We start from the raw sequence: 71,714 nt of genomic DNA, 5'->3' as shown, positions 1-71,714 counted from the left end.
ATGACATATAATATTTAGAAAAATCTTTTTACTGCAGTTTTGGAATGTACAAACTAAAATTAAGTGTACAGGACAGAGGAGAGAGGAGGGCTGGAAAAAAGGGAGGATATAGATGAACAAATCTGGGGAGACTTTAACCACTGATGAGCTTTACTGGAATAAGTATGGGTTGTTCAATGTTATTGTTCTTCCAGTTTGGGGGTAAATTTTATTTAAAATAAGTTGAAAATAAATAGGATAAAATTTGCAGAGAAAAAAAATAAGGGACCATAAATCACCTACACAGAATATAAATAAAGGAGAGAGTGATTGGATAGAGTTCTTAGGAGGCCAAGTAGGTGAAAAAGAGGAAAGAGTGGGGCATGAGTGGGTGTGCATGAGTGGGCATATGTGCGCACATGTGCATGTGTGGGAGTGCATGTGTGCATGTGTGTGTACACATGCATGTGCAGGTATGGGTATATGAATGCATGTATGCATGTGTGTGCATATGCGTGTGTGTGCACGTGCATGTGCATGCATGTATGCATGTGTGTGTGTGTGTGTGTGTGTGTGTGTGTGTGTGCCTGTGTCGCCCTGAGATCCTACAAACCTGTCTCAGAGTGGACCGAGCACTCAGCAGTCTCAAACACTAAGAAGTTCAGTAAGATGCCAACAAAACAAACAAACAAACCTTGGCTTTGGCGAGATGTAGGCCGTTAGTGACCTTGGTTGAATAGGGAAACAAGAGCTCAATTGAAATCGTTTAAGGCCAAGTTGGAGATGGAGAGTGTGAGAGTTGAATAGATTGTCTGAATGGCCAAGTTTGCTGGGAAAGAACAGAGTCAGAAGGTGGAAGAGGGCGCAGGCTCAAAGCAAGCTTTTGTTTCGTTTGTGGTTTGTCATGAGATATATTAAGAGATGTGTTAATTCCACTAGAATGATCCAGAACAGTATGAAAGGGGAGATTACAGGCACAGCCGAGTAGGCAAGAGGGGATTGAGATACAGAAGATGAATGGACGGGTTGTACTGGTGCAAAGAGGAACATTCAACAGACCCCATTGACTTTGTCTGCCTTGTCCGGGTAGAAAACACCATTTGGATGAAGGAGAGATGTGAGCGATTTGAAGAGAGAGAAAAACACAATGCTAGCTCAGAAAACGAGAGAACTTCTTACTAGGACAGTGGATAAACTAGTCTGCAAATTCATTTTATTTATTTATTTATTTATTTATTTGTCTATTTATTCATTCATTCATTCAAGATGGGGTTTTTCTGTGTAGCCCCTGGCTATCCTGAAACTCACTCTGTAGACCAGGCTGGCCTCCAACTCAAAGAGATCCACTGGCCTTTACTTCCCAAGTGTTGGGATTAAAGGTGTGTGCCACCACTACCAGCTGCAACTGGGGGTTGTGAGTGAGTCCCAGGAGATGGTGAGGCCATGTTCTCTTCCAACCTTCACCTTTTGGGAGCACAGGTACAGACTAAGACTATAGTTAGAGTTAACAAGATACAAGGGATTTTTATGTTCTCACCCCTAATACTGAACTACATTCCAAGCCTGACATCATTCTTATTAGCTATTCATACTCAGAAACTCTTCCGTACTGAATCGACTTTATGGTATTCCCTACATGTGAACCCCATTCTAACATTCCTAGTGAATAGTACACTCCGTCTCCTAACGCAAAACTTCAAACTATGTAGGGGTGGGGGCTCAGCAGCTAAGAGTACAGCTCTTCCAGAGGATCACAGGTCAGTTCCCAGCACCTACACTGAGGAACTCACAACAACCCCAGGAGATCCAATGTCCTCCTCTGCCCTCTGTGAGTATATATGTGCAGGCATACAGGCATGCACATACACTTGCATACACACATTAAAAATTAAATAGAAATCTAAAATTGCCAGGTATTTACTTTCCCAGACTCCTTTGCACCTAGGATATGCTCACTCTTCTTCTTCTTCTTCTTCTTCTTCTTCTTCTTCTTCTTCTTCTTCTTCTTCTTCTTCTCTTCTCCTTCTCCTTCTCCATTTTCTTCTTTTCTTCTTCCTCCTCCTCCTCTTCTTTTTTTCTTTGAGACAGGGTTTTTCTGTGTATTGCTGGCTGTCCTGGAACTCTCCTACAGAACAGGTTGGCCTCAAACTCATAGAAATCCACCTGCCTCTTCCTCCGAAGTGCTGGGATTAATGGCATGCACCGGGCTGGAGAGATGGCTCAGCAGTTAAGAGTACTGACTGCTCTTCCAAGGGTCCTGAGTTCAATTCCCAACAACCACATGGTGGCTCCCAGCTATCTGTGATGGGATCTGATGCCCTCTTCTGGTGTGTCTGAAGACAGCTATAGTGCACTCACATACATAAAATAAATAAACTTTAAAAAACAAAAGGCATGCACCAACACCACCCAGCTATCACTGCCCTTCTTAGCCACTGTTCTATTGCTTCAAAGAGACATCATGACCGAGGCAACTCCTATGAAAGAAAGCATTTAGCTGGGCACTGGCTTGTAGTTTCAGAGGTTTAGTCCGCTTTGCACCATGGTGGGGAGCATGGTGGCATGCAGGCAGGTGCTGGAGCAGTAGCTGAGTACTACGTCCTGATCTATAGGCAAAGCAAGAGACTGAAGCTGCCTGGCTTGGGCTTTTGAAACCTCAAAGCCCACGCCCAGTGACACACTTTCTCCAATAAGGTCACACCTCCTGATCCTTATAATCCTCTCAAATAGTGCCTCTCCGTAAGTACTTAAATATATGAGCCTATGGGGCGCGTTCTTATTCAAACCACCACATCACCAATTGGATGCACTGTCCCTAGTTTGGGATCTAACACTTGGAAGGAAGCAGAGGTAGTGGAGCATCTGATGGTGGGGGTGGTGTTAGAGGTCACGACAGGGCCAGTGGAGGCCTCCAGTTTCCATTTTCAGCAGCACAGCAAAACCCTTCCTCTGCCCCCACAGAATGGCGGCAGAGATGTGGTCACAAGGGCAGCTGTAGGCATGAGGTTAGCTGTGGTTCTTAATTCAAACCTCAGGGCAGGCTCTCCAGGTCTCCCAGCGATTCTTTGATTGTCTTTGCTTCGGAAATACTTCATTATAAAATAATACCATAATTGTCATCAAAAACCGCTGAGTTCTTTTCAGATCATGTGGGCGAGTCCGGCGGCCTCCAACAAGCATATTTTGTAGTCTAACTAGACACATACAATTTGTCACAATCAATATGTTTTTACAAATTTTCTGGCTATCCCAAACTTGTGGTTAAAGGTTACATTCCTCCGAGGTTGCACAACAAAAAGCCTCTTGTGTTCTCACAGATGAGAATCTCGGGAACCTCAAAGCTTCCTTTTCCCTGGACCGTAGGGACAGCGTGAGGAGCAGGGAGAAGAGCTAGTGTGACTGAATTCTAAATTAGATCTCTGGCAACACCTGGCTGGCCTCCCACAATGTAACCTTTCCTTCCTTCTTCAAGCATAGTACTAAACAGAACAATATCATTTACAAACCATTTTGGCAAAATGAATCTTCTTCCTTGTTTCTCACAAAAAAAAAAAAGCAGCACAACCAATAGTTTATTGTTTTAACCATGGCTGGATTTCATTCTTATAGTTTTAAGTTTAAATCTCTCTCTCTCTCTCTCTCTCTCTCTCTCTCTCTCTCGTGTGTGTGTATGTGTGTGTGTGTTCATGTGTGTACCCTTGTATGTACAGGCCAGAGATCAACCTTGGGTTTTGTTATCAGGACCTATGTATCTTAGTTTTTGTTTTATTTTTAAATTTATTTTTAAATGCTTTATTTGTTTGCTTCCTCTCTCATCTCTCCTCGAGACTTGTGTTGTTTGTTTTTTGTTTGTTTGTTTGTTTGTTTGAGAAAGGATCTCTCTATGTAGCTCTGGCTGTATGAGATTCACTGTGTAGACTGGAATTCACTGGCTAGACTGGAATTTGAAGAAACCCAGCTGTCTCCAAGAGCTGCAATCATAGCCAACTGCCACCATGCCTAGTTCTCATCTTGTGTCTTTTGAGACAGGGTCTCTCACTGGAACCTGGGGCTTGCTGGATGGACTAAACTGGCAGACCGATAAGCCCCAGGGATCCTCAGTACCGCGATTACAAATGTTCACCACCACACCAGGCTTTCCTTTCCTTTCCTTTCCTTTCCTTTCCTTTCCTTTCCTTTCCTTTCCTTTCCTTTCCTTTCCTTTCCTTTCCTTTCCTTTTCTTTTTGCTTTTCGAGACGGTTCTCTATGTAGTCTTGGCTGTTCTGGTAGACCAGCTGGCCTCAAACTTACAGAGATCCCCCTGACACTGCATCCCAAGCAATTGGATTAAAGGCATGCACCACAAGCCAGGCTTCTCTTTTTAAACATAGGTTCATGGAATGGAGCACTCCTTGGGTCCAGTGCTTGCAAACACTTTACCACCACAGCCATCTCCCCAGCCCGTTGCGGCCATGTTTTTAGCAGTCATACTGCCTCCCCTCCCAATCTCATTGCATTGCCTGGGACCTTCTTGTGGAAATCATTTAATCCCACCCAGGGGTTCCTACTCCACCTGAGACCATTTAATTCCCAGATAAAAGACACACACATAATCTTTATATTTACAATAAGCCTTAAACAGCACAAGAACTGGGCAGATACCTACCGTCTATGCTGTTAGAATCTACTTTCTGATCGATAACCCCAAATCATTATTTACTGTAAGGGTCCATGATTCACTGAAGAGTGAGATCCCGATTCAGTATGTAAATGCAAAGAGTGTTCTATTCTGCAGAAGTCTAGCATTCTAGGGTCTCCCATTACGAAGATAGAGAGACAATCATGTGAGCTGGGAGGCCTGATTTAAAACACATTAGGGGATTTGGGGGTAGGTTACCTATATCTTGGTCTAGGGACATTCTGTTACCTGGCAGTGGTGACTGGAAACTGTTGCTAGGGAGGTCTGGAAACTGTTACTGAGGAAGTAGCTGAGGAAGTCTAGAAACTTGCTGACCCATTGTCCTTGCCTCAGGTCAGGTAGCTGGGCAGCTTCTGAGGACAGGTCAGTTTCTGACTAGCTACCTGAAGCCTGGGGTTTTTCCTAGTAACTGACTTTCCTGGGCTTGCCTAGCGTTGCCCAGTTCTTAGGCTTAGTCTCCTAAACTGCTCATTTGAAGCCTGCTGTGGAGTCAGCCTAGCCTTCTCATTCCTACTTACTGTGTTTCATCTGAGTGTGTCTTAACTCCAATTGGCCAGCCCTCAGGCCCACGTTTTCTTGACTCCTAACCCGTGACACCTTCTCCCTCCTCCTCCTGAACCTTCTTCTTTCCCTCATGGTTGTCCTTCGACTCCAAGCCCAGGAAACCTAAACCCCACCTATGTCTCTTCTGCCCAGCCACTGACAACTGGCATCTTAATTCATCAATCAGAAATAAGTTGTGGGCTGGGTCACAGGTAACCCGCAGACTCCAGGTCTTAGGGGACCTCACCTAGCATTACAGTAGACACCAAGACCAAACCTCAACATCTGATCTCAGGCAGTGAGGCTAGAAGACTTTGGTTAGCCTTTTATTGTGCTGCTTGGCTGTTGTTGGTATCAGGCTCCGAACCCAGTGACATCACATCTAGGCAACAACCGCCACACATTCCCAGAATCCACTTGACTCATCTCCCACCTTTTACCTGCGAGGGGCTACGTCACTATCCATATAAATAGGCAGAGCACCCTGACCTCTCTCTCTCTTTCCCCTCTTCTTACTGTCACCTTTGCCCTTATCTCCTGAATAAACCTCACGTGGAAATGTTTGGCCTGGTGTAGTCTGTTGTGAGCGGTGTGTCGAACAACAGCTGTTTCCTCAGTGACAATGTTAATTCCATCCTCCACTGGCTGGTTATTCAGAGAGGGTGGGGGTGGAGCCTGACACTCCATCCTAACCTCTCAGTACCTCCCAGAGTTCTTCCCTTCACACACAGAATTCCCACCTTTGCTTCTCAAATCTCCTACATTGGTTCGGTTCTTGCATTATTTTCCTTTTTGTTCAGAGAGGCCTCACTGTGTGGCTCACGCTGATCGCTGATCTTGAACTCCTGGCTTCAAGCGCTCCTTCTGCCTAAGTGCCCAGAGCAGCTGAGATTTAGTCTGTGTTCCCTGTTTCTGTTGTAATCTGTTTAGCAAATGGGAAGTGTGTGTCTCTGACTCTGGAATCTGAAGTCACACAGCGAATTAGCTACTGCCAAGTCTCTTCAAATTCTTTTGGCATCGAGTACAAACTCTTTTCGGCCTATTTCACTGTCATTGGGGTACCAAAGGAAGTAATACAAATGCAAATTGCTTAGCCATAGAAGACAAAACTTCAGTGAAATTCAATGCTAAGTTAGTAGGCTTGTTAGTGTTTTTTCTTTTTTAACCCTTTAGAAGCTTTAGGAGTAATTTTTGTAAAAATGTTTGTTTTGAGGCTTTTTTTTTAAATTAACTAATTTATTTATTTATTTTGTTTTTTTTTTTTTTTGAGACAGGGTTTCTCTGTGTAGCCCTGGTTGTTCTGGAACTCACTCTGTAGACCAGGCTAGCCTCGAACTCTCAAACTCAGAAATCTGCCTGCCTCTGCCTCCCAAGCGGTGGGATTAAAGGCATGTGCCACCACCGCCCAGCTTTTTTTTTTTTGGGGGGGGGAGGTTTTATTTATATTTTATGTGAATGAGTGCTTTGTTTGCAGATAAGTCTGTGCACCACCTGCATGTAGTGTCCACAGAGGCCAGAAGAGGGCAACAGTTCACCATTAGCTGGAGTTACAACAGATTTGTAAGCTTCCCAGACATACATAGGTGCTGGGGACTTAACTCAGGTCCTCTGGAAGGACAGGAATAGCTCTTAATTACTGAGCCATTTCTCCAGCCCTTACCTAATGTAATTGATATATATAGTGTTTTAAAGTAGTTTTTAAAGGTATGCTTTATTTTTACAATAGTTTCAGATACACAAAAGAAAAAGTGAAGATGGTGTGTAGTCTCACACATCCCAAACCTGGTTTCCCTGTCGGTAACATCTGTTCTTTATAAAATGCATGCATTTTGGTTTGGTTTGGTTTTTTAAGACAGGATTTCTCTGCGTAGTCCTGGCTGTCCTAGCTCACTCTGTAGACCAGGCTGGCCTCAAACTCACAGAAATCTACCTGCCTCTGTCTCCTGAGTGCTAGGATTAAAGGCATGTGCCACCACTACCCAGCATAAGATGCATGTATTACCACTACTGGGGGCATTAGTTTCTTTTTAAGTTGTATTACAGTTATGTGTGTGCATGCGTGCACATGTGCATGTCACAGCAGGTCAGAGAGCAACTTGAATGAGTCGGTTCTCTCCTCCTATTATGTGGATCCCAGGGATCAAACTCAGGTTGTCAGTCTTGGTGGCAAGCATCTTTACCTGCTGAGCTATCTTACTGTCTCCTGTACATTATTATTAACTACAGTCCATTTTTAACCGATATTTCCTTAGATTTTTGTTTTTAGCCTGATGGTTTTTTCTTTATAGAGTTTTGCTATGCTGCCCAGACTGGCTTTGAACTCCCAGACTCAATTAATCTTTCTGTGTCAGCCACTTAACTGCACTAGGACTGCAGTTGTCCACCATTACACACAACACTCCCGGAGTCCCACGGGTTACAGGGATAGAACCCAGGGCCTTGGGCATACAAGGTGAGTGGCTACAACTTACCTATGTCCCCACCCCTCAGTAATCATTCTGTTGTTGTTCCAGGGTCTCATTCAGGATGCCACAGTAACATCATGCCTCTTCAGTCTCCTGACTCCAACAGCTGCTTAGCCTCTGTGTATTTCTGACGACTTTGACAGCTTCGGGAGTGCTGATCCAGGATAGTTTACTATTGAAATTCGATGTTTCATCAACGTTAAGCTTGGGGTTCTTAAAAATTAGATTTGGGGTCCTTGGGGCCACTGACATAGCTCAACGGTATCACTGAAGAAAAGTAAAGGAGGGAGGATTTCTATGTGCCATACAGATACAATCTTGTTCTTAGCTTTATTTTGATTATTTTCTTTTTTAAGCTATTTTTTGAGATTTTAGTTTTATTTTACATGTATGAGTGTTTGCCTGAATGTCTATCTGTGCGTCACATGCATGCAGGACCTGTGGAGGCCAGAAGAGGGCATCAGATCCCCTGGGCTTGGAGTTACAAATGGTTGAGAGCTGCCGTGCCAGGGCTGGGAACAGAGCCTGGGACATCCAGAAGAGCAGCCAGTGTTGCCAACCATTGAGTCTTCTCTCCATTTTGAATGCTTTGGATATTTTCTATCTGTGGGGCCTATGGAGATAGAGAATGAACTGTATAGACATACTAGCTTACATATATGCACACATCTATAAATGTTTCTAATGCAAAATCATCTTAAGTTAAATGCAAGTTCCTACTGATGCCTCCAGTTCTAATCTATTGCCATGTAAATAGTTCTGGACTCTTCTCCTTATGACTTTGCAAATTTCTGCTCCAAGAGTGAGAAGCCTGGCTGTCAAACGGACAGAAGAGTGTGCATACAGACATGGTGGGCCTTGGGGTCTTTTCCCTAGGCTAGCATCCTCCAATCTGGCCTCATGTCTGCCCAAGAGCTCTGGGGTTGTTCATGCTGGAATTTGAGGGCCGAGCTTCACAGGTGCAAGGAAGAAAATAGGGGACTAAGGTAAGCCTCAGATGTGTCCTTACCAGACAGAACATCTTGATCAAGCTACTGTACTCAAAGAATATTGCTACTTCCATGCATGCATGTATTCATTCAGTTAGTATTCACAGAGTGGTTTATCAGTTTTGCTTTTGTTTGTTTTTCAAGACAGGGTTTCTCTGTGTAGCCTTGGCTATCCTGGAACTCACTCTACAGACCAGGCTGGCCTTGAACTCACAGATCTGCCTCTGCCTCCTTGAGTGCTGATGATATTAAAGGCGTGCACCATCACCACCTGACTAATATCTCTCTCTCTCTCTCTCTCTCTCTCTCTCTCTCTCTCTCTCTCTCCTCTCTCTCCTCTCTCTCTGTCTCTCTCTCTCTCTCCCTTACAAAGCTTTTATTTTATATATAGTACTCTGCCTGCATGTATGCCACAGACCAGAAGAGGAAACCAGATCTCATTATAGATGGTTATGAGCCACCATGTGGTTGCTGGGAATTGAACTCAGGACCTCTGGAAGAGCAGTCAGTGCTCTTAACCTCTGAGTCATCTCTTCAGATCTGATTTCTATTTTCTAACACTGCTTTATGCACTGGAGACAGCTTGATGACAAGCATTATCATGCTTTCATATCAAATTGAGAAGATGTAACAAGTAGACAATGGAAATAAAAGACAGTTTTACTGGGGGTGCAGAGATGGCTCAGTGGTTAAGAGCTCTGGCTGCTCTTCTAAGGTCCTGGTTTGATTTCCAGAACACTCCTAGCAGCTCATGACCATCTGTTACTCCAGCCCCAGGGAATCTGACACCGTCTTCTGACGCCCACAGGCAGCTGGCACACACAAGGTGTACTGACATACAAGCAGGCAAAACACCGTACACATAAAAATAAATAATTTTTAGGTGGTAGTTTTCTGCTTTAAAACAAAAACCAGGGCTGAGGCTATAACTCAATTGGTAAAGTCCTTGCCTAGCATGGTTTGCACCTCAGCACAACATAAACTAGGCACTGTGGTGCCTGCCTATAGTCACAGTACTAGGGAGATAGAGGCAGAAGGATTAGAACTCTGAAGTCATTCATGGCTCTTCTGGTGGCTAGTTTTATGTCAGCTTGACACAAGCTGGAATCACCTTTAAAAAAAAAAAGAAAAGAAAAGAAAGGAAACCTCAATTGAGAAAATATCTCCATAAGTCCCAGCTGTGGGGAATTTTCTTAATTAGTGATTACTGGGGGAGGGCCCAGCCTACTATGGGTGGTGCCATCCCAGGGCTGGTGGTCCTGGGTTCTGTAAGAAAGCAGACTGAGCAAGCCAGTAAGCAGCACTCCTCCATGGTCTTTGCATCAGCCCCTGCCTCCAGGTTTTTGCCTTCTTAAATTCCTGTCCTGACTTCCTTCAATGATGGACTATGATGTGGAGTGTAAGCCGAAATGAATAAACCATTTCCTCCCCAACCTGCTTTGGTTATGGTGTTTCATCACAGAGATAGAAACCCTAACTAATACAGTCAGCTCATGGAACCCATCTCAAAGCATAAAGGTAGTGTCTGGGCATAGTGACACACACCTTTAATTCTAACACTTAGGTGGTAGAGGTGGGTGGATTTACACACTGAGTTCCAGGCAAGCCAGGGCACATAGTGAGACCCTGTCTCAAGAAAAAAAAAGGAGCAAAATTTAAACATTAAAGCAAAACAGAAGGAGGTAATGGGAAGATTGGACAACCTGGGGATATGGTGAGGATGCCATCTACGTACGGTGTGAGGAAATCTCTCTAAAGAGGTGATGTTTGAGCTGAGAGTAGAGCATCGAAGAGGAGGAGCCACCATGTGGGAAACTGGGAACAGTGTTCCAGCTGGGGGACCAGCAAGTAAGAAGCCACTGAAAGGGAGGAAACAGCATTGTATGAGACCCAGAAGAGCAACACAGCCAGGGTTCTGTAAGGAGAGGGAACCAGGGCACCCGAGGTTGGTGAGGCTGGGGTCATGTTCTAAAGCAGCTTTTCATTCTGATGGACGTCTATCCTTCCTCCCTCCCTCCCTCTGTCCCTCCCTCTCTCCTTCCCTCCCTCCCTCCCTCCCTCCCTCCCTCCCTCCCTCCCTCTGTCTCTTCCCTCCCCCTCTTCCCCCTGTTCCCCTCTTCCTCCTCCTCTTCCTCATCCTCTTCCTCCTCCTCTTCCTTCTCCTTTCTTCTATTTTTTTATTTAGAGACAGGGTCTCTATGTAGCCCTGGCTGACTCTGGCTAGAGGTTCAAACATCACCTCTTTAAAGAAACTTCCCTAAACAAACCTACTTAAGTGACATGCTCTCCGTATCCCCAAGATGTTGAGCCTTCCCACCTAATCTATTACCTCATCCTGCTTTACAAACCAGGCTGGCCTTGAACTCACAGAGATCCAATAGCCTCTGCCTCCCAAGTTCTGGGATGGAAGGCGTGAACCTTCTGGCTCCCTTCCTCTTTTAAGTGTTTGAGGTAGAACAATTATACAGTTTACCTACCTGAGGGCCATAGTGACAGACTGGGAGTGTTTCTTGATTCAGTGAGGAGTCACTGGAGGATTTTATTCAGGGAAAGTGAGTCCATATGGATGCTTCCTACAGACAACAGGAAAAACTCGCTCCACCCCTGAGATAAGAGAGAACAGCTGTCTGCGTGAGCCTGTCTCTGGAGAGTCGCAGAATGACCCACTAAGGCATGGTTTTGTATAAAACTCAAAAGGTAGAGAAAGGACAAGCACATCCTTGCAGACTGACACTTAAGTGTGATCCTGAAGTGTGGACCAGATGATTCCAGGCAAGACAAGTGCACAGGTGTCCTGATAGAAGATGGAGCCTCTCACCTGCAGATGGGGAAGCAGAGTGGCAACCATGATTTCTTTTTGAGGTAGAGTTTTTATATTGTTGAACTCTTGGCTTCATGTGATCCTCCTGCCTCAGCTTCTCAAGTAGCTTAGACTATAAACATGTGACATCTTACCCAGTTTACCACTATAATTTTTGATTGGCTATGTGATGATGTATTATAGTTTATAGGGGTCCAAACAGATTTTTCTGGTCAACTGGTGATGACACACACCTTTAATCCCAGCACTCAAGAGGCAGGCAGATCTCTGAGTTCGAGATCAGCCTGGTCTACAGAGTGAATTCCAGGACAGCTAGGGCTATACAGAGAAACCTTCTCTTGAAAAGCTAACCGCCAGGCTGTGGTGGCGCATGCCTTTAATCCCAGCACTTGGGAGGCAGAGGCAGGCAGATTTCTGAGTTTGAGAGTTTGAGGCTAGCCTGGTCTACAGAGTGAGTTCCAGGACAGCCAGGGCTACACAGAGAAACCCTGTCTCGAAAAAACAAAAACAAAAAAAGAAAGAAAGAAAGAAAAAAAGAGAGAAAAACCAACCAAACAAACAAAAAAGGCATTCTGATTATAAAATCCAATTATCACTGCCAAAACCTTCAAAACAACTGGACACGTGGCTCTCAGTGATGCACAGACTGAAGATAAATGAATAAAGCCAGCGTGAGCGACAGACAAGGAAACGTCAGGCCTGATGCTCTGTTAAGTCCTGGTGGCAGTCGTTTGCCAGCCATGCTATGAGGCCGAGATGAATGGAGAGAGATTAAAAGAACATTTGAAGCAGATATCTACAGCCTCTGTCATTGATGTGCACAGTCTGTTTGACAGGATGATTGTAACAGGATCCATACAAGCACCTATGAACAAACACTGGCATGGGTGTGGCCTGGGCTCAATTTTCGGCTCCAAATGGGAGGGAGGTTGTTAGTAGAATCATCTAAATCTAGAAATCATTCCATCGGTCCAGCAACTGCAAATGTCTCAACAAAATCTCAAGACATTCTTTTTTTTTTTTTTTTTTTGGTTTTTCGAGACAGGGTTTGTCTGTGTAGCCCGGGCTGTCCTGGAACTCACTCTGTAGACCAGGCTGGCCTGGAACTCAGAAATCCGCCTGCCTCTGCCTCCCAAGTGCTGGGATTAAAGGCGTGTGACACCACTGCCCGGCATCTCAAGCCATTCTTAATTTCCCTAGTACAATGGCTGACCCAGTGTAGGCATTCAGTACATATTCAGCAAGTTTGTGGGAAGAATGGATGAAAGAAGGTCTTCGTGATCTGGTAGGGCCAACCTTCCAGTCTATCCCACCCAAGTCTTCCCCCACCCCAAGTCTATCTCACCCTAAGTGACCAACACCCATTCCTAAGGACACCTCCAGCCCTCTGCCGACCCTCACACACCCATCTCCGCTTATTCCCACTAACCTTTCAGACCTACATCCAAGTGGGTTCTCCTCCTAAAAACCTCCCCTCGCTCACCTGCTCCCAGGTCAGGACAGGATCCCTTTGCACCCTCTATGTCTGTGAGCCTTTTAGCTTCCTGAAGGCAGGATATATAAGTTGGCAACCAGGGCTTCTGTAGCTGTGTCCCGATTTTGGAGGCCAGATTAATTCAAATCATTAGAATCAATCCCCAACATTAACCAGAACAAGCGTTGGAGGAGCAGTCTTAACCTTTCTAATGCTGTGACCCTTTAATACAGTTCCTCATGTTGTGGTGACCCCAACCATAAGATTATTTTCATTGCTACTTCATAACTGTAATTCCGTAATTAATTAATTCTGTAATTCTCTTATGGATCATAATATAAATATCTGTGTCTTCCCATGGTCTTAAGTGACCCCTGTGAAAGGGTCGTCCTCTGCCCCCCAAAAAGAGTCACAAGCCTCAGACTGAGAATTGCTGCTTGGAGGAATCCATGGCTTAGGGATTTTTTCCCCTTGAGACAGGATTTCTTCTCTGTGTAGCCCTGCCTGTCTTGGAACTCACAGAGATCCACCTGCCTCCCAAGCGCCGGGTTTAAAGGTGTGGGACACCACTGCCCTGCTGGCTTCTGGAATGTTAAGTCACCCCAGGAGACAGTTAATTTTGCCTCTGGTTTAGATTTCATTCCTCAGTGTCCCCTTTCTCCTCTCTCTTCTCTCTTTGATACCCCTACCCCCACCCCACCTACACACTCTCACTCCAATATTAGATTGTGAACTTGTACTCTGAGAGCCGCTCCAGTCAGCGAGCATCTGGATTTGCAAGACAGGCAAGAGGACAAGTCCTGGTCTCTTGCCCTAACACAGGCAACCAGCCAGTCAGCCAGAGCTATATTTAGATTTCTGTCATCTGATGGGGTTATAGATTAATGAGGGCAGCCTGGCAGCTGCAACCCTTAGGGAGCAGACGATAATGGGATGAGACGTAAGGAAGTGGGCAGGACATTGACCCCAGGCTCATTAATTGAGTCCTGAGGGAGGGTCATAGTCTGTGGCTTACATTACACCCAGAGTTGAGAGCAGACAAAAGAACTTGACTCCAGACACTGGACTCCAGCTCCTAGATTGCCAAGGTAACAGAGGCTCCGCTGGCATTAGCAGGAAGAGCTCTTGGTCCCTCGGGATGCTTGGTGTCTTGAAGGCCAGGTAGGTGTAGGTGCAGCCTCCCAAGCTCCTCCCAGCTAGGTGAGCTGGAGCTGAGCGGCTCTTATGCAGGTGCTGCCGTCTGCAGAAGGAGCGCGGGTCACAGGACACCACTCACAAAGAGAAACCAGAGAGAAGCAGAAATGCACTTTTTTTTTCCAAGCCCCAAAGGGTTTTCCTTGCCCCAGATCTATCAAATGACTAAGCTGAAGACTGGGAGGAGGAGCCTAGATCACTATGATTCCGGCTGTCAGAGCCTTTCTCACTCTCTGATGGGACCATGCAAGGGTCTCGTGATTGCAGCTCTTTGCTTTCCTGTCGATCCTTCCAACAACCAAATCCTACCTGAAATTCATGGGCACTCGCCTCTCAATTTGAGATCATCCACACTGCCCTTCTGGCCTTGAAATCATCTATGTTCTGACACCCAGCCTCCCCCACCCATACCATGCACAACAAACTAAATATTTTCTTTTGACATGAAATCAACTGCAGATATCTATAATTTGTAAACGATCTGTACTTTGATAACGTGTATATGTGCGTTCACAGAGCTATCATAGCGATCTCCTGCTCTTTGGAATACCATCTCCCCCCTTCCCCTAAGCCCCAGCTCAGTACAGCAACCACTAGTGTGAGTCAGAATAAATATTTTTTTTCTTCCCTTGAGTTATTTGTCAGGTATTTTGTTACAATATCACCAGAGCAAAGCAGAAGTAGGGATCTTGTTGAAATTTCAGTTCTCATTTCCTTAGTAACTTACAATCTTGAACATCTTTCTCTTATGATTGTTTGCCATTTGTATGTCTTCGTTGCTGAAGTATATGCTTAAATATCGCGTGTACATCCTTTTGAACTATTGAGACAGGGTCTAATGTATTGCAGGCTGGGCTAGAACTCTTGATCCTCCTGCCTCTGCCTCCCCAATGCAGGAATCACAGGTATATAGCCACCACACCTGGCTAGAGGTTTTATAATTTCAACTTGCACATTCAACATTTAATTCTATGATCCATTTTGAGTCTGGTTTTGTTGTTGTTTTGTATTTTATGTCTACACTGTGGTTTCAGCACTAGCTGCTAAACAAACAAACAAGACTTTTTTTTTTTTTTTTAAAAGATTTATTTATTTATTTTATTTATGAATATACTGTAGCTGTCTTCAGACACACCAGAAGAGGGTATCCAGTCTCATTACGGATGGTTGTGAGCCACCATGTGGTTGCTGGGATTTGAACTCATGACCTCTGGAAGACCAGTCAGTGCTCTTAACCGCTGAGCCATCTCTCCAGCCCAAGACTTTTTTTCTTTTTGAACCAAATTATCTCTGTATCTTTATTGAGTTAATTGACCATGTATACATACAAGCAGGTCTACCTTTGGTACCTATTCTGTTTATTGCACTGTTTAAAAGAACAGAAAAACTGTTCTTACTCTAGCAAATTGCCTTTAATCTTTTGTTGACAATCACAGTGTGTTTACAGGTCTGTTGGATTCTTTGCTCTTTTCCACTGATAGGTTTGGCTCTATTCACACCAATTAACACACCCTTTTTATGGCTACAGCTTTATAGGTGTCTTGAGTGAAGGCGTGTTAAGGACATTGCTTTCTTCAGTGTTGTTTTGGCCACTCTTGACTCCTTTGCATAACCATGTGACTGTCAGGATCATTCTGCTATTGGATCACTCTCTGCCTTATGGCTTCAGTTGAAACCATATTAACTTTGTAGATCAGTTTGAGCAAGGTTGTCATCTTACTGCTACTGAATTTGTTGAAATGAATTCGGAAAAACAAAGGGCCTTTCTCCCTCTATTATACCACACCACAAACAACAGAGAAGACTTCTAACACCAGATGTAGATTCTAACTACTGACATGTAATGCTTAGCTGTCATTTAATGTAATCCAACTCAGACATCATGAGTCTCAGATAATGTCAGGTCCCACAGGTTGGGTGCTCAGTCTGAGGACTGCCCTCCTCACCGTGTAGATGCCACTCTGACCAATCAGACACAAACCCCTTCCTTGAGTAAATCAATTTGCTTGAGGCATGAATAACCAAGGTGAAATATGATTGGATGAGAAGGACATGAAACAATGTTAATAGATTTGGTGGGGACACAGTAAGGCCGGTCTTCAGTGCTCTTGGCCTCTCTGGCTAATAGTCCTCCTCTCAGGGCATGAGCAAGAATCTTCTGGAATGAGGCAGGCTTTAGGAACTATTGTCAAGCAAGGGCAGGTCAGAGAATTTCTTTATAGCTAGCTCCAAGGCAGAAAGGTGAGTGGTATTCAGAGTTCTTGGGACCCACCTTGGGGAAAAGAATTTCAAGGTTTTATAGCCAGCCTTGGGGAGGGAGCTATAAAATAGAAACTGAGGGAAAAAAAACAAGCATCCATGATATCACATGACCTGTGAATATAGCACTCCATTTGTGGAATTCTTATTTTTATTTATTTTTAATTTTTCTTAGCAAGATTTTATAGTTTTCAATGTAAAAGATGTACACATTTTAAAGGTATTTTATTTACTTTTGAATGTGTGTGTGTGTGTGTGTGTGTGTGTGTGTGTGTGTGTAATATACTAGCAGTTGCCCACTGGAGCCAAAGGAAAGTGTTAGATACCCTAGAGCTGGAGTTACAGGCGTTTGAGAATCACTTGATGTGGGTACTGGGAATTGAACCTGGGTCCTCTGGAGAACATTTATTGATCTTGACTGCTGAGCCATCTCTCCAGCTCCCGTAGTGTTTTTAGACTTTAATATCTGATGGATCATTGCTTATATTCAGAAAAAAAATAATTTCACTGTATAACCCACAGCATCATTAAACACATTCATTGGTTCTTACATCATTTCTGTATATTCAGAAGTTTGCACCTAGCATTTATATCTGCTGGGAATAAGATGGTGGGTTTTTTTTTTTCAAGTCTAGATTTTTTTTACTCTCTTCCCATTTATTGTTCTGTTTAGATTCTAAACAGAAAAGATTTTAGCCTTGACTTGGTACTGATCACAGGGCTAAACCTTTCAGTACTTCAGCATGAAGTCTAATATCAGCTGTAAGCACTCCTTAGTTCTCATTTGGGTTGTAAAAGATTTCTGTCATAATTCTGAAAGTCTTCTGTGCTTCTCGGCATCGTTTTCTCTTGGATAAGACTAGAATTTAATCTGAAACACTGTCTTACACTGATAGTATTCTTTTAGTGTTTGCTTTAGTTCAGATAACCTAAAAGTGTGATTCATTTATTTATTTTTGTTTTTTGAAGCAGGGTCTTGGTATGCAGCCAAGGGTGGCCTGAACACCTCCATGTAGCCCAGGTGCCTTCAGATCCTCCCATATCAGCCTCTGAAGTGCTCAGGTTACATGTATTCACCAGCACACGCAACTCTGATAGTACGTCTTATGACTAAGACTGTCTTCGTTGTCCTGTTTCTTTTGTGGGATAATATTGTTGACTGTAGGCTTACAGACGAGGTTCTCTCTCTCTCTCTCTCTCTCTCTCTCTCTCTCTCTCTCTCTCTCTCTCTCAGTGCTTGTAGACTGGAATTCTATTACTCTCTGGATCATAGCTATTCTAACAAGAAACTTCCTCTCTCTTACTCTCTCCCTCTCCCTCTCTCTCTCTCTCTCTCTCTCTCTCTCTCTCTCTCTCTCTCTCCTCCCCCCCCCCCACTTTCTCTCTCCTCTCCCTCACTCTTAAGTGACACTATTTTCCAGGCCTATCCCAAATTTCTAGGCTCAAGCAATCTTGCTGTCATAGCCTCCTGCATAGTTGGAACTATAGGCATGTACGCTGTACCTAGATGACCAGGAGATTTTCTATGTTTGGAATATCAAATTTTTATATAAAGTAAAGGTGAGACAAATGAATAAAAACAATGTGTGTGTGGATGTGTGTGCATGTGTGTGTCTGTCTGTCTAGGTGTGTGTCTGTCTCTGTATGCATGTGTCTGTCTGTCGGTCTGTATTCTGTACGTATGTATGTGTGCCTGTGTGTGTCTGTGTTTGTATGTGTGTCTGTCTGTGCATGTGTCTCTCTGTGTATGTATATGTATGTATGTATGTATGTATGTATGTATATGTATGTATGTGTACCTGTGCATGTGTGTGCATATGTGTGTATCTGTCTCTGTGTGTGTGCATGTGTGTGTGTCTGTATTTGTGTGTGTATCTGTCTGGGTGTGTGTCTGTCTGTCTCTGTGTGCATGCGTCTATCTGTCTGTCTGTATGTGTGCCTGTGCATATGTCTGGATGTATGTGTCTATGTGTCTGTCTCTGTGTGTGTCTGCGTGTATGTATGTCTGTGTGTGTGTGTGTGTGTGTGTGTGTGTGTGTGTGTGTGTGTGTGTAAGGATTCTGATTCTGGTAAGACTGCCTTTCCCTGTCTGGATTCTGAGCTCTCCGGGCTGTAACTACTTTCCTCTGCTCTTCTTCTGAATCCACAGGCCAGGCCCTTCCTACTTTCTGTATATCTGCTATGGGAACAGGGAGAGATGGGCTCTGATGGGCTCCTTTACAGGTTGGAGAGGCTGCTGTATAATTTAACAGCTAACCAGCAAGGGGACAATGGGCATCATCTAGTAGAAATATTTCCAAAATTTCTGTAATTTATCATTTCTATGGGAAAGATCTCAGGAAGAACCTGGATGGAGGTAGGGGCAGGGGATAGTGGTACCAGCCAAACTATAAGGTCTGTTTGTTTGTTGAGACAGGATCTCTCTATGTAGTCCTGGATGTCCTGGAGCTCTCTTTGTAGACCAGGCTAGCCTAGAACTCACAGAGATCCTCTTGCCTCTGCTTCCAAGCAGTCTGTAAGTTTTGAGAATCTTTTCAGTTCATTAGGGAATTCAGTGAGCTCTTTCCACTCAGCTTTGGTAGTGTCAGGGTGGAGGTGATGTGGGGGAGCAGGGAGCCTAGAATGCTCCCCCAGAAACTTCTTCCTTCCAAGACTCCTAGAGCTCTTTGGGGTGCAACCCTGTCATTTCTGTCTCCAGCTCTAGAATGCAGATACCCCCATCCAGGCTACGCTCTTGGAGCCTCATCAGCATAGAGGCCATCCAAAGCTGCTCTTGAGAGGCATAGCCAAAGCTAGGCAGCCTGAGTAGCCCATGACCCTCCCCTGTGGCTTTGCTTCCGTCTAAAAATGGATAGATCTCCTGCCTTCAAAGGCTCTGGAACTCAGCTTCATAGTTTTCTCCTTCTTGGCTGACCCTTGAAGCAAGCCTCAGGTCCTTCAGATCTGAGCTCACTGGAGAATTCAAAAGGAATCAGATAATGTGTGTGTGTGTGTGTGTGTATGTATGTATGTATGTATGTATGTGTGAATGTATGTACACATGTGTCATAGCACACATGCGGAGGTCAGAGGACAACTTGAGGGAGTTGATTCTCTCCTCCCATTATGTAGGTCCCTGGGATCAAACTTGAGTTGTTGGCCAACTCTCCATGGCCCTGCAATGCAAAAGTAGTTCTTGTCTACACATGGGAATTCTTTCTTGCCTCTGCCCCAGGAGTGCTGGGATTAAAAAGGTGTGAGCCACTGCCCAGCTGAGAAAGATAACTTTTATTTTTTATTTTTATTTATTTATTTATTTTTATTTATTTATTTATTTATTTATTTTGGTTTTTCGAGACAGGGTTTCTCTGTGTAGCCCTGGCTGTCCTGGAACTCACTCTGTAGACCAGGCTGGCCTCGAACTCAGAAATCTGCCTGGCTCTGCCTCCCAAGTGCTGGGATTAAAGGTGTGCGCCACCACCGCCCGGCTGAAAGATAACTTTTAAAAAGGAAAGTTTCATTTTAGTTCACAGTTTTACAGTTTCAGTCCATGGCTGGTGCTGTTCCTTGCTTTGGAGCCTGTGCTGGCCACTTTACCTCAACTTGACACAAGACAGAGTCATTGGAGAGGAAGGAACCTCAATTGAGAAATTGTCTCCAAATGATCAGGCTGTGGGCGACCCTTAATTAGTGATGGATAGGGGAAAGTTCAGCCTGTTATATGTGGGGCCACCCCAGGCTGATGGTCCTGGTGTTTTAACATAGCAGGCTGAGCAATCCATGAAGAGAAAGCCAGTGAGCAGGATTCGTCCACTGCCTCTACATCAGCTCCTGCCTCTGGGTTCCTGCCTTGCTTGAGTTTCTGTCCTGACTTCCTTTGATGAACTGTGACGTGTAAGCCAAATAAACTCTTTTCTCCCCGATTTGCTTTTGGTCATGGTGTTTAAGCTGTTAACTAACTTAATGGTAACTGGGAAGGAGAGAAGGGGTAGGGGGAGGAAGGGCCAGGCCAATATCTCCTTTGAGAACATGCCCCAGTGATCTAACCTTCTTCCACTGAGTTCTAACTCCTAAAGGCTGTGAACATGTCCATACAGCTCCATGAGCAGAGGCCCAGCCTTTATTTAACACATGGACCTTTTCCAGACGTCTGACATCTGGACTATAGCAACATCCCACTCCCTTCTGGAAAATGAAAGAATTTGCTTATCCACACATTCATTCCAATAGTCCTGTCTGCAAACATGATTTGTTCCGGACTTGCTTTTAAACCTATTATAATGTCTACCTGGTTCCCTCATTGGTTAGTGAGAATTAAATAATAAATGGGAAACATAGCCAGGCGGTGGTGGCACACGCCTTTAATCCCAGCACTTGGGAGGCAGAGGCAGGCGGATTTCTGAGTTCAAGGCTAGCCTGGTCTACCAAGTGAGTTCCAGGACAGCCAGGGCTATACAGAGAAACCCTGTCTCAAAAAACAAAACAAAAAAAATGTCTTTTGCTGGGTGTGGTGGCGCACGCCTTTAATCCCAGCACTTGGGAGACAAAGGCAGGTGGATTTCTGATTTCGAGGCTAGCCTGATCTACAGACTGAGTTCCAGGACAGCCAAGGTTACACAGAGAAATCCTGTGTCGAAAAAACTTTTAACATTAAACACCCATAAAAGTCTGGCATTTCAGCACTGAGAAGATTCCTTCATTGAGACAGAAAACAGGTGACCTGGATCCTTCTGGCTCTTCCTGGAGATGTGTACTTCTGAGTTCTGGTCCCCACAGAGAAACAGGTATGTTGGTGAACATGCCACGAAAGCAAAGTTGTGACTTGTTGTATATACCTTTTGCTACCCTGCCTAAGCTCCAGGAATGGGCAATGCTACCAGCTCCCACACAGGTTCCCCTGACTCCACGAATACAAGACACAGATGCACACAGTTGTCCGATTTCAACTTGCTTTTTGACATCCTTGCTTGGCGCTACTATCTCCTGCCTGGAAAAGCATGCCCTTATTAATACTCTTGGCTCCACACCTCTCCACCTGCCCTCAGCTTTAGTTGCTCAGTTATATCTTCTAGTCCCTGCTAAACACCCCTGAGTGCCCACCTGTGGGAGCACCTAGTGTGGCCACTCTGTTTGAGATCTCACATGGCTGGTCACATTTCTTTCTCAGAAGCATGGTGAACTCTCCTCTTTTCTCCTTGAGTCTGTCTGCTTGCCTCCAGTCCCTCCTATCCCTTTCGCCCAACAATTGGCCCATGACTTCTTTACTGAGAGATCAAGAACCAATTGGGGAGCAGGATCTTAGCATCAGAACCACCCCTACAGTGACTTTTCCCATGGGTTTGAGGAAAGGGTGAGACACACACACACACACACACACACACACACACAGAGAGACAGAGAGAGAGACAGAGAGAGAGACAGAGACACAGAGAGACAGAGACACAGAGAGACAGAGACAGAGACACAGAGAGACAGAGACAGAAACAGAGAGAGACCAAGAGACAACCAACTTGGCCCCCATATCTACACATTCACCTGCTTACATCTGGAATGCTGACAATGGATTTAGGGAAAGGTTTGCTTGGCTATCTGTTGGGGACAAACAGTGCAATCACAGGCAGCTTAAGGACAACTGTCCATCACAGATGGTTGTGAGCCAGCCACCATGTGGTTCCTGGGAATTGAACTCAGGACCTCTGGAAGTGCAGTCAGTGCTCTTAACCACTGAGCCATCTCTCCAGCCCCTGCGTTTCTTACCTTATTGGTGACATGTAATCATTTCATATTATTGCCAATAAGTTTGTGTTCCATCTATGAATTTCCTATTCATAACTTTTACCCAGTTTTCTATAAAAATATTTATTCCTTTTTGATCTGAAAAAGGTGTTTTCAAGTTAGGAACTTGAACTCTTTTTCATTAAGGAGCCAAGTAACTACTACCCCCGACTCAGTTATCTAGCCTTCCCCCATAGAGGTGGTTTTCTCACTCTTCAAATGCTTTTGAAAATGACATGCTATTTTGCTTTCCACTGCTGTGATAAACACTATGACTGTGGTGGTTTGAATAAGAATGATCTCAATAGGCTAATATGTGCAAATGCTTGGTTCCTGGCTGGTGGAACTGTTTGAGAAGGATTAGGAGGTGTGGCCTTGGAGGAGGAGGTGTGTCACTGGAGGTGGGCTTTGATGTTTCAAAGTAGTCTCTCTCTCTCTCTCTCTCTCTCTCTCTCTCTCTCTCTCTCTCTCTGCCTTCTGGTTGTTGTCTCAACATGTTCGTGCTCAGTTACTGCTTGAGTGCCATGCCTGCCTGACTGATTCCATGCTGCTCACTTTATATCACGGTTATGGACAAACCCTTTGACTGTAAACAAACCTCCAATTAAATTCTTAAATTCTTTCTTTTAGAACTTGCCTTGATTGTGGCACTTTGTCACAGCAGTAGAAAATTAACTAAGGCAATAAACAAAAGCAACTTGGAAAAAGAAGTCTGTTATCAAGGGAAGCCAAGGCAGGCTCTCAAGGGAGGAACTTAGAGGTTGGAAATGAAGCAGAAGCTGTGGAGGAATGATGCTCACCCGCTCGCTTCCTCTGGCTGGCTCAGCGCCTTTGCTTATACAACCCACGCCGACCTGCCCAGAGAGAGCACACCCACAGTAGGCTGGGCCCTCCTGCATCCGTTAGCAACTAGGAAAACATGGGCACATGCCAGTCTCACTTGGACAGTTCTTCAGCTGAGAGTCCCTTTTCCCAGGTGACCCCAGGCATGAGTCAGTTTGATAGCTGAGCCACCTACTAAAATAGCATGAAATCTATTAATATTTTCTTTCCTGGTTTTTTATTTTGTAGCAAACATTGAAGTCCTTCCCTTCTCTTGGTTATTTTAAAAAGAAAATGACACCTATTTTCTTCTCTTCTTTTAATTTCATTTGCGTATGTATTTGTGCACATGTGTGAGTATGCGTGTGCATGCACTTGGGGAGCATATACATAAAACCTCATGGGTGTAGGGGTCACACTCAAGTGTTGCTCCCCAGTAGCCACCACCTCTTTTTAAGACAAGATCTCTCTGCGGGGCGGTGGTGGTGCACGCCTTTAATCCTAGCACTTGGGAGGCAGAGGCAGGCGGATTTCTGAGTTTGAGAGTTCGAGGCTAGCCTGGTCTACAGAGTGAGTTCCAGGGCAGCCAGGGCTACACAGAGAAACCCTGTCTCAAAAAAAAAAAAGACAAGATCTCTCATTGTGACCTAGGGCTCACCAAATAGTCTAGGATGGCAGGCTAGCAAGTTCCAGAGGTCCTAAATCCAAAGACTCATCCTGTGTCCGCCTCCTCGGTGCTGAGATTACAAGCGTGTGCCACCACACCTGACTTTTCACCTACATTCTGGAAATTGAACTTGGACCCTCACCCTTGCACAACCAGTACTTACCTGACTGAGCCACCTCCCCATCCCTCATAATTTTAGATTTTAAAGTCAAATCTTTTATTTATGTGGAATGAGTTTTTCTGTGAGATCTTGCCCGACTATGTACTATGGCTCAAGGCAGCAAAATACATTATATGAAACTTTCAGGCCTCCACTCACCAAGGAGCACTCCCTCCAAAGGCATCAGCTGCCACCAAAAGGGCTTCAATCCATATCACATACCACAAGCAAAGCCTTCAGCACCAGCAGTTTCATGATCAGAAGGCATACAACCATGAAATGAGGAACGGACTAGAATCCTTCTGGGTGTCATCTGATCAGACGAGCAGTCTCTCCTAGCTTTACATGCTTGTGTTTAGATATTTCCTTATGAGATAACAAAGGGCTGTGGCTTCTTAAATAGAAGTACCACATATGACCACCAGAGTGCGCACTTCGTCTATCCATTGTCAGTGAGTTAATTTAGAGCCCTTGGGGCCTCCTTTAGCCACAGAGATCTGCTGGTGGCATTTCAGAAGTGCAAAAAGAAGGCTAAGTATGTCTACCCTAATTTCCTGCCCCTCTTTCCCGGAAGTCCCACCTTTACCCACCTTTTTGCCCAGCAATTGGCTTCTGCCTCCTTTATTGACCAAGTCAAGAACCAATTAGGGAAACATCACCTCCCGCTACAGGCCATTGCCACACCCCTGAGCTATGTCTCCAGATCCCAGCGACTCTCGATGGTGGATTCTTCATCGGATTCTTTTCTCTAACCCTTATGCTGTCCAGTAGCAGACTGATAAAGTAAACCTTCACACTTCACGTATTAAAACTGTGGCTTTCATGTATGCTCAGGGCTAAGGCAGAAGGGTAGGATTCTCAAGGCCTGCCTGGATTCACGAAGAGTTCAAAAACAGTCTGGATAAGTTTAATGACAAATCTGTCTCAAAATAGTAAAAATATATAGCTCACTGGTGGAATATCTGCCTGGTGTGAGCAATGCCCTTCCTTGGTTCAAACTTCAGCACTAAAAAAATAAAAATAAAAATAAAAGGTTTGGGAACCTTCTGTACAACTTGAAATTCAGAGAGTCTGTCCTAGGTTTCCTCACAGAAAAAGAGGAGGGAGCTGCAGGGAGAGCTCAGCAGTTAGGATAGCCTGCTGTTCTTGCAAAGGACCCAGATTTGGTTCCCAGCACCCACATCAGGTTGCTCAGAACCAATTATAACTCTACTCTGGGGAAGCCTGTCCCTCTGTTGACCTCTAAGGGCATCTGCATGCATGGGACATACTCACATAGATAGACACATACTACGAAATATTTAAAAATAAATCCTTATTTACTTTTTTAAAACTATGTCAGAGTGGTGGATTTGTTAATCAGCTTGAGTGTGGTCACCATTCTACAGAGCATCTGCATCAAGTCATGTGTTACACTGTGTATCTTAAATATATGCCATTTTTATTTATTCAAAAGAAAAGAAGGGGCTGGAGAGATGGCTCAGTGGTTAAGAGCACTGACTGCACTTCCAGAGGTCCTGAGTTCAAATCCCAGCAACCACATGGTGGGTCACAACCATCTGTAATGAGATCTGATGCCCTCTTCTGGTGTGTCTGAAGACAGCTACAGTGTATTCATATATAATAAATAAATAAATCTTTAAAAAAAAAAGAAAAAAAAAAGAAAGGGGACAGAAGCAAGATCTCATAGCAGAATCCGAGAGCAACTTAATGTTCACCGGTTGAAAACTGATTTTACAAAATACAGACCACAGCAGAAGGAAAGGGTTTACTTGAGAGTTGCTTGACAAATTGGGGTGGGAATTTTGCTCTTCTGCCCCCCAGGGCTTGAACTTGCTTCAGATTATTGGACATACTATAATTATAGAGTTTGCAATGTCACAGCTGAACTGGGGATCCGACAGAAAGCAAAACCACTGGATAAATCAAGCACAAGCCAAGGACCATAGGTCTGCTAGCCTGGGCTATGCTATTCCCACACTGCTAGTTTGGGCTACGCTATTCCCACCATGCTAGCCTGGGCTATGCTATTCCCACAGGAGCTCTGGCTCACTTCTCAAAAGATCATTTTAAATTTGCTGTTTGAAAGGTAGGGAGGGTTTTTGTTTGTTTTGAGACAGGCTCTCACTACATAGCCCGTACTGATTCTGAACTGGCAGCAATCCTCCTGCCTCTGTCTCCCCAGTGCTGGGATCACAGGCATGCACCACCATGCCTAGCTTAGGACAATTTTTGAGCAACTAAGTTTCAGCTAAGCAGAATAGGGAAGAGCACAAGCTTCGAGTGTAACAGCTCTGAGTTGAGGTCACATGGCAAACCCTCTACACGCTTCAGTAGTCTAAGAAACAAAGGAAATAATCCAATTAAGTGAAGATCTGTTGAGATAAGGAACAACATGCCTGGCCCCCAACAGTGCTCAACAATGGCTCCTAGAAGTGCCAGAGCACCCTCTCCCCTAGAGGCAGACCTCAGATACATCTGTGCTGCCCCAAAGTGACTACATCAGAAGCAGCTACTTCTACAGGGCGGTTTCTTTTTTCCCCCATCCAAACTTCCATTTTTAGAGGCTATGAGCATCACTGGGAATTCTGTCTCACAGTGTGGTAGGAAATGACTCAGTTCAATCAATACTGTCCACTCACTCACCGGGTGTGGCAGCACGCACTTGTAATCTGGTACTTGGGAGACAGAAGTAGGAATATCACAAGTTCAAGAACAGCCCGGGCTACACTCTAGGTATCGCCGCTATGCTCTCTCAGAGATTGGCAGCCTTTCTCTCGACTCCTCTAAACAGAAGTTGGGCCAACAGGTCCAGGGGCTCAAGAGCCACTCTTGTGGGATGATGCCTCTGTCTCCCATCTCCCGACATGCATCTCTGGGTGGACTCAGGGCCCTGCCTCTCTTTTTGAGTCCCACATGACCATGCCCGGGAATGTTCAAGGGAGATTTCCCCTGGGACAACCCCTCACTCACTCACTCTGGAGCCTGATCCCTCTCAGGACCCCCTTCCACACCATGACCAGCCTTTATGAGCTTCTGCTGGAGCCACGAAGGGCAGCGGGAAGGTAGCTTAAACAAAACAAAACAAAACAAAACAAACTGGGGTAGTTAGCTTCACTAGAACGGGATAACTGCCATGGGCTGACCAGAAAGAGGAAGTGTGGTCAGGCTGGTGCCTGTTGCCTCCAAGGGTGAGTGAGGGTATGTGGGCGATCAAGCCTCTCCCTAGTTGTGCTTAAGTTGTGCCCTCAGTCCACAGCTGTCTCCCCAGCTGCTTTCAGCAAACACCCTGGCAGTCTAGGTAAGTGCTTCAACTTTCCTAAGAACAGTTTCTTACTTTTTCCTCCATAGTCATCTGTCCATGTTGCTGTTAGTCATGTGGCCATTTGGCGATTTCACAGGCATGGGCTGAGGGGACTGTTGCCTGAGGCAGTGGTACACAGCAGGGTACAACTGGAGAAACAGTGGCCTTGAAGAATCCATTTGACTTTGCTGCTGAGTGGCTTCAGCCATCTCTTCACTCCTCCAGTGTGTGTGCCAGGCATGATAAGTTTACCTCCAAGGATGAAGTCACCGTTGGGAGTGAGCTGTGTACAGTGTAAAGAATTATCACTGTCTGGGTAATGTCTGCAATATCTGGTATTCGATTGAAAGGACCCTCATTGCACTTCGGAAACTCAGGCTACATCTTGGTGCTCTTGGATGAAAGAATCAGAACAGTGTGGCTCTTGGTATCTTTGGCACTCAGCTTCTGGTGTCTGGGATTTATAAGGCACCTGCCAACCTTCAGAAGGTGTTCAGCTGGTGCGAGGCCTTGATGGAGCCACGTGCTTTTGACCTCTGGAAAAAAATCAATGTTCTCAATTCTTTTTTTTTTTCTTATAGAAAATATTTTATTTTCTGTGTTTGGGAATTGTTCCTGCATGTATGTCTGTGTGTCACATATATGCCTGGTGTCCTTAGAGGCAAGATGGGGAAGTTGCAGACGGTTGTGAGCCACAGTGCAGTGCTGAGAATCGAACTTGGGAATCCTCTGACAGAGTAGTCATTGTCTTTAACCACTGAGCCATGTCTCTAGCTCTTCAAAAATCATTTTTTTAATCCATGTATTATGCCACAGACCATGTGTAGGAGGATCAGCTTCTCCAGAAGTTTGTCAAGATAGAGTTTTTCCCCCTTCCCCCTTCTCTCTTCCTTCTCCCTTCTCCCTACATCTATCTCTCCCTCTCCCTTTTCCTCCCTTTCTCCCCTGCTCCCATTTCCTTTTTCCCTAGCAAATAGACGTATTTCCTAACTGAAGGCAGACAGATTTGCTAGGCAAGCAATAAGCTATGAGGACTGAGCGTGTATGGATAGAATTGAGTCCTATGATAAAACAAATCAGACTCAAGATTAATGTGTGGCTGTCCTGGCTTGATAAGCTATCATACTGAGACACACATGCAGCAGCATGACAGTGTGGGCAACTGCCAGTCCAGTTATTGGCCCAAACACTGTGTTAGCACATGCAGGCATTACAGCTAAGTCCCTAACGAATTTAAATAACAACAGAGATAGCCACTCATTATGCATAAGTACCCTCACCTCATTAGTTCTACAAGATCTGCATTCTGATCTGACATTTTTTTTTCCTCCAGACAGGGTTTCTCTGTGTAGCCCTGGCTGTTCTGGTACTCGATCTGTAGACCAGACTAGCCTTGAACTCAAAGAGATCCACCTATCTCATCCTCCCAAGTGCTGGGATTAAAGGCATATGCCACCACTACCCAGCCTGACACTGTTTTTAATGGAACACTAGCCATGATGTCATCATTAAATAGAGGGCTTGCAAGCCAGAATACAGAATAATGATGTGATTACAGTGTGTTCCAGTATGTCAATGTAGCAGAATATAAACTTCCTCACAGGGTTTTCTATTGAAATATCATTTTATAGCTGCACCTTTAATCACACACTGGAGAGGCAGAGTTAGGTTGATCTCTGTGAGTTCAAGGCCAGCCTTATCTACCTAGTGACTTCCAGGACATCCAAGGGTATGTAGAGAGACCTTGCCTCAACCCCTCACCAAAAATATATAATTCTGTATATAAAACAATGTCAGTACATTCATTTACAAGGACCTTGACTAACCCGTTCACTTTAGTAAAATACTGCATGTGATGTTAAAGGCCCTGGGCTGGACATGTAGCTCAGTGGTAAAGTACTGACTGTGTATGTGCAAGGGCCTAGGTTTAATTCTCAACATAAACAAACAAACACACAAAATATCCCAAAGGAAACATAATCCAAAACAAATACTTAAATATGTAACTATATTTTACATAAATATGTCTTCTTTAGCAACAAGTTTAATGGTAATAATGTATATTTAAACAGCAATAAGTAAGTATCAATTTACTGAAGTCATTGGCCCCTTATATAGTGTTAGCATGTGTGCATATCCTAGATACCTTATATAGTGTTAGCATGTGTGCATATCCTAGATACCCCCATGATAAATGCACTGCTGAATAAGCTATATCAGTCACAATACATAATTACAAATCACCTGAAATCCTTTGCTTGCTCTCCACATCCCTCCTGAAGCCCCCCAAGCCCTTCCAAGCTAGCAGTCTTCCCTCCAGCTGGAAGGTCCGTACTTCTAAGAGCTGAGCTGGTGACACTCCCAGGAGTCACAGTGTCTAGACTTTCTGGCAAAATATTAGAGTCCTCAGCAAACTCTAGGAGACAGGTATTTTAGTTTAAGGACATCGACATCACATTTTCATAGCTATTAATAATTTAAGAAATTACTGGTAAACAATGGCCTTTTCTTTTTACATAAAAATGAAAGTTATACATTGTATCCCATCTGACCGGAGAACTGAAGATTGACTCCAAGAAAAGATGTGCTTACGGCCATCTGGAGGACCCTGCCGCCTTTCAGCATTAGACAATGGGGGGTGGGGGAAGATTTAGTCAGGAGGAGGTGTCTGTACCTATCTCTTCTTCAAGCCATCAGAATAAAAGGATTTCCAGGCTTGAGGGTAGGGAGTTGACATTTTCTCCATTTTGTTTCAGTTTTACTCTAAACTGTAAATTACACATCTACAGGAAGGCCTTCCATTTTTATTGAGTTTTGCATAATATCTAAATAAAAAACACAATGCTTGGTATGCAAATGGAGCCTCAAGATAGCCAGCAGGCTGTTGTCCCCAGGGAGCTTCCATATATGAGCCATGGGGCTGTCACCCCCTGGAGGCCCATTGATTGGTCAGTTCAGGAATCTTCAGAATCTTTAATTTAAGCTGACAGAGTGACCCCCAAGAAGTCCAGGGAGGATGCAGGGAGTCTGTGGAACTGCATGTCCCTTGCAAGACAAAAGCTCAGTGGGGCACAGAAATATAGGGGAGTCCCGAGGCTATTGAGGTAGGCAGATGCCAGTTGGGATTGATCTTGGCCATGCTGGGCAGACTTTAGGGAGTTCATATTTCACTCTGCTTCACTGGCAAGGAACTCTAGGAAGAAAACAAAGGGTCATATTAATATGTGGCAGTCAGCAGGGAGCCAAACAGCTAAAACAGGTAGATGGGAGTCTAGAACCCTGGCTGGTGCACTGGAAGTGGAGATACAGGATAATGGATGCGAAGGCTGGGGAAGGAGGGGAAATGTGGCAGTTGAGCTTGCCAGCCTTTGGCAGAAATGGAAGACTACAGAATGAGCAGACAGTGGATGATTTCTGTAGCCTCACCCTGTCCACACTCAATTTTAAATTGACACTAAGTCTCCACAAGGCCATTTCCAGCACACATGGCAGCAAGGTGGTCAGGTGGAGAATGTGGATCAGTGATGGGTGGACAGGCAGCTAGAGAGGAACCAGACAAGAACTGCTCACGCTGACAGGCTTGATGAGTGCTTAGTTCCCTGTGCCTTTGAAATCAGTTCGAACCCTCATCCCATGACTTTAGGACTTTCCAAAGCCCTTTCTAGTAAGCCTGTGGATTAATTTAGGAGGTATCTCTTTCCTCCTGCTCAGCACAGGCTCACAGCTTCTGTGTACTGTACTGCACTGAGTCATGAACCAAACCCCTTTCCTGGTTCCCACACCACCAAAACAAGCCTGCTCAAGAAAGCATTGGTAGACACAGAGACCTTGTCAAGGATTGGGCAGGAGATGACCAGAGGGATGCACAGTGCATCTGTGAGCAACTACAGACTGAACACTGTACAGCCATCTTTGCCGCCATGCTTCTTCAGACTCTGTACCAGCCCCTGGCTTGTGCTCCTACTTGTCTTTCCAGGTTTCCATCTCTAAATATCCCCTTTTATGACACAGAGGAGAACACTCCCGGCTCCTACCAGCAGCTCAGCTAATGGGTGGGTATTCTGTAGCCTCCCAGTGAAGGGCGGTTGTCCTTCCCAAAGGTAATTCCAGTTGTAAATTGAGCATTTTTGGTTTGCTCTTGATAATGCCGGTGTCTGGTGAGCCTCTGAGCTCTTTCGCATGTGTCAGTCTCTTGGAAAAGTGTTGGAGTCTGTGTGGAGACCTTATGAATCTTGCTCCAGATACAGATGCTGGACACCGGGAAGATGAGGGAAAGCAGCCCACTCCCTGGGTGCCCAGCTCAAGGCCCTGGAGTGCTTTACAGTTCTGTGAATGTGTGTGACTTTCCAGGGCAAACTATCTTTCTCCCCAGTCCCGACACCTGCCCCTGTCTCTCTTCTTTCTTTCCTATCTTTCTTTTCTTCCTTTTCTTTTTTCCTTTTCTTTCATTCTTTCTCTTTCTTCCTTTCTCTCTTCCTTTCTTTCTTTCTTTTCTTTTTGAGACAGGATTTCTCTGTGTAGTCCTGGCTGTCCTGGAACTCACTCTGTAGACCAGGCTGGCCTTGAACTCTTTCTTTCTTCCTTCCTTCCTTCCCTCCTTCCTTCCTTCCTTCCTTCCTTCCTTCCTTCCTTCCTTCCTTTCTTCCTTTATTCTATACAGGGTCTTACTCTGTAGCCCTGGCTGGCCTGGAACTTGCTATGTTGTCTAAGCTACCTGGAGCTCACAAAGATCCACCTATCTCTGCCTTCCAAGTGTTGGAGATTAAAGTCATGAATCATCAGTCTCAGGAATTCATGATAAAGAATAAAGTATTGTCACTGGCTCCCCAGAAATGCTTTCTGAAGAAGAGCACACTGATCTGGGGTAACCATTGCTCTTCTTGGCTTTCCTACCTTGCTCAACCACCACCATCCTGTAGAACGTCCTGCTCAGTCCTTTCCACCACACAGAATTGCATCAGGCTCACTGAGGTTCCTTAAAAAGCCTTAGGCAACCTGAGGAATGCAGGACATCCAGGGGTAGCTAGAATGCCCCTCCCCAATGCATGCCATGGCCTCTGCTTCTCAACCTACCTCCACCCCCAGGAGTGGGTGGCAGATGGAAGGCAGGAATCTCACCTGACATCATATGTCCTAAAGAGGTGACTTGGGAATAAGACTACACAGGGCAGGAATTTGAGACTCTCACTCAAAACTCTGTACTATATGAATAATATATGAATCTGACTGCTCACTGCATAAACACCAGAACAGGATGCTGGTAGGAAAGAGATCAGCTTCATTCAAGGAGCTGTGCCTGAGAAGGTGTGTGCTGATGTCCCCAATGCTTCCTCCCAAGAAGTTAGGTACAAGAAAAGAAGAAAGTGTTGGGAGCAGCAGGCAGGAAGGCTACTGCTGGGTGGGTCTTCATCATTCGGAGCACCTGCTTCCTTTCTTATTTTTCTCTGGCTATAATGTAGCAGCCTCCTAGGGCTGGGGTGTTTTGTTTTGTTCTGTTCTGTGTTTTGTTTTGTTTTGTTTTGTTTTGTTTTGTTTTGTTTTGTTTTGTTTCGAGACATGGTTTCTCTGTGTAGCCCTGGCTGTCCTGGAACTCACTCTGTAGACCAGGCTGGCCTGGAACTCAGAAATCCGCCTGCCTCTGCCTCCCTAGTGCTGGGACTAAAGGCGTGCGCCACCACTGCCCGGCCTAGGGCTGGTTTCTATCTGTAGATAGCTATATCTGTTTTCTACAAGCCAAGCCTTGTAGTACTTGAATCACTTTGTGTTAGCTATTGGACAGAAGGGAAAAAATAAGAATTATTACATATTCTGGTGTAACTCAAGATCAGCACATGTTCTGGGTTCTGTAAATCTAAATAAAGATAATCAGCAGTGATCATCTTTTTTATTTGTGGTGCTAGGAATCGATCTCTGAGCGTTTGCGTAAGAGGCAAGCAATCTACCATGAAGCCACATCCTCAGCCCCAGTTATTGTCTTACTCATTTAGGGTAGTTTATGTTTAGAGTCTACAGCGTCAGGCTGAGGGAAGAGAACTAACCTTGCACAGGAAGAAGGGGGCAGAAACTGCAAAGGCATTTCACAACAGCATGGCTGCTGTTACATTCCTGGGCTGCACAGCCACAAGGGATGTCTACCCACAGTGGTGAAAAGGGCTGTCAAATCTTTTACTCATCTATACATCCACAGACACACATGCCGTATCTGCTGTGCCCCTGTGACCTAGACACCAGGAGAATGGTAGTAAGAGGTGCCAGGGCCCTGCTGGCATGATGCTTATATATCAGCTTGGGGGGGGGCAGGGAGACAATGACCAAAGGAACACAGGCAGACAGGGAGGAGATGCCAGCATTGTTTGGTGGGGAGAGATGTGTTACATCTGTACTTCACACAGTAACCCAGGTCTGAGGTCCCCCTTCATGTAGCTGAGGGGCACTCATGGGGCTCAGGGAGGAGGGAAGGAAGGCTCCAGAAGTAAGTGACACAGGGGGATGTAGGGTGGGAAAGCTGGGCTGGACAGAGGTGGAAGATTTTTTGGCTCACTTGGGAGCACTGTCCTCGCTTGAGAGCGAGCCTGTCTCCTGCCCTGGCTTACCCCAGTACCCAGGTTATTGACTCTACTTCCTACTTTGGAGAAAATGGACATTTTGGTCTGATCTGTCAACTTCCTGTCCCTATGTCGTCCTTATCTTTCATCAGGTTCCATTCAGCATCCCTCCTCTCTCCTGATCACTGTTCCATTTTGAAAGCTCAATTTACTACTGACTGGAGACAGCATCTCCCAGCTCTGTTCTGACTCTTCTTCCTTCTCTCCCCTTCAACCCTGAGTTCCATTTTTCTCCTCCCTTCTGGAACCGTCACAGTCTGCAACAGGCTGAAGTCCCTCACATTATAAACAAACAACTCTGGGTCTTGGATCCTTCCCTTCTTGAAATTCAGGGTTTCGTTTTCCGTGAAGACACCCTCCCCCTTCCTTATTCCTGTGGCAACCCCTTCTCCCAAGTTCTTCTTCCTCTTCCTGTCCATCTTGATGATTGTGGCTTCCATCCCTCATCCCCACCCCCGCACGCAGAGCTACAGATCTACTCTGTAAAGCTCTGAGACTCCCCAGGATGACTGGGGAGAAAGGAGGGAGAGTTCTGGAGTTCTGGACACCTTAACAGAAAGTGTTATGTGTTAGGGAGAGGACATCAAGCACGGAGACACAGGGGGCTTCCTGGGACCACTTCATGTTCCAGGAACTGCGTTTCTTCACCTTTATCACATCGGCTATAACCGTCCTCCAAGGACCTCAGAGAGCCGAGTCCTGGAAAGAAAACCTAAGGCACCAGGGAGTTAGGTTTTTCTTCCTCAATGTGAAGGCAAGTGAGTTTAAATGAAGAAGTAGAGACAAGGTCAGCCTGGAGCCTTGCTGGTGAGAGGGAACTTGTTCATTGGTGGTAGCCTTCCAGGGGCCATGACCAGCACACAGGGAAGGTATTTGGGTTCAAGGAACCTTTTCAGTGCCTTTTATCCCACCCAGCTCCTGCTGCCACCATCTCTGGCTGCTCCAGGGAATAGACACATGGCCTCACCAGCACCAGTTAGGAGTCCTGCAGACCAGTCAATTGTGGGGCTCCTCACTCAGACCAGAGATCCTTCTAGATGGCTTGTTAAAAAATGCTGATTCGGATTCTCATACCAGACCCATAAGAGTTGAAAGTTGGACTTTGAGGCAGAGTAGGTGCACAAGGCCTTGTATTTAAGTGCATCTTAATACCCAGGAAATTGAACATTTTTTGAGATGCTCAGACATAATGGTCAAAAGTTAAGGCCCTAGAGTCAGACAAACTTTGGTTTCTGATTTTTTTTTTCAATTATCTGCTCTACAATCTTGTTAAGCTCTTCCAGGCCTCTATTTTCTAACCTGTAAAGTGGGATGATAATGATGACTATTTAGCTTATGGGGCTATTGTGGGGATTAAATGATCTTGGGCAGGTAGAGTAACTAAACTCATGGGAAGTCAACACACAATACATATGGCAATTTTGTTGTTCTTGATGTTTGTTTCTTTGTTTGTTTATTTGAGACAAGTCTTACTATGTAGTCCTGGAACTTGATAATGTAAACAGGCTGGTCTTGAACTCACAGAGCCCCACCTGTCTCTGTCCCCTGAGAGCTAGGATGAAAGGCAAATGCTACCACACCTGGCTACATACGGGTATTCTAAGTGTTTTTTTTTTTTTTCCACACTGGGTTTCCTTTATGAGCAACAAGTTGCACCGAGAGACAGAAGTCTTGTGAATATTGGAAAGTTTTGAGCACGGTTCTGCTTTCAGTTCTGATATGAAGAGAAGGAATTTGTGGGTTTCATGTTAAGGTGGCAGAATAGACAGACTCTGGTGTCTGAGCTGGAATCTCAGGTTGCCAATTAGCACGGTTCTTAACCTGTCCAAGTTCTGCTTCCTCTTCTGAGAAACGGAAATGTGGTCATCCCTCTTCAGTCAGGTTCTACATCTATGGATTCAGCCAACAGAGGACTGAAAATGCTCCAAGCACCAAGAGCCTCTCCACTGGTCATATGCACTCTCTACCTCCCTTACCACTGTTCCCTCAGTGACACACTGTAGCAACTACATATATAGCACTTACCACATAAGAGTAAGCAACAGGTGATCTCAAGTGTGGAGACTATGTGCATAGGTTTATATAGAAACATATTTGCTCATACACCGTTTTACGTAAGTGACTCACACACTCGTGCATTTGGGTCAGGGTTAGACCACAGGGTCCCACAGTTCTGTTGTCCCCAGCTAAGATTATTCTTGGACCCACTTTGGCTCTGAGGACCCTGCCTTATCACAAGCAGGAGTTATACCCTGAGTATCCCTCCTGCCACTTGAAAACAAAGACTACTTCTGTGTGCCATCCCAAGTCTGCCTTGAAGCAAGACCCTGCTGCAGCATGACCACAGTGATGATACCAGACACCATGTGACTGACTTCAGATCAAAGGTGGCAGAATCCTCTCCTTCTCGAACTATCACAAAAAGGCAAAATATTTTTTTAAAAAATATAACAATATAAGCCCACTGATCTGATTTAATCAGAGTGTCCTTTCATAGAGGAGTAAGCATGGAGTCATTTGTGTCAGAGTCTTTCCCTTCCTCAAAATGTCCACATCAAATCCCCAGAACTTGGATTATGTCAGAGTTCACAGAAAATGGGAATCAAGGTTTTTAATCAGCAGACGGAGTGAGGAAATTATCCTGACTCAGTGATGGACCCAGTGTAACCTTAAGAGTCCTTACGCACTGGAAGAAAGTCAGCAGAGGATGATCAGAAGCCGATACAACAGAAGAGTGGTCAGAGCTGTGTAACAGGCTTTGAAGGCAGGAAATGGCCCTGAGCCAAGGACTGTGAGCGACTTCTCGAAGCCAGAGAGATAAGAAAATGGATTCTCTCCTAGAGGATCTAAATGGGTATTGCCTAAAGGCCCACAGCCCTTTGGTTTCAGACTTACAAATGAGATATTCATGAACTGCTGACCTTCAGAACTGAAAGATAAAATAAATTTATGTGTGTGGTGGCTTGCTAGCATTTATGTGTGCATCTTGTGTGTAGTACCTGCAGAGACCAGAAGGGGGCATTGCATTTCCTGAAACTGGAGCCAGCCATGTGAGTGCTAGAAACGGAACCCAAGTCCTCTGAAAGAACAGCCAGTGCTCTTAACCACTGAGTAATTTCTCCAGTCCTAATATAACATCTTTTAAAGATACATAGCTTTGTTATATTGCCTAGCCTGGCCCCAGACTACTGATTTTGAGTCATCCCCTGACCCAGCCTTTCAAACAGCCATCTCTTGAGAAGTCTGTTGTCCTCTGTAGCCCTCTGAGAGTTGTGGCTACAGCCTGGGGCTGATTCTCAGCATCCTGTCAGGCAGGCATTTGCTTGTGCCATGCTCTGGTGGCTTCCTGCAATCCTGCAACCTACAGTCATGTCTACCAGCTTGGCCACAGGCCTGGGGCCAGAGTAAGATGCCATTTCTGTATCTTTCCAGGGCCTGTAGCTGGCCATGCCCTCCCCCAGGACAAATTTCCCACACTTCTCTCCTGTATACCTCTCCTGTCTGGAAGCACCTCAGCCATTGAACTAGCTTGGTGGTCTCAGGTGATACTACATTGGAAATGGAATGTGATTCTCCTGGGCTCTCTCTCTTGGCTTTACTCTCAGAAAGACAAGTTAGCCTACTCTGTGTTGAAAAAGCATCTCACAGCAGTCCATGGAGAAGGGGGTGACTTCAGAGCATTCTTCATGGTAGGCACTGAACATTCGACTTGGGGGACTGCCATAGAAATGGCTCAGCTTTTAAAAACGCCAGCTGCTCTTCCAGAGGGTCAGGGTTTGATTCCCAACACCCACATGGTTGTACACAACTGTCCAAAACTCCAGTTCTAAGGGCTCTGTCAATCTCTTCTGGCTCCGTGAACACCAGGAACGCATGTGGTACAGACACTCATGCAGCCAAAACACTCACACATATACAATAGTTTTTTTTATTAAAAAAATAATTCCACCACCTCTCAATACTGTGTCATGGTGGCCAAGCTTCAGCATGAGTTCTAGTGGAACATGCCATATTCAAATCATAGCACCTAGCAAGGTACTTTTCCTAGCCCCACCCTCAAAACAACAAAAAACCTCTCAAAATTCTCTCTCCACAGTCGTAAAAAGTGTATCTTATCTTTGAGATATAAAGAACTGCAGCTGGTTGCTGGGCGGTGGTGGCGCACGCCTTTAATCCCAGCGCTTGGGAGGCAGAGGCAGGTGGATTTCTGAGTTCGAGGCCAACCTGGTCTACACAGTGAGTCCAGGACAGCCAGGGCTACACAGAGAAACCCTGTCTCGAAAAAACAAAAACAAAAAACAACAAAAAAAAGAACTGCAGCTGGGGATTGCCTTTCGTGGTATACCTCCTGTCTGCTGTGCCTCAGCAGTGGAAGCAAGCCATGGCCATGGCCTATTTCTGAAGAGTCTAGTAGTTACACGGCTCATAGCTAAGCCTCACAGACTCTTATGAAGTACTTTGCAACATCAGTCCCATGTTACAGATGGGACACAATCTCCGAAGATGGTAAGCAACTTGCCTGTGGGCTGCTAAGGCATTGTCTGTAAGGTCTGACTGTCTGGGTCCTAAGCATATGTGTCAGGAAGCATGGTAGATGACAGCCCCAGCTTTCCACTTACGCCTCATGCCTCGGTCTCTGTTCTTCCTAGGCTTCCACAGCAATGAATTGGTGGAGGAACAATTTTTGGATCATCTTAGCTGTGGCCATCATCTTCATCTCCTTGGTCCTAGGTCTCATCCTGTATTGTGTCTGCAGGTGGCAGCTTAGACAAGGTAATGATGGCCATCTTACCTGGCAGAGGGTGGGGGACAGGTGATGTCAGTGCAGCAAAACTCAGCATAAGCCTGGCCTGTGTGGACTTAGGGGAACATCATGAGCCTTGGGTGTGAGTTCTAGCCTTGCCATAAACCTCTGTCCCTGGGCCTCAGTTTCTCATGTGCATATCAAAGGGGAGGAGATTAATTCCAAAGCCAGAGGATTTGGGTAAAAATAGATGCAGGGTCACTGGAGCCCCATGTCTTCCAGGCACTGATATCATCTTTTCTGTGGCTCTCTAAAGGGAGCAGATGGAAGTCTGTAGAAAGCCAACTGTCTCGAGCATTAAAATATAGATTTGATCAGTTGCTAAGTGAAGTCTCTCTGGTCTTCTTGATGACAGTTCTACAAGGCTACAGTCCCAGAGCATACTGCAGGCAGGGCAAACTGTAGGTCAAAGGTTTTATGACTGGGTTGGTGCCCCAAGACCTCCATTTAAGGGCTTCCCTGGTTACAGAAGAGGGCCAGCTCGGGCTCCATGTCCCCCGTTACTAGAAGTCTTTGCTAGGGTTACTCTTGTAGAATCCATGGAGTTTAAGTACCACAGGCAAACATTAGGCAGAGTTCGAGGGGTCCTGAAGAGGAGGGGAAGGAAGGATCAAAGGAACCAGATGGGTCAGGGACACCACAAGAACATGAGAATATGGCACACAGAAACAAGTGACTGGGACTCATGAGGACTCACAGAGATTAGAGAATCTGTTGGGGGGGGGGTCTGACCTATGTCCTCTGCATGTATGTTGTGGCTGAGAAGCTTGGCGATTAGGATTATCCCATAAGACAGAAGCAGGGACTGTCCCCAACTCTTTTGCCTGCTCATGGGACCCTTTTCCTCCTACTGGGTTGCCTCATCCAGCCTTGAAGTAACAGTATGTGCTGGCTTTATTGTAGCTTGTTATGCTGTGTTTGGTTGATGTCCCTAGAAGGCCTGTTATTTTCTGATAGAAGACAGAGCAGGGGTGGATCTGGGGAAAAGGGGAGGTGGGGGAGAGACTGGAGGATGGGCAAGAAGGAAAAACTGCAGTAACGTATGTGAGAATTAAAAAACAAGCAAACACAGATACAATCCATGATGAACGTGTTTCAGTAGCATGACTGCCTTCTCTCTAAGACCTGTTTTCTGCTATTTTTTCCATCTTGACCAGAAGGTTTTGGCCTCCTCAGACAAGGTGACTGGAAATGAACATTAATTTTAGGTTATCTACAACTAAGTTTTCCATTTTGCTGTTTATGTCCAGAAAAATGAACTCTCCAAGCAGTAGCATAGTCCTTTGAGATCCTAGCCATTTAAAAGAAAATACAAAGTGGTCCAAGCCAGGAGCATGCCCAGCTAACAGACCAGGCAGTACACTAGCGTGCCCTGGGTGAGCCTCCCAAGCTCTCAGCACACTGTCCCCAGACATCTGCTCAGTGAGTGCTGAGGTCTGGCTGCACTGAAGGCAGGCCTTTTAGGGGGTTCCTAGCCCAAAGGGAGACAGAGCCTCAGCAGAGGTGCTCAGGGGTTAGTGGAAGAATTGAGATCAGATCTCAGTGTGCTAGGTTCCCAATTTGATCTTCTTTTCCCACTATCCCTTAAGTAATTAATTTTTAATAAAAGGGGAGGATTTATTCAGAACTCTATTACTTTATTTTATATATAAAATTCACACATATATGTATTTATATATTATTAGTTTTTATATTTTGTGGTTTTTGTTCTTTTGAGACAGGGTTTCTCCATGTAGCCTTGGCTATCTTGAAACTCACTATGTAGACAGGTCTGGCCTTGAGCTTGGAGATCTGCCTGCCTCTGCCTCCCAAGTGCTAGGATTGAAGATGTACACCACCATGCCTGGCATCTTTTTTTTTTAAATATATAATTTTTATAAAGTGTGTTCTGGGCTCATATACTTCTCTATCCATTGGCTATCTTTTAAGTTTTTTCCATTTATCCATTTGTTTGTTTATTGCTGTTGCTGGCCAAGGGTTGCCTCCCTCCCAGGTTCTGCGGCTTCATGGCCAGGTTCCAAATGCTAGCTAGCTCTGTCACTTGCAAGCTGGGTGTTCGTAAGTCTCTTATCTCTTGGCAGTTCCCCTCCTAACGTCCTGGATCTGATTATTTTCCAGGGACTTCTAAATTCTGAACTCATAACTTTCGTTAATGTGCTCTAATGAATATGGTTTCCCTCCCTTAGGCAGGAACTGGGAAATTGCCAAACCTTCGAAACAGGATGGAAGAGATGAAGAAAAGATGTATGAGTAAGTGGAGGGAGGGGAGACCCCTGTGGTTCACCTCTGAGAATATGACTGTTCACTGCCACCAGGGCCCTTCTGATTCTGTTCTGGTGTGGCTGCAATGCCTCCTTCCCTATGGAGTTGGTGAGATGGACCTGTCAATGTTCTCCATCTATGCGAGGAAGAAGGTCCGGAGCATTGTGGGTACAGGGCACCTCTGGCATCCTGTTATGGGTTCCCTGGTCATATTTATTCTGACAGAGGTTACTGTGTAGGCTCTGTGTCCAAAACTCAGTTACACCTCTTTTTTTTTTTTTTCTTTTTGGTTTTTCGAGACAGGGTTTCTTGGTGAAGCCCTGGCTGTCCTGGAACTCATTCTGTAGACCAGGCTAGCCTCGAACTCTCGAACTCAGAAATCCGCCTGCCTCTGCCTCCCAAGTGCTGGGATTAAAGGCGTGCACCACCACTGCCCAGCTATACACCTCTTTTCTTTAAGCAGATTACATGTCTGAAAACGTGGCATAAAAGTATAGCATTTGCTTCCCCTTTTAAAGATTTATTTTTATATTAAGTGTATGAGCACTTTGCCTCTGTGCATGTCTGTGTACTATGTGTGTGCCTGATACCCAAGAAGAAGGGCATCTAGATCTCCTGAAACTGGAGTTTCAGACAGCTATAGCCCACCGTGTGGCTGGGAATTGAACCTGGGTCCTCTAGCCCTGAGCATTGGCTTTATATTTTGCCTTTTGTGATATGTTTGGGACTTGCTATTTATGAAGACGAATTCCCAAGGCTACCCTTTAGGGGCAAGAATTCATGAGGGGGACCTATGGGACCTGGAACTTATCTTACAGGTTTTGTTTCTTTGTTTGAGACAGGATTCTATCTACTACATATCTTTGGCTGTCCTGGAACTTGCTATATAGACAAGGTTGGCCTCAAACTCACAGAGATCCATCTGCCTCAGCCTCCTGAGTGCTGGGATCAGAGGTGTGCACCACCATGCCCAGCACAGCTATAGTCTAACACAGACAAAAACAGATAAAATTAGCAAAGGAAAAAAGGCACATAAGGTGGACTATAGGAGAAACCAGCCACAAGCCTCCAGCTGTCCTTCCCTGGAAGTTCTGAGAACAGATCCCAGCAACCACGTATGTCAACACACATGAAGCATCACAGTCCCAAGCAGCTCAGCTGAGCCTTGGTACCCAGAAACAGTGACAGAGAACCCATCACTGACTTAAGCTACTCAGTTCCCAGCCCCTCCAGGAGTCAAATTAATAGAGCATGACTCAGGGGTTCAGATGAACAGAAGCAGGCATGCCCCATAAATGAGATCATGAGCATAGCCATCAGGAGCAGTCAAAATACCAGACATATAAACACAGTGGTTAACAATGTGATATTCTAAAAGCTGAGAGGTGGTCACCAAGGATCAGGACCCAGTTAAGGGGCAGCCTTTGCCTATCTGCAAGAAAATCTACACTTTTCTAAAATGGATGTTTTTGGGGTTCAAAGAGACCAGAAAATATAACCTTTCCTTGTCCAATCTGATCCCATTGATGACTAAGTCAATCAAGCATCACAGAGCCAGATGGCCAAGGCCTTGCTACAATGTGAAAATTTCCCACAGAAATGAGCTATTATGTATGACATGTCTTAGTCAGGGTTTCTCTTTTTTTGTGTGTGTGTGTGTGGTTTTTTTTGAGACAGGGTTTCTCTGTGTAGCCCTGGCTGTACTGGAACTCACTCTGTAGACCAGGCTGGCCTTGAACTCAGAAATCCGCCTGCCTCTGCCTCCCAAGTGCTGGGATTAAAGGTGTGCACCACCACTGCCTGGCAAATAGTACTACTGTGCATTGGCTGGGAATCGAACCCGGGCCTCCTTCATGGCAGGCGAGAATTCTACCACTAAACCACCAATGCGGACTTAGTCAGGGTTTCTATTCCTGCACAAAACATCATGACCAAGAAACAAGTTGAGGCGGAAAGGATTTATTCAACTTACACTTCCACATTGCTGTGGAATCACCAAAGGAAGATTCATTGCTTCATCACCAAAGGAAGCCAGGACTGGAACTCAAGCAGGTCAGGAAGGAGGAACTGATACAGAGGCGTTCTTATAGAACCCAGGACTACCATCCCAGGGATGGCACCACCCACAATGGGCTCTCCCTCCTTGATCACTATTTGAGAAAATGCCTTACAGCTGGATCTCATGGAGGCATTTCCTCCAAGGAGGCTCCTTTCTCTGTGATAACTCCAGTTTGTATCAGATTGACACACAAAAACAGCCAGTATACTACAGAATTTTTTTTTCAGGAAGCATACAGCTTAACAAGTTGCTATGAATGAAGCAGACACCCAGCTCAAGATTAGATCTCGGGCTGAAGAGATGGTTCAGTGGTTAAGAGCACAAACTGCTCTTCCAGAGGTCCTATGTTCAATTCCCAGTAATCACATGGTGGCTCACAACCATCTGTAATGGGATCTGATGCCCTCCTCTGGTGTGTCTGAAGACAGCTACAGTGTACTCATATAAATAAAAAAAAATAAATAACCCTTTAAAAAAAAAGAGTAGATCTCGTTAACATCATAGACACTTACTTCTAAGGCCTTCAGCCATGGCACCCCCAAATCCCTACTAGCCAGAAGGAATCAGCCAGGCATTTGATCATTTCGTGCTTCATGTGACTGAAATAGCACATGGTATTTTGCATTTTTTACCCTTTTTTTTTTCAGTACTAGGGTGTCAGTTCAATCCCAGGGCCTCACGTATAACATGCCAGGCTCCACTATTGAGCTACAAGCCCAAATCAGTATTATTTTTGTGAGAGTCGTTGAGTGTAGTTGTAGATTGTTCATTCTGCTTGCCGTAGAGCATTCCACTGTGGGAGTGGGCCATAGTAAATTTGTCCCTTCCACTGTGATTGGCCTTTTGGGCAGTGTGATGTATGGGAGCGCTGTTATTGTAACAAATGCCTGAGACAATCAGTTTATAAAGAGAAGAGGTTTCTTTTGGCTCATGGTTTGTGAGTTTCTAGTCCATGACTGGTTGGTCCTGATGCTTTGGGCCTGTTGAGGCATCATGGTAGGAGTGTGGCATAGAACAAAGCCAGGGACAAGAGGAGGGGTGATGAGAGGCAGAAGGGACTCAGGGCCCACAGTCCCCTTTGAACACATGCTTCCAGTCATTTAAAAACTTCCCACTGGGCTCCAACGCTTGAAGTTTTCACCACTTTCCAACAGTGCTAAGCTGAACTTTGGGGGCCATTTAGCATCTGTAACATGTAAACAGCCCTGCTTCAAACATCTGGACACATCTGTAGTGAATTCACAGTGGTGCTGCTGGTCACAGTGTTGATACTTAACATCAAGAGGGAGTACATCTGTCTTGCAAATTGAAATACACCTGATAGACCACTCGTTCCCACAAGAGGCTATGCTCGGTGCTCTAATGACAATCCCTGCCCATTATGTATGTGGGCTGGAGGAAATGGTTTCTTTGGGGTGACAGAAATGAAATGCAGAATCTAGAAAGGTGTGGAAATGCTTCCAACTTGGAGGAATCTAGATTTGAGTCTTCAATCCGTTTACTTGCTCTGTCTTATAAAGCAGCCAGCGGCAGGCTTGATTCAGATCAACCACTGACTCTCTTTCTCCCTCTGTCTCTCCCTCTGTGTCTCTGTGTCTGCCTGTCTGCCTGTGTGTGTGTGTGTCTCTCTCTCTCTGTTTCTATCACTCCCTCTGTGTCTCTGCATCTGTCTGTCTGTCTGTCTGTCTGTCTCTCCCTCTCCCTCTCTCTCTCTCTCTCTCTCTGTGTGTGTGTGTGTGTGTGTGTGTGTGTGTGTGTGCATCTCCCTCCCTCATTCTCTCCCTCCCTAGGAATGTTCTTAACCCTTCATCAGGTCAGTTACCTCCACTGCCACCCAGGGATTCACCTTTTCCAGGAGACCTAGGTAAGTACAGTTTGCTGATAACAGTATCATTCTGAGTGGGATAAAGAATGTATTATTGTATCTTTTTTGGCTTACTAACAAAATTCTATAGGCTGGATGGCTTGAGCAGTGGAAATATTACTTCCCCACAGTTGTGGAGGCTGGGAGTCTGAGATAAAGGTGTTGGCTGGTTTGATATATGGGAAGGGTGCCTCCTGACTTGCAGATGGTGGCTTATTTTTTTTTTAAACATGTGTGTGGCTGTGGGTATGTGTCTGGGTGTGTGCCTGCTCGTGTTCATATGTGTACATGTGTGTACATGTGCTCGAGAATGAATGTGTGTATATCTTTGAAAGCTAGAGAACAGCCCTCAGCTGCAATTCCTCAGGCACCATTCACCTTTTTTAAAAAAAACCAGTCTTTCATTGGCTGGAACTCACCAAGCAGGTGAGGCAAGCTGGCCAGTGAGTTCTAGGGATCTGCCCTGTGCTGAGATTTCAAATATGCACCCCATGAAAGCAACACATATGAACATAGCAGGTAGATAGATAGATAGATAGATAGATAGATAGATAGATAGATAGGCATATGATAGAAAGATGGATAGAAAGATGATTAGATAGAGATTGACAGAGATAGACAGATACATGATACATAGATGATAGATAGATAATTGACCTACAGATAGATGGATGGATAAATATATTGATAGATGATAGATAGATAGATAGATAGATAGATAGATAGATAGATAGATAGAAGATAGATAGATAAGTAGATAGACACACAGATATGGGTTCTGAGAATCAAACTTGGGTCCTCATACTTGTGAGACAAGTACTTTGCAGACTTTGTCTCCCCTCCCCTTTTTGAGACGTCTCATGTAGCCCAGGTTGGCCTTAAGCTCCTTGAACTCCTCAATCCTCCTCCCTTTGTGTCCCCAGTGCTGTGATCACAGGTGAAGGCCACCAGGCCTGGATGGTCCCTGATTCCCGGGACTGGCCCCAGTTAGACACAATCTCACTTAAACCCTCAGAGCTCTGTGAGACTGAGTGCTGGTGCTCCTGTGACGGCTGACAACACTGAGGCCCAGAGACATTAAGTGATTTACCCATGATCCAAGTTACCAAGTTAGTTAGTTAGTTAACTAGCTCCTGGGTCCAAACATGAACTCATTTTTACGGGAAATGAAATGGCAGAGGCTTTCCAATTTTCTTGGAGAAATAATCTGATTCTCATTATAGGTGTAGCTAAGCTGTTCGTCACTGTGTCAGTCCATTTTCTGTTACCATGACAAATTACTTTAAGCTGGGTAACTTTTTTTTTCAAAGAGGCTTACTTAGTTTGCAGTTTTGGTGGGTGAGTATCCAAACAGCATAACGCTGGAAAGCTGCATCACGGGATAAATATGACATCATGGTAGGATCCCATGTGACAGCAGGAAATCACATCTTAGTGCTGAGTGGCAGAGCAAAGGGAGGATCCATACTGCTTCTATCCAGTTCCATATCTTGAAGTTCCCACCATCTCTTACCCTTCATTTAGTTTTGTGTCCGTATGTGTTTGCCCACATTTGTAGCATGAGTACACACGTGTCCAGAAGAGGGAACTAGATCCCCTGGAGCTGGAGTTAGAGGTGATTATGAACTGCCTGGTGTGGTTGCTGGGAACTGAAGTCAGATTCTCTGCAGAGCAATAGGAGCTCTTAACCCCCTTCCCACACACAATGTCCCCATATTGGTATCACACCAAGTCTTCTACACATGGGCCTCAGGAGAATTGCTCTTAAGTCACAGACAAAAAGCAGCAAGCATTCTTGTTCCTGCTATAGACCATTCTGCACCGAGTCTATCTTTGAACACTACCCCCACCACACACACACACACACACACACACACACACGTTTCCTTCTTTCTTAGCGGGCAGATTTGTATGTAAGCAATACCAAAAAGTCCTGGGAGCATCGTAGAGTATGGTACAGGGGGGGATGAGCCAAGAAGTCCATCAGATTCGTGTGATCTGGGATCTGTGGGTATAGCTGTGGTCACTTAGCAACTGGCTGTGGTCTGCTTCTTGAGTGTTTGCATCATGGTTCCCTTGAAGTGGGGTCTTAGAGCAGAGATGTGGGAGTCAAGAGATCTGCCCAACATTTGCTATTCACGCACTTGGGTGATCCTGAGACATGTGTCATGTCTGTGACTGGTTTTCCTCTGTGAAATGGGGAACTGGTTACTCAGGAAGTGGGAAGATCTGTAATGTGTTCAAAGCTCATGTCGAGCCACTTGGTTAAAAATACATTAGTACAGAGTAGCCTTGCGTATAGCGACCTTTTTCTGTGCTTTAGCCCCACAGGAAGCTCCAAGACAACCATCAGCTTGGTATTCATCAGTGAAGAAAGTTAGAAACAAGAAGGTCTTTGCTATCTCAGGCTCCACGGAGCCAGAAAATGATTACGATGATGTTGAGATTCCGGCAACCACTGAAATCCAGCACTCTAAAACAACCATACCTTTTTGGCAAGCTGAAACAGGCTTACATAGCTCATTTTAGAATAATCTAGAATGGCTGGATTGTAACACAAGTACTTCCTAATCCCTAGAGGAAGCCGCCTCAGCCATGTGAAAGCCACAGCAGAGGACAGGGCAGCTTGATGTTCCCGAGGCCCAGGTGATGCTCCAGATGTTCCTGATGCTCCAGATGTTCCTGTTGCTCCAGATGTTCCTGTTGTTCCAAATATGTCTGTTGCTCCAGATCCTCCTGATGTTTCTGACAGTGCAGAAGCTCTGCCCTGAGACTCTGAGGGTGTGGCCTTGACACCTCTATGGAGGAAGTTTCCTCAGCGCAGGCCACTGGGCCTGTGAGAATCGACTCATTTCTCAACATTCCCCTTTGTTCCCTTGGTGACCATGGCTGTGGGACAGTAACTCTCAACCTTCCTAATGCTGGGATCCTTCAATACAGTTCCTTCGGCTGTGGTGATCCCCAACCATAAAATTATTTTGTTGCTACTTCATAATTATAATCTTGCTACTGTTATGAATTGTAATGGAGATATCTGATATTCAGGGTATCTGATATTCAACCCTTAAGGGGGTTGAGACCCATAGGTTGAGAACCACTGCTAGGGCTCACAGTCTTGATATTCGATTGTGTGGAGCCCCCCAGCTCCCATCCCTATGTAGACCGTGGCTTAAGGGTGCCTGTCTCCCTTCTCTCAGGCCCCACCCACCCCTGAACCTCCTAAAAGCCATGATCTTGTGATGTACAGGTCACCACACTCTGAGAGTCTGTAAGGTGAGAAAGCACTTTGTTGTTGTTGTGAAGCCGCCCCACCCATTCACACCTCAACCCCCAGTACATTTATAGAATGTGAACCAAACCCTGAAAGAGAATCAGGTTCTGACACAAGTTTACTTCCTGTGTTTTTAGATACTATTTCTAATGTTCAACACAAGACACAAGTGACCTTCTGACTTCTGTCCCCGGCTGTCTTTTCTTTGGCGGTGGGTGTGCTGGCTATGCCAGGAAAAGTAGATTTCCCCAGGAAGAGTCCAGTCAGCACCATCCAGTAGCAGCATATTCAAGCTGAGAGTTCCGGGCTTAAGGTCCTTTCTGTAGCCTTCACTACTACATCTTTAGTGGCCATCCATTACTTTTCCATCCTGTCTTTCCTGGGGTGCTTTTGTCTCCTATTTATTTCCCTCTCAGCATTGCTGAGTGATGTGGCAAGTACCACAGGGCTCAGAATCTCCTTTACCCTAGCAGCTTCCCAACCACAAGCTCGAGTTGAAGCCCTCTTTCCAGTCCCAGGCTTCAGTGCCTGCAGGACATCTCCATCTGATCATCCCTCGAGATTCTTGTTCAACATATTCCATGGAGAGCTGATGGCCCCCCCAGGCTTCTTATGCAGGATTACTTCCTCCCTTGCTGAGGGCAGAAATTAGGTCCTTTCTCACATTCTTTATTGCTGGTGTCCCCACCTCCTGTTTACTGTGCCTCAATCAGGGCTCTGTCTCCATCACTCTGAGGTCAGCCTATGGTCAGCACTTCCCAAAGAGAATTTTAAGAACTCCTAACTGGGGCTGGAGAGATGGCTCAGCAGTTAAGAGCACTAACTGCTCTTCCAGAGGTCCTGAGTTCAATTGCCAGCAACCACATGGTGGCTCACAACCATCTGTAATAGGATCAGATGCCCTCTTCTGGTATGTCTGAAAACCATGACAGTGTACTCATATATATAATAAAAATATAATTAAAAAAAAAAACCTAACCAGTGTCCTGCCTCTGGCATCTCAGACTCCAAAACACTGATTGGCAACCAGTGATTTTGTAAAGTGAGCAACTTGAATACTTCCTCCCATTGCTTAAAGCTCATCTTTACCCATTAACCTCAGAAAGAGGTCAAACTCTTAATCATGGCTTACAAGATTTGTCAGGATTTTGTTACTGGCTAACTTCGCACACCATTGCCTCCTGGCAACCTCCACCCTCCCCAGTGTTTTTCCTCTGTTTGAAAGTGCCTTTGCTGTAGTCTCTCTTGCCCCTGCTCTATGCAATGGTCCTCCCTATCTTTGCATCTTAGGCAGCGGGCTATCCTCACCGCCTCGACATGGTGGTGGCCTTCTAGGTGCTTCCCCTTCATAACTTTCGTATCCGGAATGATCTGCTTATGAGACTTCTGTTTCCAGTTGAACAAAGGCAGCACCAGTGCGGAAATGGGCCTTTTCTTCCTTGTTTCCCCTGTTCTTAGCATGCTAAGGATGGTGAATAAGTATCGTGAATGATTGCATGAATGAATGAATGAATGAATGAGTGAACTCCAGGCCTTACTTCCTGTTCTTCCTATTCTGGGGGCTCGTCATAATTTAAACATAAAGTGTTCCCCACCCCCCAGGCTCATGTGTTGATTATGTGTTGCCCAGCTAATGGTTTTGTTTGGGGAGGGTCTAGAAATCTTAGGAGGTGAGGTCTAACTGGAGGAAGTAGGTAGCCAGGGGTGTGTTGTCAAGGGCTGTGTCCTGCCCTGGGGTTCTCTAGTCTGTTTCTCTCTCTCTCTTTCTGCTTCCTAGCTATGCTATGCTGAAGAAACTTCTCCCATGTGCTCACACTACCTCGATGTTCTGCCTCACACAGGCCCAGAAACAAGCCAGGCAGCCACGGACGGAGCTCACAGAAGCTAAAACAGACTCTTTAAGCTGTACTCTCAAGTGTCTGGGTCACAGCAGTGTGAATTCAAGACTCCTTAGGAGAGAGCTTGTTAGGCTAATTTCTATTTTCCTAGTATCCAGAATAAGCCCCAGCACATAGAAGGCACTTAATAAGTATATTTTTGAATACACGGGGAAAAACAACAACCTGTTTAATTGCCAGCAAAAAAAAATAGAATAAAAGTTTTGAGACATTTATAAATTAATTGAGAGTTGAGCTAGGCACTTATAATAAGACTGTGTTTTCTACTGCCAATCTGGATGACAAAATTAAATGTATCAAGGCCCGATAGGACCTTAGTGTATATTCCAGTCACAGTCCAAGCCAGGTGACCCAGCTACATAGTCACTGATATAGAAGAGTCCAGAAATAAGAAGGTAAGTTCCATCCTGAACTCACTCCCTGGGTAACCACAGTAACTACAATGGCGCTGACATATCATTTTGAAACAGCTCATGGTTAGCCACCTCAACAGCTTTGAAAACTCATGCCACAAATCAAGAACCATAGTTCTCTCCTTTTTAAAAGTATATCTATTTTGTGTGTATGGATGTTTTGCCTGCATGTATGTCTGTGTACCACGTATGTGCAGTGTCCTCAGAAGACAGTGTTCGGTCCCTTGGGACTGGAGCTACAGACAGTTGTGAATCACCATGTGGCTGCTGGAAGAGCAGTCAGTGCTCTTAATCACTGAGCCATCTTTCCAGCACCTCCATGGTTCATTTGATAATAGTTACAGTCTGGTCTTTGTTTCATGAAACAAACAAAATTATGGGACTGGAGAGATGGCTCAGTGGTTGAGAGCTCTTCTATTCTTCGAGCCCCACCTCTCCAGCTTTGTAGGATATATTAGCCTTTCAGGTACCCACTGGAGTCTGTACAATTCTGGAGTCTGGGGAAGGCCTCTCTCTACATGGCTGTGTTGGGCTGTACCTTAGACAGGACTCTCTGATGTCACTTCCCTGGTGCAGCTCCTCTGCCTGGCCTTGAGGATGCCTGGGGCATCTTTTGAAACTGAGGTGGAAATATCCTTGCCCACAGAGAATACACTTCCCTATTCATGGGGATGACACTTTGCAGGCATCCATGGTGTTCCATTGGTGGCCTGAGCTCTGCCTTGAACCATGGCTGGGTAGCCAGAGAGCCCTGAGTCATAACACAAGGAAAGGAGCCCAGAAACCATTCCACCCTCAGGGCTTGAGCATTCTGGCCTAGGAAGGCCCCCAAGATCTCTGAGATGCCTTCCCTGTTGTTTACCCTCCTGAGCAGCTAGCCAAGTGAATCTCCTAACATCAGTCCCCTGGCTGGCTCTTTGGTGTTTTCTGAACATGCTTTTTCATTCCTTATAATATGGGCCAGACTGAGAATGTTCCAGACTTTTAAGTTTTGCTTCTGTTTTTTTTTTTTTCACATTTTCTAGCAGTCAAGATAGAGTGCCAAACACACAGGACTTTTCTCTCCATCTGCCAATTGGCCTTGTCATTGCTCAGAACCTCAGAAAACGCCAAGACACAAATGGGCTTTATAACAGGCTGGCCCTTTCGCCCTTCCTCTGCTTTCCAGTCTCCCTGTTTCCCATTTCCAGCTGATAACCCACCAGAATAACCTTGGATGTTCCTCTTTCCGATGCTGTCCTGTCCGTTGCCTCTCATGTGATCTCTGAGATTTCTCTGTAACTTGTCTCTTCTGAGCCCTTACAGGAAACTTCCCTTCAGGGTCTGTGAACAGCAATACAGTTTCTGTCCAACACGCATTCCAAAACACTTCCACATTCTTTGGTGTTTCCTAACAGCACAGCACACCATTTCTTGGTACCACTTTTTGTCTGAGATCCTGGGCACCCATAAGAAGGTAACTTATGTGTGTGTCCTCAGGTTTCTATCACTGTAACAAAATACCTGAGCTAAACACTTGTCAAAAAAAAAAGTATTTTGGTTCTCGGTCATTGGAGGTTCCAGTTCATGATTGGTTTGGTCCTGGTGCTTTAGGCCTGTAGGAAAGTGAGCTGCTTACATCATAGTGGGAGGGGTGCTGAAGCAAAAGCTTGCACTTCACAGCCAAGAGGCAAAGGAAAAACAAAGGAGTCATAGGCTCCCTAATCCATTTGAGGATACCCTCCCCTGAATTACCCAAGGAGTCCCCACTTGGCTCCACCACTTAAAGACTACATCCCCTCCCAAAGCACCATCGGGGGCAAGCCTTTAATATATGGACCTTTGAGGGACATTCAAAATAAAGCCCCGGTTACTTAAGGAACAACAGAAATCTATTGCTCATCATGGCGGAGGGCAAGGAATCTGAAAGCAAGGTGTGTCAGATTCAGTGTCCGGTAAGTGTTCACTCAGCTTCGAAGATGGTGCCTCCTGCCTTGTCCTCACATGCTGGGTGTGGAAGGCAGCTTTCTGGGGCTTCTATATAAGGACATTAATCCCATTCATAAGAACATAGGTTCTATGTCTTAACCCTGCCGTGTGGAAGATGATATTTCAACACATGAGATCTTGGGCATACAAACTATAAGGGAGTGGAACCACTGAACCAGACCACCCCATGAATAGAAAGAAAAGTTGATTTTGGAAACCAAACGTCAAGGCTTAGAGAACATCCTCCAATCAGAAAAGCCTTGTCAGTCTTAGGAAACAGGTATCTCGGGAGGAGAGTTGCAGGCTGCAGAAGAGCTGGGATGTAGCACGGGGGCTTTGATGAGCAGCAGGCTGTCCCAGGACGAGATGGCCTTGCCTGAGTTAGTCGGCCTTGGGCTGGATAAGAGAAGTAAGAAATGACTTTCCTGGGAAAGTTTCGGTTTCTGTTTTTTGGGTTCTGTTTTCCCAGTAACAACTCATGGGTTCACCCACTCAGAGTCCTTGTGTTAAGAGCACTGTCACCAGCACTGTCATCTGGGGGGACCTTGCTTTGGACCTAACACAAACAGATATTCAGACAGTGTTATGTATATCACATATGCTACAATGTGCTATAGAGAGAGGGGTGAAAGTGCAGTGTCTTCATTTCTGGCTGGAGGTGGGCTTTGTCACTAAAGGAACCCCAGGTTAGAGCTGCAGGTGGACACGAGACTGTCTCACTGGGTCATTGCGTCATTCGCTCTGCTTCAGCTGCAGTTCTGGAGGTATTAGAGTGTTGGGTTTAGGCACAGTGCCGCACACTGCAGTTCACCCTTCTCTTCCAGGGTTCTTGTTAATCCTGAGATTCATAAGACAAAATAACCATTTCCACAATTTTGAGCCAAATTTGAAGCAAGCTTTAATGAAATAGTGACTAGGCTAGGTTTTAGACAGGATCACTCTCTGGAATTCCTAGCTGAGTGGCAACAAGACTCCTGTTGTAGGGGCTGTTTAAGGACAGACACATACAGCCACTGTATTTTCCCATGTGACTTGCCTGTTATTTTCCAAGAGCTACAGCTACCAGCATCCCAGAAAGTTACCTGGTGCTTGGGTGGGTGGGGCTTACAGGTTAACTTTTGGGTCTTACACTCCCACAGCCCGATAGATCTCTGGAAACTACCTGCAGTTCCCCAACATGTCAAATCAGTCCTAAGTTCTCTCTCCTCTTTCTTTCTCTCCTCCTCTGCTGGGAACTCTAGCTCCCTCAGAGCCCAGAGGGAGCATCGTCTAACCTGAGGGTTTCTTCCTGTTGCTCACCATACCCTGCAGTGTAGAGCATAATTATCCTCATCCTGTGGTCACATGTCTCTTTCCTGTTAGGTTTCAGGCTCCTTAAGAGTTTTAGGTAACTGTCCACTCAGCCCTGCTCTGGGGAGTGTGGTTTTTGCCTGGTAGCCTGGTGTTCTCAAAAGTGCTTCTTTTCTCTGTCAAAGGTGTCCTGCTTTGGATAATAAGTTGTGTGCTCATCCCACTTGTTTGAGATTATGTCAGTGTCTTCATGAAACAAGTATTTAAAAAGTGTTGTCAAATAAAGGCATGAGTAACCGGTCCTTACCTAGATCTTCTTTTAATCCACTAAATAAATACAGGTCCCAACACTCCTCGTTTGAAAATTTTGAACACAAAATGTTTCAGAATCCAAAAGTGGGCATCACAGTGGAAGCCACAAACAGAAGATCTCATACCCAAGTTCATATACAGGGCGCAGTGGAGATGCAAGCACATGGAAGCGGTCCTGTCAGGCTGTGTGTATGAGACACGTGTAGATGGAAGCTGAGGCTGGTTGGACTGCCTCAGATTTTTTGCTACTTGATTCACGATTCACTGAAATGGATGAGCTTCTGAATGTAGCAGTTCAAAGTGACTTGTCTATTTCTGTGACGTTTGCCATGCTCATTCACTTCCTAAAAATACGTTTTGTAAGTCTGGAGGGGTTGCTCAGTGGTTAGGGCACAGGCTGCTCTTGCAGAGGACGTGGGTTTGGTTCCCACCACCAACATGGCAGCTCACAATCACTTGTAACTCCAGTTCCTGGGGATCCAATGCCCTCCTCTGGCCTTTGGTGACACAGAATTTATGTAATGCTTGTCTAGATAAGCAAGCTAAGATATACACATAAATAAAAAAATATCAGACTTTAGCCAGGTGTAGCAGCAGTGCACACTTTTGATCTTGGTACTTAGGATGCAGATGCAGATGCAGATGGACCTCTATGAGTTCAAGGCCAGTCTTATCTACATATTGAGTTTCAGGACAGCCAGAACTACACAGTGAGACCCTGACTCAAAAAAAAAATCTTTCTTTTTTAAGAAAAGTGTGTAAATGAAACATACACATTAGCTTCATGTTTAGACTTGGTTCCCATTACAAGATATCTTATTAAGTGTGCTGTGCAGTTTTATATCAACTTGATACAAGCTAGAGTCATCGGAGAGGAGGGAGCCTCAATTGAGAAAATGCCTCCATAAGAAGGAGCCGCAGGCAAGCCTGTAGAGTATTATTAACTAGTGATTGATGGGGGAAGGTCCAGCCCATTGTAAGTGCTGTTATCTCTGGGCTGGTGGTCCTGGATTCTATAAGAAACCAGGCTGAAGCAAGCCATGGGGAGCAAGCCAGTAAGCAGCAGTCCTCCATGGCCTCCACATCAGCTCCTGCCTCCAGGTTCTTTCCCTGCTTGAATTGCTGTCCTGGCTTCCTTCAAATGATGGGCTACAATGTGGAAGTGTAAGCCAAATAATCCCTTTCCTCTCCCAACTTGCTTTTGATCGTGGTGTTTCATCATAGCAAAGGTAGCCTACATTAGACATTAAGCATTAAAAATATTTCAAAATCTGAAAAAAGAATCCTGATATCTGAATCACCTGTACTCCTAAACAATCTAAATAAGAGATATCCAACATGTAGTTTATTAGACAATCCTTAGATTAGACAATTTAAGGTATACTTAACACAATTTAAAAATGTCAGTAATCTGAAAGTCTAAGATCAGTAACAACCTGAATTGTTGTCTCTTAAAAAGCCTTTCTAGACATGTTGATGTGGGTGGCCTCTGTAGCCTCGTGAGGCCATGTTGATGGCCAAGGTCTGTGTTCCTGACAAAGGCAGCATCTGGGTCCTTGGTTGTAGCCAGGACTGTGTTGATATTTGTGACCCATGTTACCACCAAAGGCCATGTAGATGTCGGTGGTCTATGCTGTTGCCAGAAACCATGTGTAAGTCCATCCTGGGTTACAAAGCAGATTCAAGGCCATCTTGGGCTACATGAAACCCTGTCTTAAAACAACAAATACATACATACACATATACGCACATACATCCTCCCAGAGGAGGCAGAGACAGGTGGATCCCTGAGTTCGAGGCCAGCCTGGTCTACAGAGTTCTATGACAGCTAGGGTATGTAGAGAAACTCTGTCTCAAAAACAAAAAAATTCGAAGAAAGTGGAGGAGAAGGAAGAGGAGGAGGAGGGTGAGGAAGAGGGGAAGAAAGAAAAAGAAAGAAAGAAGGAAAGAGAGAGAGAGAGAAAGAGAGAGAGAGAGAAAGAAAGAAGGAAGGAAGGAAAATTGAGCCAGGGGCAATGGTGGTATGCGTGCCTTTAATCTCAGAACTCTGGAAAAAAAAAAAAGATAAATCTAGTTTGGCAAGATGACTCACCAAGTAAAGAGCATTTACTGGCAAGCCTGATACCCTGAGTTTGCTCCCTGGTGGAGGGAGAAAACTGGCCCCTGAAACCTGCCCTCTGTGACCTATACACATATGTGCACACACATTCACACATACATACAAATAAAATGTAATAAACACATCCATTTTCCAAAATGAAAAAAATTAAGAAGAGTCTCACTGTGTGCTATATTTTTCCAAATCTCTTTCGCTATAGCCAAACAGAGAACATCCAGATTGCTGTCTGTTTCCACAGTCAGTCTGTCACAATACCCTGTCATGGTCTCTCTGCAAGTTCCATCGTGTGTTCATACGAGACCATGTAAACAGTGGAAATAACCTGCTACCGTTACAAAAATAGTTTCGGTCTTGTGACCCAGCTCACACTTTAAGAACCAATGTCCTCAAGAAGCCAAGAGCCTGTATAAGATGTCCCTTGTAGAGCTGTTTGCCATGAGAAAGTGGAGCCAACATACCTGTCCCTCAACAAGGACTTTCAGCTTTGTGGGAGCCACACGGATGTTACATTTCTGTGACTTAGCATGGGTTAGCACATGATGCTTGGTAAGGTTTTTGGGGGTGAGGGAGGAGAAAGGTAATACATAAGGAACAACTTGAAACTCGCCATTTTAATTTAACTCTTACCTTTCTACCAAACAGGAAGGGAACAACAGAGGCCTGCTTATCTAGAGAGCTGTGCTTTGTATGTGCATGTGTGGTCACCTATGCGTGTTCATGTGGAGGCCAATGTCAGGTGCCTTCTTCTGTCATATTCCACCACAGTTTTTGGGGCAGGGTCTTTCACTGGCCTGGGACTTGGCTAGGCCGGCCAGTGAGCTCTGGGGATCACCCGTGTCTGCCCTTCAGTTAGGGCTACAGATATTTGAATGGGTTCTGAGGATACAAACTCAATTCCTCCTTTTTACACTTAACCCACTAAACCATCAACTTAGCCTCCCCCGCTACACACACACACACACACACACACACATACACATACACACCCCTCTCTTGGAGACAGATGCTTGCTAGGTAATTCAGGCCAATGTCAAACTCACTCTGTAGATCCAGGCTGCTCTCAAACTTTTAATTTTCCTGTCTCAATCTCCCAAGTATTTGGATTACGTGTGAAAGTCACCACACCTGTCTGGGGATTTATTTATTTATTTATTCATTCATTCTCTCCAAAATGAAGGTTTATTTCCGATGTCTTGACCTGAATCTATGGTTTTAAACCACAGGTTGCAAACACTGCCACCTATAGGTGAGTTAAGATCTCAACACACTGTGGACATAGGGACCCTTCCTGTTTAAAAAAAATATATACAATGAGAATCTGTCTCAAGCAAACAAACAGAAATCTTTTGTAGAAAAATATGCAAATGAAACATAAGTTAATTTCATGTTTAGACTTGGTTCCCATTACAAGATATACCATTAAGTGTGCTAAGCTAGAGTCATCAGAGAGAAGGGAGCCTCAGTTGAGACCCATGGTCAAGCTGACTCCCACAGTTGCCTCTGCCTTACATGGTACATGCTCCAAGCTTCAAGAATCCCTTTCCTCATAAAATCCCAACAACAAACCGGAGTATGAACTCACTAAAGGTCACCTTGGGAAACCAATATGTTTGTTTTTAGATTTATTTATTTTATGTTTATGAATGTTTGCCAGCATGTATTTATGAACACTATGCCTATCTTGTGCCCAAAGATGTCAGAATAGGATATTGGATTCCCTAGAACTGTAGTTACAGATGTTGTAAGCTACCCACATTGGTGCTAAGAATCAAACCTGGTCCTCTGTAGGAGTAGCAAGAGCTTTAACCTGCTGGGCTGTCTCTCCAGCCCCTGGAAACAATGAGTTGATTGAGCTTGCTTACAGGCTGTGAGTGAGGGCTTGGTGGCGGTGGCACTGGGAAATCGTCACCCAGCATGGATGACAGCTTCTCCACACACACGGATGAAGCTCCTCTTCATTTAACTTCCCTCCACCCACAGCCTATAGACTCCAGCCAAGATGCTGAGGCCAAGAGTGATCATAGCAAAACTGTATAGACACAGCTAGGAGCAGCAGGACTCTCAGGTGGGGCCATAGGGGCTCTCTCCATCCCCTCCTACGAGGGAGGCATGTCAATGGTCAACAAGCCCAGATCCTCAAGTCTCTTGCAAACTGGCACAGCTGATCTAAGAAACATGGTGGCCATTTTGCTCAGAGAATAGCTTTCTCCAACAAGCACCCCTCCAACACACACCCACAGACACACACACACAGACACACACACACACAGACACACCCACACCCACAGACACACACACACACACAGACACACACACACACAGGATGTCATAGAGAATAATATCTCAAATCTAATTGTGAGAATTAAAAGACAAATAACAGATGTACCTGCTGCCTTGAAACAAAACCTAATAGTTTGTGCAGTGGAACCTTCGGGGAGGAGAGACCAGAGCCAATGCATCCACGTGCTGGTATTTGTCCTATGAAATATGCATCAATAATACTAACAACTACCGGATTTCTCTACATCCAGATGTCACCGTCCTGTGTCTGAGGTGAGGAACTGTCACTGCTCTCACCTTACAGAAGACACAATTAGACTTGAAGAGTTAAAGTCATTTTTTCAAAGATGCACGGCCCCTAAATGGTGGGGCAAGGGCACGACCTTTCTTAGTGCATGATTTGTGACCTTTTAAGTTTTTACAATTTTGTGGGGGTATGCTAGTGTGCAGAGGAAGTCAGAGGAAAACTTGGAGGATCTGGGAGCTGGTTCTCTCTACCATGTGGGTTCTGGGAATCAGACTAAGGCCAGTAGCCTTGTCAGCAAGCAGCTTTACCTACTGAGCCACTGTTACACACATGTGCACACGCACCTGTGTGCACACACACACACACAGCTTGTACTTTTCAAACACTATACTCTCCTTGTTTATTTCTGCATCATAAGCCTTTGTCAAGGCAAGACCAATAGAAGGTAATAAAAAGGAAGGAAAAACACAGAAAAAAAAGATACAAGAAAAACATGAAATTACTTATGGGATTGTCTACTCTGAACCCTACAGGCCAAGGCAGGGCCCTGGGCAGGTCTAGGACTCCTGGAGGACTCAAGCTCTCGGCAATGTGCAGGTCTTTGAAGCCAGAACCGATGGAAAGTTTCTCTCCCAGAAAATTCTTACTACCTACACATCTTATAGATGATAATTACCTAGAATGAAAAAAACTCAAAAAACTAAATAATAAATTTAAAAAAAACCTCAGTCAGTAAATGAGTTAATGAACAGCCAGTTCTCCAAAGATGAAGTACAAATGACAAACAAACATGGACAAAGTTCAACCTCATTGGACATTGGAGACAGGCAAGTCCAAACTACACTGACATTCTATCTCAGCCCAGTGGAAATGACAGTCATTAAGAAAACAAAAACAAGCCGGGCAGTGGTGGCGCACGCCTTTAATCCCAGCACTTGGGAGGCAGAGGCAGGTGGATTTCTGAGTTCAAGAGTTCGAGGCCAGCCTGGTCTACAGAGTGAGTTCCAGGACAGCCAGGGCTACAACAGCCAGGGCTACACAGAGAAATCGTGTCTCGAAAAACAAAACAAAACAAAAAAAAAAAAAAAGAAAGAAAAGAAAAGAAAACAACAACAAGCTCCATCCACTGTTTGGCTGTGGGTGTCTGCATCTGAGAGTTAGCTGCTGGGTGAGAGGAAGGATTTGGGGCCCTGAAGGAGATAGGAACTCCACAAGAAGACCAACAGAGTCAATTAACCTGGACCTTTGTGACTCCCAGAGACTGAACCATCAACCAAAGAGCATCATACACAGGCTGGACCTAGGCCTCCTTGCACACATGTAGCAGATGTGCAGCTTGGTCTTCATGTGGGTCCTGAAAAACTACAGTGGGGGCTATCCCAAAAGTTGTTGCCTGTACATGGGATATGTTTTAGCTGGGCTGCCTTGTCTAGGCTCAGTGGGAGATGATGCACCTATCCGCGTAGAGACTTGTTGTGCCAGGGTAGGGAGATACCCAGAGGGCCCCCCACCCACCCAGAGGAGAAGGGGAGGAAAGGTGGTGGTAAGGATTGTGGGAGGGCATGGCGGGGGAGCAGTGAGCAGGATGTAAGGTGAATTAGTAAAATAAATAAATAAATAAATAAATAAATAAATAAATAAAAATTACACTATAAAAGTAAACAGAAAGCCGGGTAGTGGTGGTGCACGCCATTAATCCCAGCACTTGGGAGGCAGAGGCAGGCGGATTTCTGAGTTCGAGGGCAGCATGGTCTACAGAGTGAGTTCCAGGACAGCCAGGGCTACACAGAGAAACCCTGTCTCGAAAAACCAAAACAAACAAACAAACATATATATATATGTTTGTCTTTTAAAGGAGGAGGGTGATTTCCTCGAGGCACTACCGCTGTGCTGGAAGATGTTTCTGTGGACGCTAGAGGGCAGCCTCCGCCCATCCAGCTCTCCGTAACGGTGCTCACAGAACCCAGCACCACGCAGCACACTTCAGCTTGTGGGAGGCAGCAGGCACAGCAGGGTAGGGTTCGAGAGAACCACCACCTTCGACTTGGAGAGCGCCCTGGAAGTGGAAGTTGACAGGGTATTGGGATCTGAGGTTGGGAGCTTACAAGTGATATGCAATGTCAGTAGAGCTGGAAGCTGGAGTGGCCTGAAAGTGATACTGGTGCATTCACAGACATGGGGGCCCTAGGCCCGACTTCCTCCGAATGCAAGAAGGGGGATCTGACTTGGCATCCTTAGATCAAGAGGTCAGAGGTCATGGGGACAGAGAGTAGAGGTGCAAGGTGCACAGGGATGGGCTCACTGCACACTACCCAGGTCCTTCATCCTGCCGCTTGTCTTTCCCGAGCTTGTTACAGTTTTGTTGGTGCTGTACACCTGTATCTCATCTGGATTCTAGATCAACCAACAGGCATAAGTTAACTCGACTCTGTCATGTACCTGTGCACCAAGATCTGCTCTATTTTGGTCCATGAATGGCTGAGGCCTGCTGTGACAAGTGTAAACCACACAGATGAGCTATAAGGACACTGTCTGTTTCAGAGGTAAACTATAGCCAACTTTCCATCATGCCAGAGCCGATTTTGCACAATGCTTCCAACCTGCATTGAAATTAGCTGTGGTGGGGAATGATGGTGAGCCATCTCTTCAGCCTATTAGTCCTGGCTGTTTGTTTTTAATTATCACCTCTGGCTGACATTTCAACTGCAAGGGCAACTGTCTACCACTCTGTTTTTGCAAGTGTTTTAGTGACTCCAGGTCTCAGGCATGTCCCTAATACTCTAAATCAAGAAACTCTGGTGGGGCTGGAGAGATTGCTCTGCAGTTAAGAGAACCGGCTGCTCTTTCAAAGATCCGGGGTTCAGGGTTCAGCACCTACATGGTGGCTAACAACCACATGCAACTCCAGTTCCAAGAGATCTGATGCCCTCTTCTGGCCTCCACAGGTACTTCATGTACATACATATATAAACACGGTCTTGGGCATTGCATGGATACACACACACACAAGCACCATATGTACACACACGAGTTCAAAAGATAGCACACTGTTATGAAAGAGAAAGAATCTGAAGCAGCAAAGCAGACGCAGGGCAGAGGGAATATTGATGCAAAGCCACACCCTAAGAGCAAGGCAGGATGGTGCACTTGGGGAAAGGTGAGCCAAGGTGGGAATAAAATCAGTATGAAGTCATGCTGAGACCCTAAGGAAATACAGTGTACCCTAGAAAAACACACAACAGAGAGGCATATCGAGACATCTGCAAAGACATACTTTATATGCTTAAAATGTTAGGGAAGGGAGAAGACAGGTGCTGACATACCTTCAAAGATTCTGCAGAATTTCTCTGGGTAGTTAATGGCTTCAGACTGAGAGGCCTACTTTATTTCTTGAGAGTGGGTCTGAAGTTATCTCATGACTTGTCTTTGGCAGGATTCTCCTTGCATAGAATTATGACTGCTAGCCATAGCTATAGTGGGACGTTTGACATCAGGATGAGTCGAAGGGGAAGGAGAGCAAATGAGGAAAAATGAGAAATCTCCCTGAAACAACCAAGTGACAAGTAGAGGGATCAACAAATGAGGACAGAGGACACACATATGGCAAACATAAGACAAAGACTATTTCATCAACCAGAATTCCTCTCAGGCAACACACACACAGATTCCTTTAGGAACATGAGGCCTTCATTCTCTTCCAAGCATGTCAGGCACAACCAAAACCTGTCACTAACGTTCAAGTGAACAAACTGAGTAGAGGGCCTTTTCTTTTGCTAAACAGTGGTGGCTAAAGGAAACCAAGTTGAGAACAGTATCCAGCTGGTGCATGCCTATCATGCCCAAAGCCCTGAGTTGGATCTCCAGCACACAAGAACTGGGTATGGTGGTGCACACTCTGGAGGCAGGAGGTTCAGATGTCCAAGGCCATCCTCAGCTACAAATGGAGTCTGTGGTCAGTCTGGGCTATCTGAGACATGTCTTAAAAGGAAAAAGAAGAGAGAAAGAAAGGAAAAAAGAAAGAAACTGTGCTGAACTTGGGTGGAAGGATTTGGTTATCTGAGAAAACCAAAAGCCAAAACAGTAACAGCCCAAACTGATGGAGCCCAAAAAGGGCTGGCGTGTTGGACCGTGTCTTTAATCCTACCATGAGGAGGCAGAGGCAAGTGAATCTCCAATTTCAAGATCAGCTTGGTCTACACAGCAAATTTCAGGCCAGCCAAGGCCACACGGAGGGACCCTGTCTCAAATAGAACAAAGCAAACCCCACACCACCCGTTTCAACATGGAGGGACTTCTGAGGATACTGTCTAACTGGAGGGACAGTGCAAATCTTCACCTCTGTGGCACGCTCACCTGCTCCTTACTGCTCTTGGGTGTTTTGTGCAAGCTTCCTTTAAGGAGTCTGAGGAGTGCTGATGTCTTTTTCAGACCAGGTTTTCACTTGGCTTTTTAACTTTTATTGTAATTATTCAATCACATTATAAATGGGGTTTATAAGGTGCTGTATATGAGAACGGGAAGGGGTGGATTTAGAAGTAAACTACAGCAACATAGAAACCAGAAGTTAAAGCGGTGGGTGATGCCCTGGTCATGTGAGAAAGATGGCGTGAGCACAGCTCACTTTGAGCCTGAGCAAAACATCAGTAAATTGTGAGGCCACACCCCAGGGAGCCAGAGAGCCTCCCCTGCCAGACTCTGGCCCAGCAAGCTACCTGTAGAGCTGGGAAATGGAGTGGTCACCCTTTTCTCAAGGCAGGTGTATCCACCGAGAACTGCTTTCAGGGCACAGAACAAGCTGCTCTGTAGGACTGGGCCGTGATGAGTTACATTTGCAAAGATATGGTTTAAATTCTTTATATTCAAATCTAGGTGGTGACTGGTAAGGAAAAAAGGGTTTAAAAGTAATGAATCAGCCTGTACACAGTACAGTGGCTAACAGAACAGTGGTCAATAGTCTTAGCTCTAGGCTTAAAACAATCATGGGTAAATCACCTAACATTCCCTGCCCTGCAAAATCATTCATCTTTAATGGCTCCAGAACACTTCATTGAAGAAACTTTCAAAACTCTGTAATTTACTAAAAGTCACTCAACTGAACAGTTAACACTGTGAACCCTATGGTATGTAAGTTGAAATAAACAAAGGTGTGCCCACACCATAGTCACATCATGAGAAATAAATGTACGTTAACGGCACACTGCTAGGCACATAGTTAATAATAAACACTGATGATCAGAAGCCTGGTGGCACACAAGAGTTAGTAATCCCAACTACTTAGGGAGCTGAGGCAGGAGGATCACAAATCTGAGGTCTGTCGGGGCTACACAGTGAGTAAAAGATCAGCCTGGACAACTCACCAAGATTCTTTCTGTCTCTGAGGAGGGCAGGGGGAGTAGGGTTATGGCCATAGTTTAGTGATAGAGTGCTTGCCTGGCCCAAAGACTTGTTAAACCCAAGTGCTGAAAAGAGTAGTGATTAGGCTGGGCGGTGCTGGCGCACTCCTTTAATCCCAGCACTTGGGAGGCAGAGGCAGGCGGATTTCTGAGTTCGAGGCCAGCCTGGTCTACAGAGTGAGTTCCTGGACAGCCCGGGCTATACAGAGAAGCCCTGTCTCAAAAAAAAAAAAAAAGAGTAGTGATTAGTCTATTTTCTTAGAGGCTGGTTGAGACCTCGCTCTGCAGATGAGAGAACCAGACAGCAGGGACTGAAGGGCCTTCCTGAAGGGCCTTCTCAGAAGAAAGCCCAGGCTCCTAGGTTTTCCTTAGTGCCATTGCTGTTCCCATTACCTACCCCAAACATGAAAACATGAGAAATGGAGAACACAGAAGACATGTAGAGATGTTGAAAAAAGAATTCTATGACCATCTGACAAGCCAAAGAAGCTGTCACAGTTCATCTATTACCCAGAGGCCCCAGCTGGGTGGTCATAAGAGCTCAAATGTTGGAAGGGCCGGGCCTGGTTAGCCAGGTTATCCAGCTCACCACTGTGGCCAGCAGTCTGGCAGTGAAAGGCCACAGGATCCCACCTACTACTTTCTGACAGGAAGGCTCCGACAGCAGGAGCTGGGACCAAGGGCATGCGGCAGGTGCCTGGGCAGTCTGCACACAGCACTGAAGCAAGGACAGCAGCTAACAAGCCTCTTCCGACCACACTCAGTAGCCTGGCTTCCACTGTTTCTCCATCCTCCTCTGGGTTTTCAGACTTTTGGTTTCTGTCCTGTAAACTGTTTCCTTTTCATAGAAACCTCATCAGATAAATAAGAAACCCCTCGGAGGTGTGAAAAGATGCAAGCTTTTTCATTATGTTCATTATGGCTGGAAGATTTTGAGGCTTAAAAAAAGAAATGGAGGGAAAGAGTAACTGAAGTATTCCAAAGCTAAGCCGTGGACAGGATAGGTTATAACTTTCTAACGTCTCAGAAGACACTGAGTCAACTCTCTGGTTCTTAGGAATGGTGAATCCTGTCCCCACTTTTCATAAAGAACAACAACAATTTAGACTAGACACATGTACAGACCCCTGTGGAGACAGAAAGGAAGAAGGAAAGGCCAGAGGAGGATTAAGACCTGAAACAACTTTTATGATTTAATTTAGTACACTGAAATTTCTCAATAAATAGTTCATAAAACTGCCTCGTCACTTTCAGCCGATGACTGACACACTCTCAGAGGATGGGCAGAGGAGGCCCTGTCCCTTCATCTGATCCTAGGGCCTGGGTACAGAGCAGTGGAGAGAGAAGTCTATCTCCAGCCTCCCTACACCACCTTCCTGTTTTGCAGATCACTCACTACAGTGAACACTCTGGTGCCGGAGGAGGTGGGAGCTCCGACTAAAGGTCTTCTGGCACTCTTGGCACTCGTATGGCTTTTCCCCAGTGTGAATTCTCTGGTGGATGGTGAGCTGGGAGTGCTGGCTGAATGTCTTCTCACAGTCGCCACACTCATAAGGTTTCTCTCCAATGTGAATCTTCTGGTGAAGCAGCAGCTCAGAATTATCCCAGAAGGTTCTTGCACACTCATTACACTGATGGGGTTTCTCTCCGGTATGTATTCTCTGGTGGACAATCAGATGAGAGGTCCGCCTGAACGCCTTCCCACACTCAAAGCATTCATAGGGTTTCTCCCCAGTGTGAATTCTCTCATGTCTCAGGAGCTCCGAGTTACCCCTGAAGGCCTTCCCACATTCTTTGCACACATAGGGCTTCTCCCCAGTATGAATTCTGATATGTCTAATAATCTCTGAGTTCTGGCCAAAAGTTTTCCCACATTCACTGCATTCATAGGGCTTGTCCCCTGTGTGGATTCTTTGATGGCGGATAAGCTCTGAACTCTGACCAAAGCCTTTCCCACATTCATTACACAGATAGGGCTTTTCTCCTGTGTGGATCTTCTGATGTCTGATGAGGCCGGAGCTGTGCTTGAAGGCTTTGCCACACTCACTGCACTCGTGGTATCTTTCTTCTGTGTGAATTCTCTGATGCTGGATGAGCTGTGAGCTAACCCGAAAGGTCTTCCCACACTCATTACACTCATACGGTTTCTCTCCAGTGTGGATTCTCTGGTGCAGAATAAGGGCCGAGTTCTGACTGAAGGCTTTACCGCATTCTTCACATTTATAAGGTCTTTCTCCAGTATGGATTCTGTGATGGTGGATCAGATGTGAGCTCTGAATGAAGGCCTTCCCACACTCAGTACAAGCAAAGGGCTTCTCTCCAGCATGAATTCTCTGGTGCCTTCGAAGGCTGGAGTTGGTCCCAAAGGTCTTTCCACACTCTTTGCATTCGAAGGGTTTTTCTCCACTATGGACTCTCATATGCTGGATGAGATGTGAGTTCTGATTAAAAGCTTTCCCACATTCTTTACATGTGTGAGGCTTCTCTCCCACAGGAGTCCCCTGTGCTTTAGTAAGCTCTATACTCTCCATGGAGTGCTGGCCAAAGGCAGCGCATGCGCTGTCCCTCTTGGCTGTAGCACCTCCATGACACATCAGGACACTCAGGTTAGGACTGAAGCCTCTTGGACTCTTACTGTCTTTCTGGTCTTCTTCACCTAAGGATGACTTCTTGAAGATAATTAACCCTGATGCAAAATCTCTCTCCTGAGGATACATCTGTTCTATAATCTCTTTCGAGGACTCTCTCAAATGTCCCTCTAATATGTCTTCCTCACTTGCTGCTCCAAACTCATGGCCTTGGTAAACCTCCTGGGCAAGTTTTTCTAATGTTGGCCCACGTGGCTCAGAGTCCTCAGAAATTTCTTCCTTGGGAAGCACCTCCTTTTTCTCAGTCCCCATATCACAGCCTGAAACGAGAGAGGGTGCTCATGTGAGGTTGCTGTGTCCTATCTAAATGACATTGCAGGTGGACACAGGGCCTGGACATGGCACTGGTAAGACTCGGGACAGCCCCACCAATGAGGCAATGACAAACTGCTGCTGTCAGCATGGTAGATACTGACTTAAAGGAGTGAGAAAAAACCATCAGAGGCAGAACATCTGACAGCAACAGGAAGGGTGTGGTGCAGAGATACTGGCAAGAGTTGTGTGACACTGACAGAGTTACAGGAGAATTCAAAGTGATAAAGAAAGCACTTCAGGGAATTAATTGCCATATTAACAAAGGGTATATGAAAAGGATTAGGAAAAACCAAAGTGATGAGTTAACAGAGATAATGTTTGAGCATAAGATGAAAGAGCCACACAGTGTTTGGCAAGAGGTATTCTTATTTGTATTACCCAATAGCCCAATAGAACAGTGCACAGCGTAGGGGTTACCTACTCAAAGGGTTGACAAGGTAGCCTATAATCAGCATGAGAGTAACTTTTGAGCCCCTTACTTCCAGGTAAGGTGAGGGTAAGTTTGCTGGACTACACTAGCGTTCTGACTACCCAAAGAGCCATTTCAGGATTAGCTCGACAGTGTTTGCCAGCTGAGCAAAGGCCAGGCTCACTTCCTTGTCATTTGGAACTCATTTCTGTGGCAGGGATAGTAAAATTCCCAGGACTATTGTATTAGTTAGAAGTAGGCTTGGCTTCATATAATAATGTATGTATACTTAAAAAAAAAAACAGAGCCTCATTATGTCCAATCAAGGCTCAAACTCAGGATTTTCCTACTTCTGCCTCAAGATTATAGACACTATGTCTGAATATAATTTATTTTTTGAAACAGGGTTTCTCTGTTTAGTCCTGGCTATCCTGGAACTCACTATGTAGACCAGGCTAGTTTTGAACTCAGAGCCCCTGCCTCCTGAGTGATGGGATTAGAGGCATGTACCAACATACCTGGCAATAAGATTTTTTAAAGAATCATGCCTTAGCCAAGGCATTAACTTATTTCTGTATTGCATAAAAGAAGTCCAGAGGCAGGCATTCTGTGGTTGGTATGACAGAGTAGTGAAGGCCTCTGGCTCTTTCCAGCTCAGATTCCCAGTTTAAGAGTATGCTGGTGCATTCATAATCAAAGGTGACGCTCAAGTACCACATCATGCCCCAGGAACAGATAAGCAATAGTATCACGTGCTTTCCTTCGCCTATCACTATCTCACTGGCCAGAGTTTGGTCAAATGACTGAATGTGTAAAGGAAGATAAGGCCCCCTCCCCCCCCACACACACACTAAATAAATTCAAAGGTGACCCTCATGGCGAATAAGCAGGGCAAAGAACTTCATCCTTAAAAACAGTAGATTTGGCTGAGTGGTGGTGCACATCTTTAATCCCAGCATGTGGGAGGCAGAGTCAGGGGAATATCTGTGAGTTCAAGGCCAACCCGATCTACAGAGTGAGTTCCAGGACAGCCAGGGCTACATACAGAGAAACCCTGTTTGTAACTGCCCCACCCAGTAAAAATCTTAAAAAAAAAAAAAAAAGTAGACTTGTAGAATGATTTGAGGCTGAGGGGTAGTATAGCTTCTGTCCAAATCAGAGTATCAGGTAGAGGTATACAAGTGGCCATTTAGATGAACTAGAATCAGCAGACATGATGGTTACAGGGCTAGAGTAGTCATCCAGGCTAAAAGAAATGAGGTCGAGGCCAGAAGTGGCAGTGGGAATGAAGAGGAAATAGACAGGAGGAATATTTAAAAGGTCAAATTCCATAATCCACTTAGTGTGTGGTAACAAAGTGTAAAGAAGAACCAAGCTGGAAAGATGGCTCAGTGCTTAAGAACACTGGCTGTTGTTCTTGCAACGGGCCCAGAGTCAGTCCCCAGCACCACAGGATGGTTCACAACTGTCTATAACTCCAGTTCTGAGGCATCTGATGCCCTCTTCTGGTTTCCTTGGGCACCATCATGCACAAGATACACATATATGCATGCAGGTAGCCATTCATAGTTGTAAAACATTTTTAAAATATATAAACAAAAAACAAAAAAAATCCAAGAGGGTAGGAATCAAAGAACGTGTCGGATTACATTAATCTGAGGGATGGTAATGAGATGGATAATGATGTCCCAAGATTTGGAATACTGAAGGGAGAGCTAGTCTAGTTTAAGCAGGAAGGTGGTAAATGAACTGTTTTGGACAAGACGGGTTTTGAGATATCCATATAGAGTCCATTTTCAGACTGATCTAAAAGCTTAAAATAGTCACTATTCGATACAGATTTGAGAGGACTAAGCATGAGTGTAATGTGAGAATCATCAGACATGGAGACAGAACTCTAGGATCCAAAATTAATGGTGAGAACGATGCCCTATCAATTCCTCCTCCCTCACCCCTTCAACATCTTTCTACCTCTCTTTCTACCTGCTTTTTGGCTAAGAACATTAGCTTGTACGGCACATAACAGGCTAACAGGTCCTCTGGCTTCCAGATGAGTCCCAATAGAAGACCAGAGAGAGGTGGTCCGAGGTGCTCCCGAATCCTTCCTGTGATGTGATACTGCCGTGGGCTGTTGCTGCCCCTCAATTAAAAGTCCTCTCGGAGTCTATCCTACCTAATTCTTCAACATTTTGCTCAGTCCTATCACATAAAAGTACCCTCTCGGCAACTAAAATTAACCTGAGTAGATTATATACTTCTTATTCATTGTCTGTGAATGAAGAGGTAGGTGGAGAAATCTGCCACCAAGAGAAAAAATGGTTAGTTAAGAGCCACAATAGTGTCACAGAAGTCACCAAGGTTGTGAAGGGGAACCGAAAAGCATCTCATGTTACCAGGTATGGTGAGATATGCCAGGAATCCCAGTTACTCTGAAAGCTGTAGAGGACTGTGAATTAGGGGCCAGCCTGGACAACTTAACAAGACCCACGCCCCCTCATTTAAAAACAAACAAACAACAACAACAAATACCCCTGGGAATGCAGCCCAGTGATATAACATTTACCAGGGCACAAAAGGCCCCAGAATGAGTTCAGTAATTTACAAACAAGAAGCTGTGTACTGGGACAATGAAGGAGCCACAGATGAAACAGAAGCATAGTGTGTAAATATATTTTTTTATTCTCCTGATGCAACTGTCATCTCTGAGGCTTACTGTTTCAGTCTCCTACCTTAGGCCTAGTCCTGGAAGCTTCTACCCTCCATATAATCTTATCTAGGCCTAGAATGTTTTCAGTTTCTGAGACTTACTGCTGAGTAAGCTCGCCCTTTCTAGTTCTCTCTGAGCTCTGGCTGGTTTAACCCAGCTCTTCTGATCAAACTCCTCTCCGAGCTGATCGATCTGATTTCTCTCTCAGCCTCTCACTGATTTGCTCTATTTAGCCTCATACTAACTTTGTCAATGTGTTCTAATCCTTTGGCTCCTTCTTATTCTCTGGCTTGTTCTGTCTTCTCTGTCTGTGTCCAGCTTGTTCTCTCTCTCTCTGCAACCAGTGTCTCTGTAACTGTCCAGGTAAAACTGCCTTCTTTTTATCTGCATTATCCCTCAAGTAGCTTCCCTTTCCTCTCTCTTCTCGTGAGAGTTGGGCATATCATATTCTGACAAATCTTTCTCTGATTAATCACTTTGTCACTCAATCAGACATCACTTCAAACATGGGTGCTTCCTTCTACAAACTAACTCTACCTTCATAGTTTGGGATTAAATGTATGTTCTAAGGGTTTGTTTGTATTCCTGCCAGAGGGATTAAAGGTGGGTGCTAAGGGCTGAGCACTCACTAGAAACAGGGTTTTTTTTTTTTTCCAGCAAATAACACAATCTTGGGGTTCACAGTTGTCATCAAATATCTTGCAACACTAGTGACGGTGACTGAGAAGTCAATTTGCTGCAATATGACGGGGTTATAAGGTCATGGATTTTCTCTGGTTTAAATATGTTCATATTAGATTTAAATGTTTGTTCATATTAGAAGGGGAGTATGAGTAGAAAGACAGTGCTTAAAGAGCAAGAAAACACAGGAACAGTGAAGAAATAAGAGCCCAAGAGACAGGAGAGACTGGAGGATGAGCCACATGCTGAGAGAAGGAAGTGACTTTGCAGGTGACCTTTGCTCTGACCTTTTCTCTGTCTAGCTTCCTAATTAGCCACAAGAGGTTGGAGGCCACCACCCTACCTGGGGAGATGCCTACCACAGGAATGTCATCTCTACTGGAACCTGAAGCCTAGGAAGCTCTCTGTTAACTCCCTCTAGGTGAGCTAGAGGCCCCCAGCATCTTCTCATATTTTCCCACAGAGCAAGGAAAGACCTCAAATCTAGATTTCTCCTTTTTTTTTTTTCTTTGTCAAAATTTGTGTAAGGATACATGATGGAGCTGTGACTATCCTTTTTTGGAAGTATGTAAGTCTGGCTGGCCTAGAACTCACAAGATGGCTTTAAATTTACAGAGATCTGCCTGTCTGCCTCCAGAGCACTGAGGTTAAAGGCACACGCCACCATGCTGAGCTGTTGCTATCTTCTCTATCCACAGCACCGTTTCATTTGGGAAAAACTGTCTGGAATAAATTCCCTCACAGTGTCTTTAATCACTTAAGAGGATGAGGCAGAAGATCATGAAGTGAAGCCAGTCTGGATTACCTACAGGATGCTGTGTAAAATAAAAATAGAAAAGAATTATTTATTTCCACAAGTGAATGTCAAATACCCAGCGAAGAACAGTTTTCAGGAGCGGGTGTTTCAGCATCTATGTATTTCCCACCTCCCTCTGGGCTTCCTCTTCAAATCTTCATGTCTTCTACAGTTGCTTATCTCATAGTTTTGGTCTTGATGGATTTTTTTCACCCTCAGAGTTCTAAAGATTAAACCCAAGACTCAACCACTAAGCTGTACTT

General features: G+C 45.1%; 2 protein-coding genes and 1 non-coding gene across 3 annotated transcripts in view; 1 reads left to right on the top strand and 2 right to left on the bottom strand.

The window, feature by feature from the left end:
• The first annotated feature begins 26,995 nt into the window (after positions 1-26,995).
• Positions 26,996-47,699, top strand: Scimp (SLP adaptor and CSK interacting membrane protein). Its single transcript, XM_028785944.1, has 5 exons — positions 26,996-27,107; positions 38,365-38,488; positions 40,706-40,769; positions 44,631-44,704; positions 47,028-47,699. Exons 2-5 carry the CDS (start codon positions 38,377-38,379, stop codon positions 47,231-47,233), a joined length of 456 nt encoding a protein of 151 aa, XP_028641777.1. The 5' UTR covers positions 26,996-27,107; positions 38,365-38,376; the 3' UTR covers positions 47,234-47,699.
• Positions 42,601-42,671, bottom strand: Trnag-gcc. The gene has a single exon. It is a non-coding gene; the product is annotated as a tRNA-Gly (tRNA).
• Positions 47,700-65,062: 17,363 nt separating the features above from the next.
• Positions 65,063-71,714, bottom strand: part of Zfp3 (ZFP3 zinc finger protein) — a 10,123-nt gene continuing 3,471 nt past the window's right edge. Inside the window, exon 2 of the mRNA XM_028785937.1 lies at positions 65,063-66,803. Within this exon, the coding sequence (XP_028641770.1) occupies positions 65,284-66,795 (1,512 nt within the window). The 5' untranslated portion in view covers positions 66,796-66,803 and the 3' untranslated portion in view covers positions 65,063-65,283. The remainder of the gene's footprint in view (positions 66,804-71,714) is intronic.

The sequence above is a fragment of the Grammomys surdaster genome, unplaced genomic scaffold (assembly GCF_004785775.1).
Source record: "Grammomys surdaster isolate TR1022 unplaced genomic scaffold, NIH_TR_1.0 125368, whole genome shotgun sequence".
Classification (NCBI taxonomy): Eukaryota; Metazoa; Chordata; class Mammalia; order Rodentia; family Muridae; genus Grammomys; species Grammomys surdaster.
The sequence above is the reverse complement of the archived record's forward strand: the minus strand, read 5'-3'. Positions and strand labels throughout refer to the sequence as shown.

Coding starts and splice junctions, on each gene's coding strand:
- Scimp (XM_028785944.1), top strand. CDS start 38,377: ATGAATTGGTGGAGGAACAATTTTTGGATCATCTTAGCTGTGGCCATC. Junction 38,489..40,705: donor CAGGTGGCAGCTTAGACAAG/GTAATGATGGCC, acceptor TCCCTCCCTTAG/GCAGGAACTGGGAAATTGCC. Junction 44,705..47,027: donor ACCTTTTCCAGGAGACCTAG/GTAAGTACAGTT, acceptor TCTGTGCTTTAG/CCCCACAGGAAGCTCCAAGA.